The following is a 69,985-nucleotide window of genomic DNA, read 5'->3' on the forward strand; positions in this document are numbered from 1 at the left end:
GTGAGGCTTGGGGGATCTTAATTCCCTGACCAGGGATTGAACCCGGGCCCTCGGCAGTGAAAGCATGGAGTCCTAACCACTGGACTGCCAGCGAATTCCCCCAGTCTCTTTCTTTTTCACATCTCCGCTATTCCAAAGAGAAGTCTTCTCCACCTCCAAACCTTCTGCTCACCCCTCAGCCTGTTACAATCGCTCTTCCTCCACCTCCTGCATCCCTGAAGAAACCTCTTCCCAAGGTCACCAGTGACATCCTCCTTATCAACTCTAACCCTTATCTTGCTTGCTCTCTCCGTAGCATTTGGCCCTGTTAAGCATTTTCTTCTTGAAACTTGTTTCTTCTCCTGGTTTCCGTGATGGCACTCTCTCCACTCTCCACCCTCCACCCCCATTTTTTGGCCCCTCTATTTCAACTTTCTTTTCAGGCTTCTCTTTCTCTGCTTTTTCCTTAAACATTAGTATTCCTTGGGAGTTCCATCCTGGGCTTTCTTACTTCTCACTCTATGCCCTCTCTCTCTCAACATCCCCAACGTCTCATTCTCTGGATCTCCAACATCCGTCATATTTTTATGCTGCTGACGTCTGCATGTATAGCTTCAGCCTATAGGTCGAAATGCATTCCAGATTTTCAAATCCATAGAGCCATCCAGATACAGGAATTTTTAATTAAGTGTCCCACAACACCCAACCCATCTTCTTCCCCATGCCCTTGCCTGTTCTTGTTTTTCTCTAAGGGGGTGAATCATCTTTTGTTTTTCTCTTTTCTTGCATCCTTACTGCCAAGCAATGTTGAAGTGCTGTCCTTTTAACCTCAAAATACCCCAAATTCATCCTCTCTTATCATCCCCCTACACACATTAGAGCCATGAAAATATAGTCTATGAAAGAAAGAAAAGGAAGGAAGGAAGGAAGGAAGAAAAGAAAAAAGAAAAGAAAAAAGAAAAAAGAAGGTTGGACAACAGGCTTCTAATTGGCAACAATGGATACAAAACCACATTGGAATTGTATGTAAGATCTTGATGGAAAATAAACATCAGCCTGGAATTCTATTATATGCTCCCATTTTCTCTGGGTTTACTCTGCTGTTTTTTTTTTAACTTCTTAAATTGGCAGTTAGCTCACTTTTTAGTCTTTATTGTTTCCTTGTTTGGTCAATTTTCATATAGTTTTATAAAATATATTTTTCCTCAGATTTTATTTTATATTACAATGTCATATTTTGACAATACTTGTGAGATATTCTTTTTTTAAAATAAATTTATTTATTTATTTTTGGCTGCGTTGGGTCTTCATTACTGCGTGCAGGCTTTCTCTAGTTGCGGCGAGCAGGGGCTACTCTTCGTAGTGGTGCGTGGGCTTCTCATTGCGGTGGCTTCTCTTTGTTGCGGAGCACAGGCTCTAGGCGCATGGGCTTCAGTAGTTGCAGCACATGTACTCAGTAGTTGTGGTGCACGGGCTCTAGAGCACAGGCTCAGTAGTTGTGGCACATGGGCTTAGTTGCTCCGTGGCATGTGAGATCTTCCCAGACCAGGGCTCGAACCCGTGTCCCCTGCATTGGCAGGCGGATTCTTAACCACTGCGCCACCGGGGAAGTCCCGTGAGATATTGTTTTACTGACCTTCCTGAGAATGGAATGGAGTTAAAATACGAATAAAACACAAGGCGATTATCTGATGTCAGGATAGAGAAATCAGAGCTCTATGACAGATGAGTTAAGACTATAATGATGAAACAACAGAATGAGGTATTGTTTGAAATATTGATAGAATCAACACTTTATGCACTTCAGAGTTATGAGGAAAGTAACTTCCTATCCTGAGAGGACAAATTTGTTGCAAAATAAATTATTATAATGTGAAAACACATTAGAGTAATCCAAGATGTGTTTTTCTAATAGATTCCATTAGGACACCTAACAATCATTGGGGGATGCAGTCATATGTCACTTCTGGTTCTCAGAGATATACTGGTTCAGTACATCTTGGGTGGGGTAACTAATCTGAATTTTTTTTTTTTTTTTTGCGGTATGCGGGCCTCTTACTGTTGTGGCCTCTCCTGTTGTGGAGCACAGGCTCTGGACGCACAGGCTCAGCGGCCATGGCTCACGGGCCCAGCCGCTCTGCGGCATGTGGGATCTTTCCGGACCGGGGCACAAACCCGTGTCCCCTGCATCGGCAGGCGGACTCTCAACCACTGCGCCACCAGGGAAGCCCTAATCTGCATTTTTAATCACCATCACAAGTGAAACCTACTTAAGCTGTTTCAGAGATAACACTGTTTTCATATTGTGTGAGAGATGAATGACAATTTATACACTTCCTTTTGTTTTTGGCTGCAAGGCTTCCTGGATCTTATTTTCCTGACCAGGAATTGAACCCGGGCCCTTGGCAGTGAAAGTGTCGAGTCGTAACCACTGGACCACCAGGGAATTCCCTATACAATTCTAATAGCTGCTTTTAATGTATGTAGAGAGAGATCTCCATGAAATTCTATAACAGATGTAGGAAATTTCAGTATTTTTTGCATATTTTATTTATTTAATTTTTTTTGGCCATACTGCTACAGCATGTAGGATCTTAGTTCCCCAAACAGGATTCGAACACATGCCACCTGCATTGGAAGGGCAGAGTCTTAACCACTGGACCGCTAGGGAAGCCCATCTGCAGTTTTTTGAGAAAAAAACCCTAAACCTATAGCTCATCAGAAACAAAATAAACCTCTCCAACCTACTGCTTTTAGGAAATGTTGCTTTGCAAATTTTGGTAATAAAATCAATAAAATCCTTAGTTCACTTAGTACACTTTTTATGATAGAAGATTGGGATTTAGCTCTTTACTCCACATGCAACACTCATCCCCTCTTCCAATAGTAGACAATGATTTTTGGATAAATTGGTATTTACTGTTTGTATAATTATGACTATGCAAACTCTGTTCACTATTAAGCCACTATTAAATTTGACTCCTATGCACAGTTTTGTTTCTCCCAGAATTTATAATTGCCTTGGGCTCGTTTGTTTCTTTGTTTCATTTTCATTCCCTCTGTTAGAAGTGTAAACCTCTCAAATTGGTCAAACAAAGTAGGTAGCCTGATGACCACAAGTGATGGCCTTCTGTTCCAATCTGGCTGGTTGAATGAGGCCTGCTGCAAAGTTGTCCTGGCTCTTCCCTACACCGTCATCCAGGGAATCCCTTTGTTTCTCTTCTGTGTGTATCCTCTGTCTCCTAGATACCATGTTCTGATTTTCCCTGGTTTCATGCTCTGTGTTAGTGGAATTCATCATCCACTAGCTTCCTGAGGAAGGGAGCCCAGAAAGCAAATTTCCTGTCTTTGCATGCCTGAAAACATCTTGGCGGAGTATACAATTTTATATTAAAAATAATGTTTGTTTAGAATTTTGAGGGCATTGCCCCATTGTTTTCTAGTTTTTTGGAATATTATTAAATCCAATGCCATTCTGAATATGCAGCTGAGTATCTTTTGTATACAACCTGATTTTCTCTCTGGAAGACTTTAGAAGTTGCTCTTAATATTTACTCTAAAATTCCATGATGAAAAACCCTTGGGTGTTTGATTTTTTTTAATTTTTGTTTCTTTGTTTTTTTTAATTTAATGTGCTAGGCATTTAATGGGCCCTTTCAATCTGGAGACTCATGTCCTTCAGTGCAGGAAATTGTTATTGAATTATTTCTTTAATAATTTTCCCACTGACTATTTCTTCTCTCTTTCTAAAACTCCTTTTACCCAGATATTCTGTCTCCTAGACTGAACCTCTTATTTTCTTACATTTATTTCATATTTTCTATTTCTTTGTATTTTTATTCTACTCTCCAGGATATTTCTTCAACTTTATCTTAGAATCTTTTTTATTAAATTACTAACTTCTACTTCCATTTTTTTCCTTTATTTTTCCTTCATTTTTTTCGCCCATGCCACGCAGCTTGTGGGAATCTTAGTTACCTGATCAGGAATCGAGCTCAGCCCATGGCAGTGAAAGTGCCACGTCTTAACCACTGGACCGCCAGGGAATTCCGTACACTTCCATATTTTTATTTTTATTTAATTAATTAATTAATTTTTGGCTGGATGGACATATGGGATCTTAGTTCCCTGACCAGGTATTGAACCTATGCCACCTGCAGTGGAAGGGTGGAGTGTTAACCACTGGACTGCCAGGGAAGTTCCTCACTTCTTATTTTTAATTTCCAAGAAGGCTTTATTATTTTCTTTTTAAAAAAATTTTTATCGGAGTATAGTTGATTTACAGTGTTGTGTTAGTTTCAGGCGTACAGCAAAGTGAATCAGTTATACAAAAGATATGGAACAGGTACTTCCCTGGTGGTGCAGTGGTTAAGAATCCGCCCGCCAATGCAGGGGACACAGGTTTGATCCCTGGTTCCAGAAGATCCCATATGCCGTGGAGCAAGTAAGCCCGTGCACCACAACTACTGAGCCCACGTGCCACAACTACTGAAGTCCGTGTGCCTAGAGCCTGTACTCCGCAACAAGAGAAGCCACTGCAGTGAGAAGCCCACGCACCACAACGAAGAGTAGCCCCCGCTCGCCGCAACTAGAGAAAGCCCGTGCACAGCAACGAAGACCAAACGCAGCCAAAAAAATAAATAAAATAAAATAAAATAAAATAAAATGCCATCAGCTAGTGAGAAATGGCAACTACTCCATACCATCAGCCAACCCCAGGCCTTGGGTCCGCTTGCCTCACTTCCTCTTCCTTTAAAAAAAAAAAAAAAAATTTGGAACACTTCACGAATTTACGTGTCATCCTTGTGCAGGGGCCATGCTAATCTTCTCTGTACCGTTCCAACTTTAGTATATATGCTGCCAAAGCGAGCACAAGTCTTTATTATTTTCTGAATGTTCCTTTTAAAAATAGCATCCTTTCTTTTATCATGGGTGCAATATTTTCTCTTGATTTCTGAAGATATTAATTGTAGGTTTTTGGACATTTTCTTCTGCTCCCTTCATTACCCGCCAGGTTCCTTTTCTTTTGGCTTCTGACTTTTATGTTTGAGGCTGCCTTCAACTCTCTGGCAAGCCTTGGCTGTCTGTTCCAACTTAAGCGTGAGGTCCAAGAGAGCTGACTGGAAGCCCTGTGGAGGTGCCAGAGATGGTCAGCTGGGGGTGACTCACTGTGTGGTGGGTGAGGGAGAGATCAGTCTTCTACCTCCTGTAAACTTTGTCTCCTGGGCCAATCATTATCCCCAAAAAGGAATTTTCAGTCCCCTTGCCCCTGCTTCCAGAGGACAAAGAACTTTTAATCTTTAAAGTCTTTACAAGTTCTAAGACTCCAATTATTTTATTCCTGTTTGGTTTTCCACTCCCTACCTCATGAGTAGAATGGAAAATATTCAAACTTAAGGATTTAAAACTTTACACATATGACTTTCCATTTTTCAAAATTACATCTCTCATCTTCTCCTTTATGTTTTTAAATTTCCTTACTCTCATTTTGATGTGGTTTCTGGATGAAGCAGAGATAAATGTGTGTGCTCAATCCACCATGTTTAACCAGAAGGTCCTACCTCCTTAAGTCTTAATTACCTTTTTTCTCTAACTCAAGACGTGGTTGTAAAAATTAAAGTTGGTCGTGCATGCGTAACGTGATGTTCAAAGAGATTTTTCTTGTTGTCTTAGAGTTTGAGCTGAGTCCTCAAGGAGAGAAGAGCATGTAGGTACTCCACATTGTAGAGAAAGACTTCACTGGACAGACAAAAGAGAACAACTCCTCTAACAATGATAGTCCCTTATCATCATCTTCAGCCTCTATAAACAAGAATATTGACAAGGGAGTGGAGAGTTACGGAGATAGGGTTTTTGGTCTGTTCTGTAATGCATTGTTATTTCCCCTTCCTCATTCTTAGATAGGTGAGCAGAGGCTACAGACCAAGTAAGGAGAGTACCAGGAGATTACAGGTGTTTGCAGGAAGCTCAGTCCTTGGCTGGATGATTCTTGTGTAATGGAATTATCGTCCTAGTGCTGTTACAGAGCTCAAGCAAAGCACTTTGAGAGAGTTTTGGAAAAACTGACATGAGTTTACTGGCATTTGGGAGATGCATATGAACATAGAGATGAGTATATGCGGACAGTTTGGTGAATGGGGCATATTAGACATTGACTGGAGCCTGGCCCTGGAACAGCAGTGCTGAAGAGTAGCCTGTACTTCCAGCACCTGGCATGGGAAGGATGTGGGAGTTTCTCATGGGCCAAGAGGACATCATGGAAAGTGCTTGGGCTTTAACCATCTAGATGGGACCCTGTCCAAGAGAGACCCCTGCAGGGCAAGAAGACTCTAATGGCAAGGTACTATGGGCTAGAAGCTCAGGATACTGTGCAAGATGTCAGTTGGAGATGCACTGCAGACATCAAGGACCATGCAGTGTGGAGGCTCCGTGAGTCTCCTCAAATACCGCCCCCCAAGAGAAAGCCAGAACTTAGGCATCTGTCATACAGAAGGTTCTAACAGCCCTGGTCATATAAAATTACCTTTTTCCTTTCTCCCACCATTCCAGCCCTCTAGAAGCCAGAGGCAGGTAGTGGAGGGAGGGTGGAAGAAGGGCGAAGATAAAGGTACCCCCCATCCTTTGCCATTTCAGGTCTCTGGGCTGTGGGTCCAACCTGAGCTGGGGGTGTGTGACCTGGGAATTGAATATAAGATTGAAATTTTAAAACTGGACTGTTCAAGACTTGTATTCCATGAAAATGACAAGAAAGCCATGAGGTGTACTTGAGAGATGTGTTCCAGGGCGGGGAAGTCTGCTGACAGAGCAGGGTTGAAGGCAGCAGCTGATGGCAGGATAGGGTGGGGGGAGATTCTTTGCACCTTACCAAACCCAGACAGTTAAATAAATCAGCTATAACTTAAAGTGCTAGGCATTCATTCAATCAGCATTTACTGAGTGCCTACTCTGTGCCAGATTCTATGTAAGTTTCAGGGAATAAAAATAATGAGTGAAACCAAAGGAGCCCCTGCTTTGGATAATCAAGTGAGGAAGACACTGTCTAAGGTAAAAACTGCATTTAGCTGCTAATAATGGAGACCAGAAATAAGACTGGAGTTTTATTTTTCTCTTGTGTAAAAAATGTCCATGGGGAAGTGGTTCACAGTAGCTCCATCATCAACAGAGCCCATCTATCTCTATCACCGTTCTCTACCTCTTTATCTTATCACCATTCTATCTCTCTGTATCACCATTCTCAGACTGTGGTTTTCATTCTTAAGGTTAACTCATGGTCCAAGGTGACTGAATGGAGCTCCAGCTTTCATATCTGCATTCCAGACAGAAATCAGGAGGAAAGGGGAAAGGGCAGAAGAGGATCAATATCAATTTTTTTGCCCCCTTTTAAAAAGCCTTCTTGGATGTCTCATCCAACAACTTTGGCTGACATCTCATTGGCCAGAATTTTCTCACATGACCACTCTTAGATGCAAGGGAATGTGGGAAATATAAGAATTGTTTTATTGAGGACGAAGAGGAGAATGGAGTTTAGATAGATAACTACCAAACTGTGCAGCAATACGTCCCTTCAGCTACTCAAAATCTGTCAGTTCCTCACGTGGCTCTTTCTGGTCCAGCAAACTGGACCAAAGACAAACTGTCAGCCCCCAACACACCTGATATACAATGGTGGAACAGGAAAAGTCAATCGCAAGCAAAACTCTCATTCAGAAAAGGAACGCCTAGGAAACACCCAGCAGTCACTAGTCACTAATCTATTGACCATTGAGTGGCTTGTGTATGTTCTCATCCCTTGAACCTGGATGTGCCAGTGGCTGTTTGACCAGTAGAGCATAGAGGAAGTAATGCTCTATAGCCTCTGAGGCTAGGTCCTGAAAGGCAATGCAGCTTCTGCCTCGTTTGCTGGAACACTTATGCTGGGACCCCCTAAGTTAGCACTCCAACTGCCCTGAGGCCACCATCTTGTGAGGAAGCCCAAATTTGCCTAGACAGAGAGCCACTGAGAAGCTCCAAGAATATATGAAGAAAGTGAGATGCCCAGTCAGCCCCTAGCTGCTCCAGCTTCAGCTGTGTAACTATAATCACATGAGATACCCTGAGCCAGAGTGCCCAACGAAGCCCTTTGGAGCCAAAGGAACTGTGGGGATAACAAATAATTGTTATTTTTAAAAATTGAGGTATAGTTGGTTTACAATGTTGTGCCAGTCTCTGCTGAACAGCAGAGTGGCTCAGTTTTATACATACAGACATTCTTTTTTTTTTTTTTAAAACTTTTTATTTATTTTTGGCTGTGTTGGGTCTTCGTTTCTGTGTGCAGGCTTTCTTTAGTTGTGGCGAGCTGGGACTACTCTTCCTTGTGCGCAGGTTTCTCATTGTGGTAGCTTCTCTTGTTGCGGAGCTCGGGCTCTAGGCGTGCGGGCTTAGTAGTTGTGGCTCGAGGGCTCTAGAGCTCAGGCTCAGTAGTCGTTCACAGACTTAGCTGCTCTGCAGCATGTGGGATCTTCCCAACCCAGGGCTGGGAAGCCCCCAGACATTCTTTTTTTTAAATATTCTTTTCCATTACGGTTTATCCCAGGAGATTGGATGTAGTTCCCTGTACTGTACAGTAGGATCTTGTTGTTTATCCATTCTAAATGTAATAGTTTGCGAGCTTCCCTGGTGGTGCAGTGGTTAAGAATCCCCCTGCCAATGCAGGGGACATGGGTTCGAGCCCTGGTCTGGGGAGATCCCACATGCCGCGGAGCAACTAAGCCTGTGTGCAACAGCTACTGAGCCTGCGCTCTAAAGTCTGCGAGCCACAACTACTGAGCCCACGTGCCACAACTACTGAAGCCCGTGCACCTAGAGCCCGGGCTCTGCAACAAAGAGTAGCCCCCGCTCGCCACAACTAGAGAAAGCCCGCGCGCAGCAAGGAAGACCCAACACAGGCAAAAATTTAAAAATTAATTAATTAAATTTTAAAAAGATGTAACAGCTTGCATCTACTAACCCCAAATTCCCAGCCCATCCCTCTCCCTCCCTCCCTCCCCACCCTTGGCAACAACAAGTCTGATCTCTATGTCTGTGAGTCTGTTCCTGTTTTATAGATAAGTTCATTTGTGCTGTATTTTAGATTCCACATGTAAGTGATATGATATGGTATTTGTCTTTCTCTTTCTGACTTACTTCACTTAGTAAGTGATAATCTCTAGGTCCATCCATGTTGCTGCAAGTGGCATTAGTTCATTCATTTTTATGGCTGAATAGTATTCCATTGTATATATGTACCACATCTTCTTTATCCATTCCTGTCGGTGGATATTTAGGTTGTTTCCATGTCTTGGCTACTGTGAATAATGCTGCTATCATCATAGGGGTGCATGTATCTTTTTGAATTCAAGTCTTGTTCAGGTATATGCCCAGGAGTGGGATTGCTGGATCATATGGTAATTCTATTTTTAGTTTTCTGAGGAACCTCCATACTGTTTTCCATAATTGCTGCACCAAATTGCATTTCCACCAACAGTGTAGGAGGGTTCCCTTTTCTTCACACCCTCTCCAGTATTTCTTATCTGTAGACTTTTATTTATTTAATTTATTTTTGGCTGTGTTGGGTCTTTGTTGCCGCGTGCAGGCTTTCTCTAGTTGCGGCAAGCAGGGGCTACTCTTTGTTGCAGTGCGAGGGCTTCTCATTGGGGTGGCTTCTCTTGTTGCGGAGCAAGGGCTCTAGGTGCACGGGCTTCAGTAGTCGTGGCACGCGGGCTCAGTAGTTGTGGCTTGCGGGCTCTAGAGCGCAGGCTCAGTAGTTGTGGTGCACGGGCTTAGTTGCTCCATGGCATGTGGGGTTTTCCTGGACCAGGGCTCAAACCTGTGTCCCTTGCATTGGCAAGCAGATTCTTAACCACTGAGCCACCAGGGAAGCCCCTTGTAGGCTTTTTAATGATGGCCATTCTCTTCCCTGGTGGCACAGTGGTTGAGAATCCGCCTGCTCATGTAGGCGGCACGGGTTTGAGCCCTGGTCCGGGAAGATCCCACATGCCATGGAGCAGTTAAGCCCGTGCACCACAACTACTGAGACTGCGCTCTAGAGCCCGCAAGCCACAACTACTGAGCCTAAGTGCCACAACTACTGAAGCCCGCACGCCTAGAGCCCGTGCTCCGCAACGAGAAGCCACCGCAATGAGAAGCCTGCGCACCGCAATAAGAGTAGCCCCCCGCTCGCTGCCCGCGCGCAGCAACAAAGACCCAACGCAGCCAAAAATAAATAAGTAAATAATGATGGCCATTCTTACCGGTGTGAGGTGGTACCTCATCGTAGCTCTGATTTGCATTTCTCTAATAATTAGTGACGTTGAGCATCGTTTCATGTGCCTACTGGCCATCTGTATGTCTTCTTTGGAGAAATGTCTATTAAGATCTTCTGCCCATTTTTCGATTGCGTTGTTTGTTTGTTTTATTTATTTTATTTTTGGCTGCATTTGGTCTTCGTTGCTGTGCGCTGGCTTATCTCTAGCTGCCTCGAGCAGGGGCTACTCTTCGTTGTGGTGTGTGGGCCTCTCATTGTGGTGGCTTCTCTTGTTGCAGAGCATGGGCTCCAGGCACTCAGGCCCCAGTAGTTGTGGCACACGGGCCTAGTTGCTCTAGGGCATGTGGGATCCTCCTGGACCAGGGCTCGAACCCGTGTACCCTGCTTTGGCAGGCGGACTCCCAACCACTGTGCCATCAGGGAAGCCCCAGTTATTTGTTTTTGCTTTTGTTTTTTTTTTTTGCGGTACGCGGGCCTCTCACTGTTGTGGCCTCTCCCATTGCAGAGCATAGGCTCTGGACGCGCAGGCTCAGCGGCCATGGCTCACGGGCCCAGCCGCTCCGCGGCATGAGGGATCCTCCCGGACCGGGGCACGAACCCGTGTCCCCTGCACTGGCAGGCGGACTCTCAACCACTGCGCCACCAGGGAAGCCCCTATTTGTTTTTTTGTTGTTGAGTTATATAAGCTATTTGTATATTTTGGAGATTAAGCCCTTGTTCATCGCATCATTTGCAAATACTCTCTCCCATTCTGTAGGTTGTCTTTTTTTTTTTAATGGTTTTCTTTGCTGTGCAAAAGCTTATAAGTTTGATTAGGTCCCAACAAATAATTGTTATTTTAATCCACTAAATTTTGAGGTGGCAATAGATAACCAGAACAACAGTGTATATCAAATCTGGGGGTCAAGGACCACCTGCCCCAACACAGGAGTAAGTTCCTTGGTTGGTCTATCTGGCTTCCCCTGGTTCTGCCCCCTGGGAAAATCCTCACTGTTTCCCATGGTCCCTTGCTCTGTCCTCAGGGAGGTTGTTTCTTGTCCATCATCCCTCATGGCCCATCTGAACAGGCCCCTGTGGGTGACACCCTCTCTAAGGGCTACACAGCTTTGGCAGCACCTCTAGAGGGAGCCACTTCTGTGTAGGAGGTTCAGGATGTTTAACTTACAGCCATAGCTGTTGCAGGCCAGATATGGGTTTTGTGTGTGTTTTTGTTAACATAGCTTCCTAAAATAACTAGTAAGCTTCCAGTCAATTCTTAAGCATGAGTTACTATGGCCGAAGATCTTACACATCATATTAGGCCTAAAAACTCATATTCTGCATGTTGGTTTCTGTGCTCTGACCATCTTCCCTAATTACTCCCCAGGGTTTGAAGGGGAAGATAACATTGTTAATCTGGTCTTTGCTGGGAGTCTTGCACTGGGTAGGCACAGACCTCTTAATAGAAGGTGCTTGAGAAAGGGTTGGGTCCACAGTGTTAGATCCTGGCAGGCTGACTATTTAGCAGCTACCATTCTGAACTGCTTCCATTTGAACCTGTGTCCCCTGCAATGGCAGGTGGATTCTTAACCACTGTGCCACCAGGGAAGTCCTTCTTAATGGCTTTCTAAGATACAATGAGCAACCATTTGACCAAGTGGTTTGCAAATACTGAGGGTTGCCAGCTTTCCAGGCTGCAAAGGAGTGGATCCTCCCTACACACTTGCCCAACAAACTTCCCCTAAGCTAATGCCACATTCTAGATACTGTTAAGGCACTACCCCACTTCTAGTACCAACCATGTATCAACTTGGATTGCATTTATGTCTGTTACAGAGACTGGAAATAGCAGAGACTTAAACTAGATGGAAGTTAGTTTTTCCTAACAGGTGATAAAGTCTGGGTGTAGACAGCTCAGGGCTGATGTAGTGTCCTCAGGGATTCATCAGGTTCTCAGACTCCCTGTAACTGTCTCTCTACAATCCTTAGCCTGTGGCTTCCATCCTCAGTGTGCCTCCAAATCACAAGATCCTTCAATCATCGCTCTAGACAGGAAACAGAAAGAGGGGAGATGGGAAAAAAGGACTAAAGAATTAAAGAGAGTATATGCCAGATGTCTGACCTTCCTTCAAGGAGTTTTCTGAAAGATCCATCCAGCAAACACTACTCACATCTTTTTTATGTTTACATACATAGTTAGAATGTAGTCACATGGTCACAATTAGCTGCAAGAGGTGGTGTACGTAATATTTAAGCGGGTTATGCTGCCACCCAAGATAACAGGGGCATGAGTAAACTTTTGGGGTTGATGAGTATGTTCATTATCTTGATGGTGGTGATGGTTTTATGGATGTATACTAAATCAAAACTTATCATATTGTACATTTTAAATACATGCAGCTTATTATATGTCAGTTATACCTCAATAAATCTGTTAAAAATGTTGTACGTGTACAAGAAAAGAATATGTGCTCCCAATTATTGGCTGCAGGGTTTTAGATAAGTTCAATATGCCAAACCTTTAACTGTGTTGTTCAAATCTCCTATATCCTTACTGAAAAACACTTTTTTTCTTGATCCATCAATTAACTGAGGGAAATATGTTAAAATTTCCCACAATTGTAGTGGATTTGTCAATTTCTCCTGGGAGTTCTGACAGTTTTCCTTTATAAATTTGAAGCTGTATCATTAAGAAATATAGGTTTATAATTATGTCTTCGTGGTGAATTAAAACTTATATCAATGTGGCAGGTCTCTTTATCTCTAGTTCATACTTTTAGTCATAAATTTTATTTTATCTAATATTAATATATCTACACAGGGTTTTTTTTGTTTGTTTAGTATTTGCCTGGCACATATATGTATTCTGTTCTTTTACTTTTAACCTTTTTTCTTACGTTTTAGTTATACCTCTTGTAATCGACATATAGCTGGATATTAATTTTTATTTAGTCTAACAAACTATGTATTTTGACTGGAGAATTTACTCCATTTATATTGATTGTGATTATGTTATCACTGGATTCATTTCTACAAAAAAAATTGGGTGCTTTTCATCTGCCCAGATTTTTCTCTTATTTATTTTTCCCCTTTCCTGTCTTCTTTTGGACCATTTGAGGTTTCTCACCCCTTATTCTTTTTTTTCTTCTTACATGTTTGGAAATTACACGCTCTGGTTCCATTAATATTTAAATTAAAAATTTTAACATGAACATTTAACAATCAAAATTAATTAAGGGAATTCCTTGTCTGTCCAGTGGTTAGGATTCTGTGCTTCCACTGCAGGATGCACAGGTTCAATCCCTGGTCGGGGAACTAAGATCCCGCATGCAGCACTGTGTGGAAAAAAAAAAAATCAATTAATATATCAAAACAAAAACATTAGAATAACTTTAATCAATCCCTTCCAACCAATATGCAGTTATGCTCAAGATTTTAGTTCTATCTTTTCCTATTTTAGTTTTGTTTTTAGTTATACATGCACATAATTTGGAGTTAAACAGTTATAATACCTGTAAACAACACCTCCTGGCCCACACTCCCCATTTCCTCCTACCTAGAAGCAACCACCTTCAAATCTTGTACCTGCTATTTTATTAATTATCTCTTATCATGTCTCTATATAACATATAGTGACTACTTGATTTTTTACTTAATAGTATTATGCACTGATTTCTAAAATGGAAGATAAAGACTCAGCTGTTTCAATCCTCCGCCTCCCTCCCCCATCTTCCCCATATAATTATGTAACAATTTTGGTTAAAGGACTATTCACAATTTACATTATTTTGAATATGCAAATGATATTCATAGATGAGTCAATATGATACTTTCTCTTCCTTGAAATGCTTTTTGTTCTGTAGCTATTACTAATTGACCCCAAACTCTTCTCCAGCTGCCTAGATCTCCTCTGAAAGCATCAGTTAATCTTACTTTCTCCTGTGATTCCCCTTCACTCTCATCCTGGGGATTCTTTGCTGGAGCCTCTCTGGCCTCTTTGCCCTTTCCCCTGTGACCTCGCCTGTGATCTCGTGCTGGGGATTCTCCTGGCTTCTTCTCTGTGTTGCATCCTATTTCCCATATTCCACTGGACTTCCTTCTTGGTTTACTCTTGCTTTGGTGGACCAAAGCCTCCAGTTTTCTTTGAGAGAGTTGTTCTAGCCCAACCAGCTAACGGCCAGGATGGGCTTATTGTCCTGTGGCAGTGAGCGAGATCACAGACCGAGCGAAATATGAGATCTCATGAAACAGTGGAAAAGATATATGTGCTGCAGGATTGGGGGCAAGGGTGAAGCTTAGGTGAAATTTAAATGAAGCAGAGTTCTTAGAGGTTCAAAGTAAATAGGGATCTGTGTAAAGAGGTTAATATCAGGTCTGGATTATGAAGTAAACATTGATGTAGAATACTGTGTCCAGAAATCCCTTGTTTAAAGCTCTGCACCTGGGCTGTAAATCAAGGCTGCTTCTCTGTCTCAATGTGACTTGGATCCTTCAGGCAAAAGAAGAATGATTCATTCTTACTGATATCCTTTCAAAGAGCAATGTTTCTTATAGTTTATGATTTTAGAGAACAGATTTTTCAGTGAGTAAGAAAGCAGTAGTCACAGAAAGGGGTCGTTATGAATTTTACTGCTACATAGCTTGGGAAAAATAGTGTTTCTTTTTAACGTTACTGGCTTTCTGCGTCTATTATCCCAGCTTGATGAATGGCAGGCCAGAATTGCACTGTCTCAGTCACAGTTACGTTTTACTTTCTCAGGGTGTGTGGGAGACAATATTTTTGAGCCTTTTTGGGGAACTGTTAGCTGTAAGGTTCTCTGTAGGATGACCTGGCCAGGTCTTTTCCTGGGGAAACCCCCAGTGTAAGTATCATTAGATCAGATTCTCCAAAGCAAACCTATTCCAGTCTCCTACTTGGAGACTATAGTTCTGATTGCTAGTGTTCTGGGTACTGAGCTGGGGGAAAGGGCTGGGGTTCTCAGAATATAGGAGGTAAATGTTCTTTCAGTCCTCCTGTTTTTAGAATAATACTCCTGCCCTCTCTGGAGCATAAACTTCCAGGTTTCTGCTATGGTGGAGAAGGAGCAGTCAAATTGCTGTGTGGACCAGGGATACACCCTTCCTTAAACAGATTTTCAAATAATTCTCCTGTTTTTTTTGTTTTTTTGTTTTTTTGCGGTACGCGGGCCTCTCACTGTTGTGGCCTCTCCCATTGCAGAGCACAGGCTCCGGACGCGCAGGCTCAGCGGCCATGGCTCACGGGCCCAGCCGCTCCGCGGCATGTGGGATCCTCCCGGACCGGGGCACGAACCTGTGTCCCCTGCATCGGCAGGCGGACTCTCAACCACTGCGCCACCAGGGAAGCCCTACTCCATTCTTTTGAACCCACTACAGGCAAGTTTTTGTTGCCCTCAATCCACCTAATCTGTTCTTATCATGATCACCCATGACCTCCATTTGGCTTAATTCATTGGTCAGTTCTCAGGCTTCACCTTATTTGATCTTCTAGTGGCATCTGACAGGTCATTATTCTTTCCTCCTCCTTGAAACATTCTTTATTTGACTTCAAGGACACAATCCTCTCCTGGTTCCCTCCTTCCTCTTTGATCTTTCTCAGTCTCCTTACTGATTCTGTTCACCTCCCTGACCTTTAAACTTTAGAGTTCCTTATGGCTCAGTCCTTGGACTTTTTCTCTACATTCCCTTGGTAATCTCATCCACTCTGACCCAGATTTTATTTTATTTTTTTATTAAAGTATGGTTGATTTACAATGTTATGTTAGTTTCTGGTGTACAGCAAAGTGCTTCAGTTATATATATATATATATATACTATATATATATAGTATTTATATTATATATATATTCTTTGTTATATTCTGAATATAACTGAAGCAAAGTGCTTCAGTTATATATATATATACTATATATATATAGTATTTATATTATATATATATTCTTTGTCATATTCTTTTCCATTATGGTTTACTACAGGATACTGAATATGGTTCCTTGTGCTATACAGTACATTCTTGTTGTTTATCTACTTTGTATATAATAGTTTGTATCTTCTAATCCCAAACTTCAGATTTATCCCTCCCCCACTCCCTTTCCCCTTTGGTAACCATAACTTTGTTTTCTATGTCTGTGAGTCTGTTTCTGTTTTGTAAATAAGTTCATTTCTATCATATTTTAGATTCCACATGTAAGTGATATCATATGGTATTTGTCTTTCTCTTTTTGGCACTTCACTTAGTATGATAATCTCTAGGTCCATCCGGGTTGCTGCAAATGGCATTATTTCATTTTATATATATGTATATATATATACCACATCTTCGTTTTTTTAATATCACATCTTCTCTATCCATTTATCTCTCGATGGACATTTAGGTTACTTCCATATCTTGGCTATTTTAAATAGTGCTGCTATGAACCCTGGAGTGCATGTATCTTTTCAAATTATAGTTTTGTCTGGATATATGTCTGGAAGTGAGATTGCTGGATCATATGGCAACTCTATTGTTAGATTTTTGAGGAACCTCCATACTGTTTTCCATAGTGGCTGCACCAATTTACATTCCGACCAACAGTGTAGGAGTGTTTCCTTTTTTTTGCACCCTCTCCATTTGTTATTTGTAAACATTTTTAAAAATTTTATTTATTTACTTATTTTGCTTGTGCCAGGTCTTAGTCATGAATCGCCGGCTCATTAGTTGCAGCACATGGGCTCCTTCGTTGTGGCAGGCAGGCTCCTTAGTTGTGGCATGCGAATTCTTCGTTGCGACATGCATGTGGGATCTAGTTCCCTGACCAGGGATCGAACCCAGGCCCCCTGCATTGGGAGCGTGGAATCTTATCCACTGTGCCACCAGGGAAGTCTCTGTAGACTTTTTAGTGACAGCTATTCTGACCAGTGTGAGGTGGTACCTCATTATAGCTTTGATTTGCATTTCTGTAATTAGCAATGTTGAGCATCTTTTCAAGTGCCTGTTGGCCATCTGTATGTTTTCTTTGGAGAAATGTCTATTTAGGTCTTCCATCCATTTTTTGGATTGGGTTGTTTGTTTTTTTGTTATTGAGTTGTATGAGCTATTTGTATATTTTGGAAATTAAACGCTTGTCAGTTGCATCATTTGCGAATATTTTCTCCCAGTCTGTAGGTTGTCTTTTCATTTTGTTTATGGTTTCCTTTGCTGTGCAAAAGCTTATACGTTTGATTAGGTCCCATTTGTTTATTTTTGCTTTTATTTCTACTGCCTTAGGAGACTGACCTAAGAAAACACTGGTAAGATTTATGACAGAGAATGTTTTGCCTCTGTTCTCTTCTAGGATTTTTATGGTGTCATGTCTTGTATTTAAGTCTTTAAGCCATTTTGAGTTTATTTTTGTGTATGGTGTGAGGGTGTGTTCTAACTTCACTGATATACATGCAGCTGTCCAGCTTTCCCAACACCACTTGCTGAAGAGAAGGTGGTGTTGCATATTGTATACTCTTGCCTCCTTTGTGGAAGATTAATTGACCGTAGGTATGTGGGTTTATTGCTGGGCTCTCTATTCTGTTCCTTTGATATATATGTCTGTTTTTGTGCCAATACCATGCTGTTTTGATTACTGTAATTTTGTAGTATTGTCTGAAATCTGGGAGGGTTATGCCTCCAGCTCTTTTCTTTTTTCCTCAGGATTGCTTTGGCAATTCTGGATCTTTTATGGTTCCATATACATTTTAGGATTGTTTGTTCTAGTTCTGTGAAAAATGTCATGCTTAATTTGATAGGGATCGCATTAAATCTGTAGATTGCTTTGGGTAGTATGACCATTTTAACAATATTAATTATTCCAATCAAGAGCATGGGATATCTTTCCATTTCTCTGAATCATCTTCAGTTTCCTTTATTAATCTTTTATGGTTCTCAGCATATAAGTCTTTCACCTCCTTGGTCACGTTTATTCTTAAGTATTTTATTTTTATTTTTTTTTGCGGTATGCGGCCTTTCGCTGTTGTGGCCTCTCCCGTTGCGGAGCACAGGCTCCGGATGTGCAGGCTTAGCAGCCATGGCTCACGGGCCCAGCCGCTCCACGGCATGTGGGATCCTCCCGGACCGGGGCACGAACCTGTGTCCCCTGCATCAGCAGGCGGACTCTCAACCACTGTGCCACCAGGGAAGCCCTATTTTTATTTTTTTGATGTGACTTTAAAAGGGATTTTTTTTTTACTTTCTCTTTCTGATATTTCATTGTTAGTGTAGAGACCCAGATTTTAAATACTTTCTAAAACTGATGACACTCAAATTTATATCTCTCAAGTATATATATATATATATATATATAATGAATGAATATATATATGTTGAGCTGCTGAACTTACCCCAGAACCTGCTTCTCCTGCAGTCTTCCCAGCTGAGGAAATGGTAACATCATTCTTCTACTTCCTCAGGCCCCAAATTTTTGAGCTTCTTTTTCTTGTACCCCACATCCTACCCTTTTAAAAGGTAAGTGAGGAGACTTCCCTGGTGGCGCAGTGGTTAAGAATCCGCCTGCCAATGCAGGGGACACAACATGGGTTCCATCCGTGGTCCAGGAAGATCCCACATGCCACGGAGCCACTAAGCCCTTGTGACACAACTACTGAGCCTGCGCTCTGGAGCCCGCGAGCCACAACTACTGAGCCTGCGTGACACAACTGCTGAGTCCACATGCCTAGAGCCCGTGCTCTGCAACAGGAGAGGCCACTGCAATGAGAAGCCCACGCACCACACCACAATGAAGAGTAGCCCCCACTCGCCACAACTAGAGAGAGCCCATGCAAAGCAACGAAGACCCAACACAGCCAAAAATAAAAAAATAAATTTATTTATTTATTAAAAAAAAAAAAAAGGTAAGTCAGGCCACCATGTTATTTGTCACCTTCCCATCTTACTTTGAGAGAAAGCCAAAGTCCTTCCATTAACCCCCAAAGCATCCCATGATCTGATCCACTCCTCCCACCCCCTTACCTCTTTGGAAAACGCTCCCACCTCAAAACCTTGTAGTTGTTCCCTCTTCCTGGTATGTTCTTGTTCCAGATACCTGCATGGCTCATTCACAACTTTTCAGCCTTTACTTAAATGCCACCTTCTCAGAAAGGCCTTCACTGTCTACCCTATCTAAAATTGCACCCCTCCTCACATGTCTTGTCCTCCTTCCCTGCTTTGCTTTTTCACAGTTAAAAAAAATTAATAGGCTTTATTTCTTAGAGCAGTTTTAGGTTATAGAAAAGTTGAGCAGAAATTACAGAGAGTTTCCATATGCTTCCTTTCCCCTAGTTTCTCCTGTTATTAACATCTTGTATTAGTGGTACTTTTGTTACAATTAATGAATCAATATTGGTATATTATTAACTAAAGTCCATATCTTACGTTAGGGCTTTTGACAAATGTATAATGTCATGTAACAACTATTACAGTGTCATAAAGAATAGTTTTTTTTTAAATTAATTTATTTTTGGTTGCCTTGGGTTTTTGCTCCTGCATGCTTTTTCTAGTTATGAGCGGGGGCTACTCTTCATTGCGGTGCGCGGGCTTCTCATTGTAGTGGTTACTCTTGTTGTGGACCACGGGCTCTAGGTGCGCGGGCCCAGTAGTTGTGGCGCGTGGGCTTAGTTGCTCCGTGGCATGTGGTATCTTCCTGGACCAGGGATGGAACCCGTGTACCCTGCATTGGCAGGTGGATTCTTAACCACTGCACCACCAGGGAAGTCCCAAGAATAGTTTTACTACACTAAAAATCCCCTATACTCCACCCATTCATCCCTCGCTCCACCCAAAACCTTAGCAACTACTGATCTTTTTATTGTTTCCATAGTTTTGCCTTTTCCAGAATGTCTCATAGTTGGAATCATACAGTATATAGCCCTTTCAGATTAGCTTCTTTCACTTAGCAATGTGCATTTAAAGTTCTTCCATGTCTTTTCATGGCTTGATAGCCCTGCTTTATTTTTCTCCTGGGCAATTTCTTACATGGTTCTGTATATTTTTCACTTATCATATTTATGGTCTTGTCCACAGGAATGTATGTATCATAAGGACAGGGATTCTTGTCTGTTCTGTTCACTGCTGTATCCCCAGTGCCCACAACAGTGTCTTATAGACGGTGCTCAAGAAGTATTAGTTGAACTAAAATATTTCTTAAATACAGTTAGTGTATCTAATTGAAGAACAAACCTATCCAGAACCCTCCTGGCAAGGGAATATGTGAAAAAGTGTTTAGCTGTCTGCACTCTTAAGAATTTCAACTCCACTGCCTTCGACCTTGGGCAAGTGACCTAACCGAACCTGTCTGTGCCAGTTTCCTGCTCAGTAAAATGGAGCTAATAATAGCACTTCCCTCACAGGGTTTTGGTAACGATTAAATGAGTTACTATACATAAATTCTCATAATAGGTCCCACACATAGTGCGTGTATATGAGTAGTAATTATGGCTCCATACAGGAAGACTCAGAGAAGGAGATGAGAATGGAATGCCGGCTGGCTACATCCAGTATGCGATTCTAGTTAGCTGTTTAGAGGTGGACGAGGCGCCCTGAGCTGGAGCAATTGCAGGCAACCTTGAGAAAGACGGCGCCGGAAAGGGGGGCACTAATCCCATTTGCCCATCGCTTTACAAAGCACTTTTACATTCTAAACGCTTGAAATCCTCACAATCATGTCTGGTGGGCATTATGATCCCAATTGTATCCATGAAAAAACTGGTTCGGGGAGGTTGAACGACTTGTCCGATGGAACCATGTGATAAGTGGTGGCCCCAACATTCCCATCCAGAGGTTCTGATTCACACCTCAATACAGTCGCTATTACCCACGTAAACTCTCAGGGCGCGCCAGAGTGTCCGGGGTCCAGGGGTCCTGGACAGGGTAACAGAACCACCTTAATAACAACATCCAGGTTGTCAGCGGCTGTGTGCAAGGCAGGATGTGCAGGCTCGCCGGCCGGCTAGGGTGTGCGAGAGCTGGCAAGGTGGATTTGCAGACGAACTCTGCAAGCGCTTGCGGATTAGAGTATCAAGGTAACTCAATTTCCTAGCATTCCCTCCCCTTCCCCCGCCTCCAGGGGGCGGGACAACAAAGCGCGGGAAAACCGGCCTCGACTCCACCCCCTACCCCCGTGCTGGGGGCGGGGAAAGGAGAACTCTTAAATGGGTAATGGACACGGGGCGGGTTTCCCCCTCCCCCATCCCCGTGCTTAGGAAGCGTTCCACAATGCCGCTTTAAGATCCCTTTGGAAATAGCCCAGGCCACGCCAGCACGCTAACGTCACCTCTCCCCTACTTCCGGTCTGCAAGCCAGTCCCAGGCTTCAGGTGCCGGTGCCTTCCACACTCCAAATCCCGCCCCCGCTACAAGCCCTCCAGCAGAGGGAGGAGCAGTGGGTGACGCCATCGCCTAGGAGCTAACCCGTGCGAGGACCCCATCCATTCAGATTATATGACGATTTAGACAGTGGGAAAACCACGAGGAAATGGTCAACCAGATGACGTGGTGCTTTCGGTGACGTCCCATTCTGTGACTGCTGCACGGCATGACAGACATTGGGGTTTAGCTTGAGAAAACACCGCAAATGGATCAACACATCCGGGCTCCACTCGGGGCCAACGCGGTTCTCCTCAACCTGCCCAACAAATAGAAGCAGAGAGTTCTCTAAATTTGCATAAGTGAACTGCAGGCTTCAGGGATCGCGGCCAATAGGGAGTGAGGGGGCGGAGACACACCTGGGAGAGTCACCTCCTCCTGTAGGAAAGCAGGGAATCAGACTGGCTTCTTTTTAAACGACAGTGGCGGAGGCCAATCATTTTTGAGATGCACAGATGGGGCAGTGGGCCCCGGCGCAACCAATGGGAAGAAGCTTCTCCAGAAGGACTAGGCTTCTTGCCCAATGAGGCTGGGAAGCCTGTGCCTAGCTGTTTCCGAGCGGCAGTACTTAAGACCAACCCAGTACGGAGCTGGGCGGGGCGCAGTACTGAACGACGGGGGTATTGGCCAATGGAGAGTGCGAAAGCGGGCAGCCCAGACCTGGAACGCGAAGGGAGCTGAGGGAGGGGGAGGCTGAACGGGAGAGAAGCAGGAAGTAGCGGCGGTCGTGGGGAGGGCGGCGGCGGCAGCGGCGGCGGCGGCAGCAGCGACTGGAGCAGGGAAGAGACCGCCGGGTCTCGGCCCGCACTGGGAGCGGAACAAGTAAGCGTGCCTGGGGTAAATACCCGCCTTTGGCCCCGCCCCCTGGGGGGGCGGGTAAATACCCCCACCCCTCCCCCACTTGGTCAACTACCCCCTCTCCGCGCCGCCCCCCGGGATGGCTTCTACCGGGGCCCCGACGTCGCCCCCATTCCTTGGGGCACGTGGGCGAAACTCCTAGCCTGTTGAAAGCACAGCCCCTAGCAGGGTAAACGTGGAGGGGGGGTCGGGGTCCCCAACTCCTGGCGCCCCCAGCCCGAGAGGCGTCCGAAGCGCGGCCCGGGGACTGGAAGCTGCGGGATGTCGCGACCTAAAATGGTGTCCGTGTCCGGGGGTGGGGGCGGGGGAACTGGGCCAGGCCGGAGCGGAGCCTGCACCCCGACTGGGCACGGGTCAGCGTCCGGGCCCGGACGGGACCCAGGCTCGTGCCCCAGGCCGCGGCGTGCCTTCCGATTCCTCCCCAGTCTCGAGAGAGCCTCGGGAGCCCTCGGGGGGAGGACGCTGCGCAGGGAGGGAGGGGAGGAGGTCGGAGTTGGGACGGACCCCGGCTGGAGAGCTGCGAGTCTGGCAAAAACTGTCCCCTCCCCACTACTCTCTTTCCACACCTTCCCTGCTCCGGTGTAGTCTTGGGCCGGGAGGTGCTGCGCGGCAGCTCCCCGAGGGCCTGGCCTGGCCAAGGCCCGTCCTTCCCTTAGCACGCTGGTGAGAGCTAGAAAAGCGCGGCGCGCCTCAGTTTCCCCTCTGGCTTCTCCCATGTACACCCCGCCCCCTTTCCGCAACCCTGGACATGCTCCCCGCGCCGGTCCTCGGCAGATGGCAGGGGCTTAATTCCGGCCGCTGCCCAGCTTGGCGGCCGCCTAATCGCCCCCGGCCCCTCGCCCTCCTCTGCGCAGCAGGCCCCGGGCCAGGGAAAGGGACGCGGAGCCCCCACCCGACCCAGGCCAGTTCACCCTCTTCCTGTTCAGCCCCTTCCTTTGGCTTTTGGGGAAGAACAGAGGGAAGGAGGGGGGCTGGAGCCCAAGAGACAGGGCGCAGCAGCCGCAGAAAGGCCTGAGCCGTGGGGCGGGGAAGCCTCTTCGGCCTTGAGCTGCGCTGCTTGATCTACTGTCTGCTCCTGGCTCTCCGATGACCTCTAAGTCACTTGGACGCCAAAGGGGGAGTTGCTTGGGGGAGGCAAGTTTGCAGATGTTTTCTCATAGTCCCCACTGATCTGTGCTCCACCAGCCCACTTTTCTGAGGGCCTGAGCGGAAGGTAGCTCTGGTCTCTCGCCGTCGGGAGGGAGCCGGCCAGGGGAGGGCCCTAGCGATCCAGCTGGGCAGAGGCAAGGGGTGGAGGGCTTTGTTTAAACCCAGATCCTGTAAATTAAGTAGAGGGGGATGAGAGGAGCACTCCCCTTTCGTTCTTCCTCTAGTTGGTACCCTCTCCCTCCACCCCCATCTTGGTCCCAGCAATGCCAGCTGCCACCTGCTGGGACTATCTCCAGTTACAGTCTAAAGGCTGGAAAGAGGTGAGAGAATTGGCCCTGGGAAATGGCTTGCCTTGAGGGCAGGGAATGTGGAGGGAAAGAGACTTTTTCAGTTGCTTCTTCCTAGATATAGAAACACTTGTGGGGAGAAATGGGTAAGGAATACACCTGGGTCCCCCACAAGCTCTAGGCTGGCCTTCTTGTTGGTTTAGTGCCACATAAGTCTTGTGGGACCTTTTTTTTTTTTTTTTGTACTGGGACAAATGGGGGTTGGGTGAGACTTCCTGGGCCACTGTTGCCAAAGGAAAATGAAAAGGGTGAGGAGTGTGAGTTGGGGATAAACTGGGGTGAGGAGCTCAGAGCAGAAATGACAGGGGTGAGGGGCCTGGCTTTTCCCGGTTGAGGCAGCTGTGCTGGATAAGCTCATACCCTGGAGTTTCAGCCCTGGGAGAGCAAGATGGGGAAGGAGGGAGGGAGGGAAGGAGGAGGGGTTGGCTAGGAGGGGCCAGGCACTCTTGGGAAGGTAGGTGAGCGAGCAGCAGGTGTTTGTGACAGGAGAGGCCTAGGCTGGGGCCCTTGTGCTGTTATGGTTTTCCCGTTTTTTCTCTTTGTCTCTTTCTGTTCCTGTGTCTTATTCTTTCCGTCTTGGTCTCTTGGGTAACTTCCCTGAGCCCACTTCGCCCTGTTAACCAAGCTAGATCTCCAGGTGCCAGTAATGACCCCAAGTGGCCCAGACTTGAGCTTACATGACCCCTGACTCTTGTCTCTGACCCCAGCCCTAGGTTTCCAGTGCTTATTCCCTCCCAGCTTCTTTTCGGCTTGGCATATCCTTGTTGTCCTAGCTGTAATAATAAATCATACTCTGGGTTCTGGCTGTCATGTTTATGATTCATATCATGCTCAGAACAACCCTATGATATATAGATTACTTGTCCACTCTTTCAGACAGCAAAAGTAAGGCGGTAGAGTAACTTGCTTGTACAGCAGGCCATTGATAAGGCTGGAACTAGAATCAATTCTTACATCTTGTTTTAAGTCACATGCCCCTTTGTACACATGGCCTTTCAGATCTCTGTGGACCCCCAGAAGATCCATGAAGAATATGAATGGATCCCATGCTGCCATGAATGAGCCCTTAAACTTAGAGCATCATGTACATCCTCCTCCTTAATAGTAGTATTGATTAACTGATCCTGTGCTGGGCACAGGAGGGGTTGAAGTGGTTTCAACTAAGATGCTCACTGAACTCCCTCCATCTCTACTCCCTTATCTCTTATCTGTATTTTTTTTTAAGATTTATTTATTATTTATTTTATTTATTTTTGGCTGCGCCAGGTCTTAGTTGCGGCATGTGGGATCTTCGTTGAGGCATGTATCTTTCGTTGCAGTGTGTGGGCTTTTCTCTAGTTGTGGCACGCAGGCTCCAGGGTGCGTGGGCTCTGTAGTTGTGGTGCGCGGGTTCCAGAAAACGTGGGCTCTGCAGTTCGCGGCCTGCAGGCTCTCTAGTTGAGGCGTACAAGCTCAGTATTTGTGGCACGCAGGCTTAGTTGCCCCCACGGCATGTGGGATCTTAGTTCCCTGACCAGGGATCAAACCCGCGTCCCCTGCGTTGGAAGGTGGATTCTTTACCACTGGACCACCAGGGAAGTCCCTTTTATCTGTATTTCTGAGAAGTCTCTTTTCCTTTGCTCTCTCTGGATTTTGGTGTCCTCCCTGGAAAGTGCATACTACATTCCTTTCAATTTTAGGGTTTGGTAAAACAGGTGCCTCCACCAGCTCTCTAGGATTTGCACTATGGTGGAGGTGTACCCAAGTCAGAGTGTGTGTAGGTTCTGAGAGCGGATGAATTTGGAGGTCTTGAGGGAGGAGGTCCAGCGTTCCTGCTTCCAGAGGTCTCAGTTTGTCTCTCTTTTTCCTGTTTTCCTCAGGTCTGGGACCTGTTGCCATGGGGGACATGAAGACCCCTGATTTTGATGACCTCCTTGCTGCCTTTGACATCCCCGACATTGATGCAAATGAAGCCATACACTCTGGGCCAGAAGAAAATGAGGGGCCAGGAGGCCCAGGGAAGCCAGAACCCATTATAGGAGGTGAATCTGGAGAAGCAACAGCAGCAGCTGCCGGGGATGGCCCTGGCTTGCCCGCCCAGGCCTCTGACCATGGCATGCCACCACCAGACGTCTCAGCAGTCAGCGTCATTGTCAAGAACACTGTGTGTCCTGAGCAGTCGGAGTCCCTGGCTGGGAGTTCAGGAGGGGAAGGGGCCCGGGCTGGGGGAGTGACTAAGGAAGGGTCTGTGGGACCTCGTCTGATGCAAAATGGTTTTGGGGGCCCTGAGCCATCCCTTCCAGGAACCCCGCACTCTCCAGCTCCTCCCAGTGGAGGTACCTGGAAAGAAAAATCCATGGAAGGCAAAGCTCCCCTGGACCTCTTTGCTCATTTTGGGCCTGAGCCAGGGGAGCACCCTGATCCCCTTCCTCCCTCTGCACCCTCCCCACCTCGGGAAGGGGCCATGACCCCACCTCCTTTCTCCTCTCCCTTTGAGCTGGCCCGGGAGAATGGCCCAGCCCTGCTGCCTCCTGGTTCTCCCCCACTGCTGGGGGCCTTGAAGCAGGAAAGCTGCAGCCCTCTTCATCCCCAGAGCCTCCCAGGCTCAGGCTCTAGCCCTGAGGCCACGGTCGTCCCTGCCAGTGTCTCCCCTTCCCGGGTTGCAGCGGTGTCCTTCTTCAAGAAGTCTCCAGGGCACCAGAGCCCTCTTGCCTCCCCTAAAGTGCCCAGCTGTCAGCCCCTAAAGGAAGAAGAGGATGAGGGACCAGTGGACAAGTCTCCCCCAGGAAGTCCCCAGAGTCCCTCTAGTGGAGCCGAGGCTGCAGATGAGGACAGCAATGACTCCCCTGCCTCCTCCAGCTCCTCTAGGCCCCTCAAGGTACGGATTAAGACCATTAAAACATCCTGCGGGAATATCACAAGGACTGTAACCCGGGTCCCCTCAGACCCTGATCCCCCTGCCCCCTTGCCTGAAGGGGGCTTCCTGGCAGAGGCTAGCCTCCTCAAGCTGTCCCCCGCAACCCCGACCCCTGAGGGTCCAAAGGTGGTGAGTGTCCAGCTGGGTGATGGCACAAGGCTGAAGGGCACCGTGCTGCCCGTGGCCACCATCCAGAACGCAAGCACTGCCATGCTGATGGCAGCCAGTGTGGCCCGCAAAGCCGTGGTTCTGCCTGGAGGCACTGCCCCCAGCCCTAAGACGATGGCTAAGAATGTGCTGGGTCTGGTGCCCCAAGCGCTGCCCAAGGCTGAGGGGAGGGCAGGGCTGGGGTCCGGGGGGCAGAAGGTGAACGGTGCCTCGGTGGTGATGGTGCAGCCCTCTAAGCCGGCCACCGGGCCGGGGGCAGGGGGTGGCACGGTGATCTCACGGACCCAGTCCAGCCTGGTGGAGGCCTTCAACAAGATCCTCAACAGCAAGAACCTGCTGCCTGCCTACCGGCCAAACCTGAGTCCACCGGCTGAGGCCGGGCTGGCCCTGCCGCCCACGGGCTACCGCTGCCTCGAGTGTGGGGACGCCTTCTCGTTGGAGAAGAGCCTGGCGCGACACTATGACCGCCGGAGCATGCGCATCGAGGTCACCTGCAACCACTGTGCCCGCCGCCTAGTCTTCTTCAACAAGTGCAGCCTGCTGCTGCATGCCCGTGAGCACAAGGACAAGGGGCTCGTCATGCAGTGCTCGCACCTGGTCATGAGGCCGGTGGCCCTGGACCAGATGGTGGGGCAGCCGGACATCACGCCCCTGCTGGCTGTCCCACCTGCCCTTGGACCTCCAGCCTTGCCTGCCTTGGGCAAGGGTGACGGGGCCGTCACCTCCTCCGCCGTTACTGCAGTTGCCGCTGAGGCCCCTGTGCTGCCACTCTCAGCCGAGCCGCCTGCCGCCCCTGCCACCTCTGCTTACACCTGCTTCCGCTGCCTGGAGTGCAAGGAGCAGTGCCGGGACAAGGCCGGCATGGCTGCCCACTTCCAGCAGCTCGGGCCCCCCGCCCCTGGCGCCACCAGCAATGTGAGTTACTTTTCCCAGTCCCTCCCTGGGATGGGGACAGCCAGATGCCATGGGGACGGGATCTAGGAAGGTGTGGGGGCTTGGTTAGGAGAAGGAATGGGGGACAGGCCACTCCTCACAGACTCACCTGGTTTTAACTCACTCGACAGGTGTGCCCAACTTGCCCCATGATGCTCCCCAATCGCTGCAGCTTCAGCGCCCACCAGCGCATGCATAAGAACCGACCTCCCCACGTCTGCCCTGAGTGTGGAGGCAACTTTCTCCAAGCCAATTTTCAGACCCACCTCCGGGAGGCCTGTCTGCATTTCTCTCGCCGCGTAGGATACAGGTGCCTCCCATCTCTCCTCCCCATAGTCCCTCAACACTTTTCCTCCTGTACTTGGTGGTCTCGTGGCTCCTGGGACCAGCCTTTCAGATGGCCTCACAGAGGTGAGCCCCATCTCTCCTGTTGAATCACTCAGCCCCAGTGTGTTAGCAAACGCAGTCAGGGCGCTCTCTGCCTTCCCTTCGTTCCCCACGGAGAGGGAGCAGGCGGGGCCCCCTCCGGAGCATCAGCTCTGCCTCTCTGCCCCGCAGGCCTCCCTTGGGGAACTGGGTGCTGCAGCTCCCTCCGTCCTCCAGTTGCCCGGGTTCCACCGCTGATTAACTCCTTAGAGTCCACCCAGCCCCCATGAATGAGTGTGGGGTTGGAGGTGGCCGTGGAGATGCCCGCAGCTCACTACGGTGCCTCCTACTTACTCCCCAAGGTGCCCCAGCTGTGCAGTGGTGTTTGGGGGTGTGAATTCCATCAAGTCCCACATCCAGACGTCACACTGCGAGGTTTTCCACAAGTGCCCCATCTGCCCTATGGCCTTCAAGTCTGCACCCAGCGCTCACGCCCACCTCTACACCCAGCATCCTAGCTTCCACACGCAGCAGGCCAAGTGAGACCTGGGGAGGGAGCGTGAGGAGGGGCGGGTGGAGGGGGCTGGGCCTCGATGGGGCAGGACGTCTGCACTGTCTTCTCCACCCGCCCAGGATGATCTACAAGTGCGCTATGTGTGACACAGTCTTCACTCACAAACCCCTCCTCTCCTCGCACTTCGACCAGCACTTGCTGCCCCAGCGTGTCAGCGTCTTTAAGTGCCCATCTTGTCCTCTGCTTTTTGCCCAAAAAAGGACCATGCTGGAACATCTCAAGGTACAGGGGTCGAGGGATGGAGGTGGGGTTGCCCAGCTGTGTTGACCGGGGACGCCTCCGGAAATGGGAGCAGGGGAGGAGCCAGGACTCTGGCAAAGCCAGGTCCTCTCCCACACCAGCCATCCCCCCTTGTCTCCCTCTCACAGAACACACATCAGTCTGGGCGCTCGGGGGAGGAGACTCCTGGGAAAGGGGCCGGGGGTGCCCTTCTGACCCCCAAGACTGAGCCTGAGGAGCTGGCTGTGTCTCGGGGAGGAGCAGCTGCCCCTACTGAGGAGTCTTCTTCATCCTCAGAAGAGGAAGAACTGCCCAGCTCCCCTGAGCCCCCTCGCCCAACCAAACGGCCCCGGCGAGAACTGGGGAGCAAAGGCGTCAAGGGCGGGGGTGGGGGCCCTGGAGGCTGGACCTGTGGCCTTTGTCACTCCTGGTTCCCTGAGCGTGACGAGTATGTGGGTCACATGAAGAAGGAGCATGGCAAGGTGAGTGGGGTGCCCCTGGGGAGCAAGATGGGCTGGAGGGGCAGCATTGGGATTGACCTGTGTGGCAGTGGAGCTGGGGTGCTGCATGGAGCCTGGCTGAGACCCCCAACCCCTGCTCTCCTAGTCAGTGAAGAAGTTTCCGTGCCGCCTGTGTGAGCGCTCCTTCTGCTCCGCCCCCAGCCTGAGGCGCCACGTCAGGGTCAATCACGAGGGTATCAAGCGAGTTTACCCATGCAGGTAACCCTTACCCCCTGGCCCCCTTCCTCTTTTCTGTCCGGCAGGGTGCCCCCAACCCTGGTTCCCCAAAGTACCTTCCCACCTGCCTCTTAGGTCTGAGTGGACTGACGGTTGAGGCCTCCCTCTGCTCAAGCCACGAGCCTTGGTCTTTGGGCTGTGCCGCTGGAGCCCACCCCGCCCGCTCTCCCCTTTAGGTATTGCACAGAGGGAAAACGCACCTTCAGCAGCCGCCTGATCCTGGAGAAACACGTCCAGGTCCGGCATGGCTTGCCGCTCGGGGCCCAGTCCCCTGGCCGGGGGAACGCCCTGGCTCGGGGCCCTGGTGCCAGAGCCCAGGTAGGCAGAGGCCCACCCTGCTGCATGAGGGCTTTGGGAGCAGGAGCCTGCGCGGTTATAGCCGAGGCCTCAGGAAGCTGGGCAGGGGTGCCAGGGACGGTGGGGGGTGACGGGAGGCCCGGTTTCTTCACTCTCTTCTCCAGGGGCCGGGACGGAAACGCCGCCAGTCCTCTGACTCTTGCAGTGAGGAGCCTGACAGCACGACACCTCCAGCCAAGTCCCCCAGGGGCGGCCCCGGGGCGGGAGGCCACGGCCCCCTGCACTACCGGAGCAGCAGCTCAGCGGAGCAGAGCCTCATGGCGGGGTTGAGGGTGGATGGCGGTGCCCAGCAGTGCCTCGACTGCGGCTTGTGTTTCGCCTCGCCTGGCTCCCTGAGCCGGCACCGTTTCATCAGCCACAAGAAGAAACGGGGTGTGGGGAGTGCCAGTGCCCTGGGCCTGGGGGATGGGGAGGAAGAAACTGCCCCTCCTTCCAGGTCTGACCCAGAGGGGGGAGATTCACCCTTGCCAGCTGCTGGAGGCCCACTGACATGTAAGGTCTGTGGCAAGAGCTGCGACAGCCCTCTCAACCTCAAGACCCATTTCCGCACACACGGCATGGCATTCATCAGGGCTCGGCAAGGGGGCAGTGGGGACAACTAGGGCCCAGGCCTGGACTCACTAGCCCCCTCCCTCTTCCTTGGGAGCCTGGGTCACTGCTGCTGCCTGGTCCCTGGGCTGGGGAGTGCCATTAGAATTCATGTTTTGTTCAACTCCTCTCCCGCTAACCCCCAAGGACAAGCTTTTGAGAATGGTAGTTATTTGAGGTTCCTGCCTTGGGTTTGGCCCTTGGGTCCTAGTAGAGTGGGTCCTCCATTCCTTCTTTCTGAGCCCAACACTAATTATTTTCTTGCTGCAGCCCCCCCATGTGGGACGGGGGGGGTGGGAGGACGAGAAGGCCCAATGCTGGGGTGGTCAGGGGCACTCTCCTCAACCCCTGTGGGCACAGATGGCAGCCCTGGCCTTGCCCTAGTGCCCCCCTGAGACTCCCTGGCACTCAAGCCCTCCACCCCTGCAGTGCCTTTCACTTATCTTTTTTTTTTTTTCTCCAGAAATCCGGGGCGGGGTGGGGGGAGGTTGGTGGAGACGAGTCCTGTCTAGTGGGGGGTCCCAGGGAGAGGAGGGGACAGGCTCTCAGGAATCCTTTATTCTTGTAGTAATAATAATACTAACAAACAGTGGGGGAAATGGGAAGGAGAAAACCAGACCATTAAAACTGCTCGTGGTTTAATCCCCATTCAAGCTCCTCTTTTTATGTGACTTAGACAATGTGGACGTGTCTGGGAGGGGGTGAGCGACAAAGCTGGGAAGGCCCTTCTTCAGGGAAGTGGTATTGACTGAGACAGGCAGGGAAAAAGCAATCTTCCTCCACTTCGTTCTGTGTGGTGCCTTTTGTATCCTGGACACTGAGGCATCTGTTCACTCCCTACCCCTGAAAAAAAATACAACTCAGAAATGACACAGATGGCTAACTAAGGACTTTATTTCAAACAAAAATTAAAAATAAAAAATTGAGAGCTATTTCCCTGGGTGTGGGGAAAGGATAAGGGCAAGGAATTCCCCACGGCTTGGCCAATACCCTCAGACTGGAGGGGCTGTGATTATTCCCTTCCTCACTCCTGGGATGGGGAACCTCAGCAAGTGCAGGACCTTATGCCAAAGCCCACCTACCAAGGGGAGCTCGGGCTAGGGGTCAGTCCCTGGGAGGTGACAGAGTTGGGCAGCAGCATGGCCAAAGGCCAACCACAGGATCAAGTCCTTAGTACCAAGAACCTACTCTTTTCTCCTTCCTGGGACCCAGGACACATTAAGAGGATGGCCTGCCGAAAGAACCTCTCGAACCCTAGTGAGGAGAAGAAAGGCCCCAGTGTCCCTCACATTTATCACTTCTGTTCTCTGGAGAGCATTGAGCCCTGGAGTCTGTCAGGTGGTAATACTGACACAGCTGGTGGGGGGTGGTAGGGAAGCCCCAGCAAGTCTGGACCCCACGGCTGGTTCTCCCAACCCCCCGGCAAGCTCTACAGTTACCACATGATCCTCTGTATTTCTTGCCTTCCATTTCCCTTGGTGGATGGCTGGGTGGGTGGGGCTTCCTGGTTTAGGGTCTCTCTGACAAGGGCCTTCTCAGGGAGGGTCCCCTGAGTCCCCCACTGCTCTGGGGCCTGAGAAGGAGGATGTCACATGATGCCGTTGGTGAGGTACTGGAAGCCATCGTAGAGTTTGGTGGTGATAGACCGCATGCTGCCGTCCACCATCTGCTCCACCAGCAGCTGGAGCTGCTCCTCAGTCATGCTCATGTGGAACCTCTCCTTGAGGTTGCGGATGGTACTGGAGCCATGGAAGCAAGGAAGCTGAGAACCTGGGGGCAGCAGCAAGGGAAGAGGGTCACGGATGGAAACGAGGGAGCGGCAGTGCTAACAGCCGCCACAGCCAGTGCAGAGCCGGGCTATCTAAGGTGCCCCTTCCCTCCCACCTCAGAGAGATCCCTGACAGTGTGGATGCAGTTCTGCTTGGGCAGAGAAGGGAGAATTGGCAGGAGGCCCTTCTTGAGCCCTTCTTTATCCCACAATCCTAAGCCCCTCTAGGTGAGGGCACGAGGGTAGGGGGTCAACACATCTCCCCCAGTAAGGGCGGAGGGAGCAGTCTTAGGACCCAGAGGGAAGGCTGGGAAGCGTCTAGGGAATGGGCCCTGAACCGGGCACTTATCTGCTTGCAGGCCTCTGCCTATGCTACGTCTGACACTCACAGATGACCTGGGCCACCGTCATCACGGGGCTAGACGGGGATGCTCCTGAGCAACAGCGACAGCCTGTGGGGTGGGGGGAGGGGTGGGGAGGAGGATACTGGCAGCTCAGACCGGGTGGACACCACAGCCTTGAGGGAATGGGGACGAGGGCCCAGGGATCCTGGACAAAAGACTAGATGGCAAGGCCGTGAGGAAACAGCAGTGAAAGTAGATAAAGATGAGAGAGGAACCCGTCTCGGCTCAGAGCAGAAGGGCTGAGTGTCGGGACAGGGAAGAGGTCTGAGGAGAGGGCAATCAGAGGTCAAAGGCCAATGACTGCAAACACCTGAGTTGGTGAAGAGCCGAGTGATGAAAGTTAAACAAGGGGTGGGGAGATGAGAAGGGACCAGGAGGCTGGAGATGGGACTGTTCTTTCCCTGAATGCACCTAGGAGGTAGTTTCTGCTGCCTCGCCCTCCCACCCCCAGGACTAGCTCTGTCAGGAATCAGGAGGAATGTGCCGAAGGTGAAACACGGAAACCCTCTGGGAGGCCCCGCCCCCAGTCTTGAGGTGTAATCAACTTTCTGGAGGTTCCATGCCCCAGGGCCCCAACGTAAGTGGGACTCGCAGGGCACTATGGGTACCGCCCTATCGCCAAACGCCTGGCTTCTCCCCAGCCCCACCTTGCTGCATGATCTCCACGATCTGCACCACCTTATCCATGTGTTTCCGAGCAGCAATCAGCCCCTGCAGCATCAGCATCTTGTAGTAGTTGAACATGTCGCCATCCAGGCCGCCCATCACCTGGGAGGAGAGGAGAGAGCTGTGTGCGCAAAGGGGCTCAGTGTCAGAACTTCCTCCCTTGGGCAAACGTGCCAAACTCCGTTACTTCCCCAACTCTTATCAAGCAGGAAGCCTCCCAGGACATCCAACCTCACCCTGACTTATTGCCATTTCTGTTCTGTTTGTCCCCATTTGGGGGGAGCCCATCAGCTCCCCATCCCACGACAGAAAGAACACAGTGAGACACCTCTCCTTCCTGACTCACGTCTACAAACTCTGTGGTCAGCTTAAAGGCTGATGTCTCAAAGCCCAGGTTTCGGGGCGAGCTGGACAGGATGAAGCCAAAGTCGATGTGGATGATGTGGCCTTCTGCGTCCAACAGGATATTCCCATTGTGTCTGAGGAGGGGGCAGAGGAGAGGAAGAGGCAGTAGTAAGTCCCACTGAGGTGGGAGCTTCAAGCTGCAACACACTGGCCACATGACACCAGGCAAGGGCCCTGCCATGTTTCCTGCTGCCTATAACTCTGGGTCCAACCTTCTAGAAGCCAAAGCTAGCAGTGAGAAGAAAGGAAATCAGAAAAGTAAACTGCTAACAAAGGCTGTGGGGTCTCATTCGCTATCATTAACAGCTTAATCAAATAGGTTAAGATTATCCAAATTTCCCAGTAACTGTGATTCTAAGCACCCTAGCCAATCCCAATCTAGCAGAGAACTGGGAAGCTAGGAAAGAAGGACTGTGCCCTCCAACCAGCCTTTACAGAGGCCAAGCACTTGGCTTAGGGGGAGGCCTCCAGTCACAACCTAAAATTACCTGTGTTCTGTTTGTAATTCCTATCGGCCCATTGCAGATCAGAAGCCCCACCCCACCGGAAGGGAGCAGAGATCCCAGGCTGAGTGAAGTTTAAATGTGAAATAGTCTGGGGCTTCAGTTTTAACTATCTGGTAAAACCACTCATGTAAAAAAATTCTCAGGAGGCAATTCCTACAGGCTAGCTGCTGGAAGAACAGTTAAAGGCAGATAAATCCTAGGTCTCTGTGATTCCCACATGAATGGCCAGTCGAAAGAGGAACAATTAACATGCAAAGCATGTGAGGCCTGGCCCATAACGGACCTCCTCAGTGTCAACAGAGGCTTTGTTAGGCTAAGAGCTCACGGTCTGAAGCCACCTTCTCTGGGGTTGGTCTGACTGGCCAAAAGACGGGACAGAGGGAGAACCCAGTCCCACCTGAGTCCTTCCCCCTCTGGGAAAGCATGACAAATTTAGCAACACACACAATCTTGAAAGCCAGAAAGTTCTAGACGTCCTAGTCCAGCCTCTCATTTTACAGGTGAGAGGTGAGAAAACAGAGGCCCTGAGAGGAAAACTGACTTACTTGTCCAAGGTCCCAGGCCAGTGAGAGGCAGTTTCTCTCTCTCCTTAAGTGGAGTTAGCTCCAGCCGCAAAGCTACGGGGTACTCATTCTGAAGCAGTTAAGGAGACCTTCAACTGCTTCCAGCTTGGGGCCCCCTTCACTGCTGCCACTTCTCTCCAGTGGATGAGTCCATTCATTACTTGACTACATCTACTCTTTTTTGAGTTATGAAAGGTTTACCAGCTGCCTGTCCCCCTCTCCCCCTTTTAAAGGATGGACTCCCATCTTCCAAATATATTAGTCTCCTAAGGAAAAGCCCAGAGGCCTGACTAGCACCTGCTTCTCTGCCTCCACTTACTCAACCCAAGGGTTCAGGCTCCAGGCTTTCTGGGCCCTGGGTTCCAAATGCTGACTCTTTAGGGACAGTCTAAAGCTTGCAACCAGATTCCTTATAAATAATGACGTTTCCCTCAGTCCTCAAATGCAAAGCCTCTGCTGGCTTTATCTGTAAGGCTGGCAGGGTGGAAGGAGCACAGGTTCTGAAAGTTCCCTGACCCTTATTTCCCTCCTGAGGAAACACCTGTCTGACAGCATTTTCATCTGGTTTCAACATAAGAATGTCAGGCCAAACAGGCCTGTGAAAAGATGCTCAACACTGCTAATTATTAGAGAAATGCAAATCAAAACCAAAATGAGGTAACACCTCATACCAGTCAGAATGGCCATCATCAAAAAGTCTACAAATAATAAATGCTGGAGAGGGTATGGAGAAAAGGGAATGTAAACTGGTGGAGCCACTATGGAAAACAGTATGGAGGCTCCTTAAAAAACTAAAATTAGGGCTTCCCTGGTGGCACAGTGGTTAAGAATCTGCCTGCCAAAGCAGGGGACACGGGTTCAATCCCTGGTCCAGGAAGATCCCACATGCCGCAGAGCAACTAAGCCCCTGCGCCACAACTACTGACCCTGCACGCCACAACTACTGAGCCTGTGTGCCACAACTACTGAAGTCCGCACACCCTAGAGGCCATGTTCCACAACAAAGAGAAGCCACCACAATGCGAAGCACGTGCACCGCAGTGAAGAGCAGCCCCCACTCACCACAACTAGAGAAAGCCCGTGTGCAGCAACGAAGACCCAACACGGCCAAAAATAAGTAAATAATAAAATAAAATAAAACTATAAAAAAAACCCCTAAAATTAGAGTTATCATATGATCCAGCAATCCCCCTCCTGGGCTGTATCTGGAAAAGACAAAAACTCTAATTAGAAAAGATACATGCACTGGACTTCCCTGGTGGTGCAGTGGTTAAGAATCTGCCTGCCAATGCAGGGGACACGGGTTCAAGCCCTCGTCTGGGAAGATCCCACATGCCGCGAAGCAACTAAGCCCATGCGCCACAACTACTGAGCCTGAGCTCTAGAGGTGGTGAGCCACAACTACTTAAACTCACATGCCTAGACCCCATGATCCACAACAAGAGAAGCCACCGCAGTGAGAAGCCCACGCACCACAACGAAGAGTAGCCCTCGCTTGCAGCAACTAGAGAGAGCCCGCGCTCAGCAATGAAGGCCCAACGCAGCCAAACATAAATAAATAAATAAATAAAAAGAAAACATACATGCACCTCAATGTTCACTGCAGCATTATTTACGATGTGGTGTGTATGTGTGTATGTATACACACACACACACAGGAATATTACTCAGCCACAAAAAAGAATGAAATAATGCCATCTGCAGCAACAGGGATGGACCTAGAGATCATCATACTAAATGAAGTCAGTCAGAAGACAAATATTATGTGGTATCACTTCTATGTGGAATCTAAAAAACTAATACAAATGAACTTTTTCACAAAACAGAAACAGACTCAGACACAGAAAACAAATTTATGATTACCAAAGGGGAAGGGGGCAACAGATTAGGAGTATGGGATTAACAGATACACACTACCATACATAAAATAAACAGGGGCTTCCCTGGTGGTGCAGTGGTTAAGAATCCGCCTGCCGGGCTTCCCGGTGGTGCAGTGGTTGAGAGTCCGCCTGCCGATGCAGGGGACACGGGTTTGTGCCCCGGTCTGGGAAGATCCCACATGCCGTGGAGCGGCTGGGCCCGTGAGCCATGGCCGCTGAGCCTGCGTGTCCAGAGCCTGTGCTCCGCAACGGGAGAGGCCACAACAGTGAGAGGCCTGTGTACCGCAAAAAAAAAAAAAAAAAAAAAAAAAATCCACCTGCCAATGCAGGGGATACGTGTTCGAGCCCTGGTCTGGGAAGATCCCACATGCCGCGGAAGCAACTAAGCCCATGCGCCACAACTACTGAGCCTGTGCTCTAGAGCCTGCCTGCCACAACTACTGAGCCCCCGTGCCACAACTACTGAAGCCCACGCACCTAGAGCCCATGCTCTGCAGCAAGAGAAGCCACCGCATTGAGAAGCCCACACACCGCAGTGAAGAGTAGCCCCTGCTCGCTGCAACTAAAAGAAAGCCCGCACGCAGCAATGAGGACCCAATGCAGCTAAATAATAAAATAAATTAATTTAAAAATAATAATAATAAAATAAACAACAAGGATTTACTGTATAGCACAGGGAAGTGTAGTCAATATCTTGTATAAACCTATAATGGAAAAGAATCTGAAAAAGAATATGTGTGTGTGTGTGTGTGTGTGTGTGTGTGTGTGTGTGTGTGTGTATACTTGAATCACTTTGCTATACACCTGAAACTAACATAATATTACAAATCAACTATACTTCAATTTAAAAAAAAAAGAATGTTAGGCCATCATAGGCACTTAATAGATGCTAGATTTCTGATAAGCGGCTCTGTTTAGCTGATCTTAAGGTGCTGCCGTATCACTGGAAGCACAGGCCACTGAACTAGTGCTTTCCCAGGACGGCTGCCCTATGCCCTCAGAGAGGCACAACTCACAGGAGCATTCTAGGTATTGACCCTGAGTCACTGTCTGGAGACTGTCTTAAAAAGCAGAGCCTCAAGGGTGTAATTATCTTTATACGGTATGTTGTTCATCTACATGCGAAGTTGAGCTTCATAAAGGTCACATGATATCGAGAGAAATGACAGCTCTGGGCAAAACAACAGATATGTAAGAGTTCTGGAAGTCATATGTTGGAACAAGGAGGAGCGTTTAGGGCTGGGAGTTTCAACTCTGTGTCCACCGTGTGTCTCACATCCATCTGCTCCTTTCTGCTGTCAGTCACCACCACTGCCCTCAGGCCAGGCCTCACTACCTCTAGCTTCACTGCAAAGGCCCACTTACATCCAACCTCACCCACAGTGCCAAAGGGCACATTCACTCAACACAGACTGGATCATGGCATTCCCTCTGCCTGCAGAATACGACTCCTCAGCCTCATAATGAAGGCCCCACTAATCTGGCCTCAACTTACCTGACGTCACTGCTACTACTGTGCCATGCAGTGTGGCCCAAGCTTTAATCACCTCGAGCGGTCTCCTCTGCCTGGGACATCCTTCCCCCACAGCCTTCTCTGTCCTCATTCTCATTCGTCCTTCAAAACCCTGCTTGCTCAAACCCTTGCTCCTCCCATAAATCCTTCACTTCTTTGGCCCTTACCCTGGTACTTGTCAGTCTGCCTCCTAGCCTTAATGGCACATGAACATGTCTGTCTCTGCTTAAAATATGTTGTTTGTTTCATCTTTACATTTTGGCAATGGAAGGTCATGACGAATAAATGAAGGGACAGAGGGAACCCTGAAGAAAAGGTTAGGATGAGGGACAGGAGTTCACCTACCTGTCCTTGACTTGCAGCAGGTAGCAGACCAAGCAGTAGCCAGCACAACTCTGCACAAAATTGCGCTGGGCACTGAGGAATGCCTCAGTAGTGTAACTGCCATGCTCCTGCAGGAAGTAATCGAGCAAGGAGAGCTGTGACTGTTTCTTCACCTGGTGGATAGACACAGCATTGACCACTGGTTCAATCATGCCACTGTCGGCCGAAATCACAAGAATCTTGTATGGCTTGATCCACAGGGGTACTCGCTCCTGTTCCCAAATGGACTGTGAGGAAACACAGAGGCATTGTGACTCTCTCTAAATGGGCGTAGGAGGCTAAAATCCCCTCTGTCCCCAACCTTGGACAGTTCCCATCTTTAGTGGCCTTGAATTCTAGGCCACCAAGTGAGTAAAACCCCCTGATCCCACTGAGAACCAGGAAGTTTTTTTGTGTGTGTGTGTGTTACGCGGGCCTCTCATTGTTGTGGCCTCTCCCGTTGCAGAGCACAGCCTCTGGACGCGCAGGCTCAGCGGCCATGGCTCATGGGCCCAGCCGCTCCGCGGCATGTGGGATCTTCTCAGACTGGGGCACGAACCCGTGTGCCCTGCATCAGCAGGCGGACTCTCAACCACTGAACCACCAGGGAAGCCCAGAACCAGGAAGTTTTGAAAGGAAGTCCAGGGTGTGACAAGACACAGGGTGGCATGTGGGAAAAGGTATCTCATAGAGAGATATCCAAAAAAGGGAGGGAGAAGAGGAAACCTCGCTGTCACCTCCCAAGCTGGGTGAGTGGGACCTATTAACCCAAGTTGAAAGAACAGGGATAAAGACCAAAAAGGATTTAGGGTCAGAGAAAGTTTCTCCAGAAAATGAAAATATTTATATAAAGAACTGATTAAACAGGTGAAGTTGCTTGTAGGCAACTAACCTGGGGGTCAGGGATTGACATCTCAGCCCACTGCAACCCACTTGCTGCAAATCAGTTGGGAGTTCCCATCAATGATTAGAACAGGTGCCAGTCACAAAAGGGCCACAAGAGGTCGCTGTGGAGCTGCTCCCGGGGCTGTACTTCCTGGTAGGAGCACCAGCTTAGTTGAACGTAAATCTAACTTAGACCTGGGCAGGAAGATGGTCTCCAGTGGAGCTCCCTGCAGAAGGACCTGCGTGATCACCTCAGGTGGGCTGCACGTGGGCTGAGTTTCCCTCCTTTCTCCCTCCCTTCTCTTACCTGCAGTTGCTTCAACACCTGGAAGGCCAGCAGCTCCTGCCGAAGGTCATCCCCACACTTGACAATGACTGACAGGAGCCGCCAATTGGGGAGATGGCCATAGGGGGAGCCCTCTCTAATGCGCCTGTGAAGAGAAGCAAAAAGGTGTCAAAGGGTGATGCCAGGTTGAGGACAGAGACACGGCTTCTATCAAAAATCCAAATCAGGGCTTCCCTGGTGGCGCAGTGGTTGAGTCCGCCTGCCGATGCAGAGCACATGGGTTTGTGCCCCCGGCCCGGGAAGATCCCACATGCCGTGGAGCGGCTGGGCCCGTGAGCCATGGCAGCTGAGCCTGCGCGTCCGGAGCCTGTGCTCCGCAACGGGAGAGGCCACAGCAGTGAGAGGCCCGTGTATCGCAAAAAAAAAAAAAAAAAAAAAAAAAAATCCAAATCAAACTCCTCACAAGGTAAGGACTCAGACCGCTGCCTGGGGGCCTGATGGATTTTGCCGGCGGGTGTTGGGCTGAGAGACAGTATGGATGGTGGACCCCACCCAACTCACCGCACTTTCTCCTGCCAGGGCTCTTTGAGAGCAACTGCAGAAGGGTCTTCTGGGTCTCGTTTGAAGGCTGTGGGGGTGTGAGCCAGCTGCTCCGAAAGGCGCCGTCTAGCAGGAAGAAACTATATCATTTGCTTGGAGGAGTTACCCCAGATCCTCATGTCCCTGTCTATGCCAGCATTTCCTGCACTGTTTCCTTGATTCTGGGCACACAGAGATAGAAACCTGGGCTGAGAGAGACTCATGGAAGGAAACACACCACTGATATCTTTTTGCTAACCTGGTGGTTTGTAATCATGTTCAATGCAGATTACCAGGCCCTGCCCATTCTCCTACCAAGATTCTGCATTCAGAACAGGTGTGGCTCCCGCAGCTGCATTTCCAACAAGATCTCCTCCCTCTCCCTGGATTCTGACATGTGTGTCCTCAGACCCACTCGGGGAAACGCTGTTGTAATTCCTTCCTCTGGAGTCCTTTTAAAATGTAACTTCTTTCTGTAGTAGCCCAGTAATTTCTCAACCCACACCTTCAATGCCTCAAGTTTGGTGGCCTCAGGACATGGACAGAGTAAGGAGAGAGAAGAGGGAAAGATACAGGCTGACAGAGAGGAAGGGGACAAAGAGAAAGGCAGTGCCTAAGAGAGGGATGAAAAATGATGGGCAACATGGTCTGGCCATACCGGATGTCGCCTGCTGCAATGAACACAGGCTCCTTGCTCTCCTGGCTGGTGATGCTGTCCACGGAGAACTGGGAGATGTTGTCACAGCTGTTGGTGTGCACTTCAGGGAGCTGGGGAGAGCAGGGGACTGCAGGTCAGAAGTGCTGAGCACAGGGGTTGCCTCTTTCACCTCCTCCTCAGATCACCCTGCGTGCTGCCATCTCCAAGACACGATCAGCCCTCCCTTCCAAACCCTGCTCCAAAAAGCCTCCCCTGGTTATGCACCATCCTGACCACTTGGACCCCAAACTGCCTAGGCATCCCCCCCTACAGATCCTCTAGCAGTGTTTTTCAATGTGTCAACTACCTCCATCAGAATCACCTGGAATGCTGCTAAAACGTAGATTCCCAAATCCCACCATCAATCTGAATTAGAATTACTGGGAATGGGATCTGGAAGTCTGAATTTCTAACGAGTTCTCCAGAAGACTTCTAACACACTCAAGTTTGCAAACCACTGCCGTGACCATCACAGAAAGCTGAATTTTCAGCCTTATATTGAGAGCTCCCCAAGGCCAGGGATGCATTCTCCCTTAGGGTCCAGAAAAGACCCTCTCCAGGCTAGGTTCCTCTGAGCAATTTCTTCAACCTAAGTCATTCAGTCTTATCTCCCCATCTCTCTCTAACTATAAAATATTCTACCAGACCCGAAGGTCCATATCAAGTCCCTTCTTTACTCTTTCCTTTGTACAAGTGCATTTCTCCTTAACCCCACTGATCACTTACTGCACACTGCCTTGTTGTGTATCTTATACATAGATTTCTTTCTTAAATGTCTGCATCCAGTCTCCCCATTTGGACTGTAAGCTCAAGTGGAGAGTCTGCCTTTCCACAAAGTGAAATCTGGCTGTGCTACAGCTCTAATAAAATCCTGCTCTGGATCCCTACAACCCCAGAACAAAATCCAAGTTTCTTTCCACAGCTTACAGGATCCTTCTTACAATCTGGCCCATGACGGCCTCTCCAGCCTCATTCTTCACCACCTCCTCATCTCACGACCACACATCACAGTCACACAAAATTTCTTTCTATTCTTAAAATGGGCCAAGCTCTCTCATGTCTTCCAGTCTTTGCACTTGCTGTCTCCTCTGCCTGGAATACTCTGTACAGCTAATTCCTACCTACCTTCAGGCCTCAGCTGAGATATTATTTCCTCCAAGAAATCTTTCGGGGCGTGTCCAATCCCAAGTCTGGAATAAGTGCTACCTCCACCCTCAGGTGCTCCCATGATACCCCATCCTCTCCAGCACAACATGGATCACACCACACTACATCTACATGCTGACTGGCCTTGTTCTCTCTCCTATTAGGTCATAAGCCCCTTGCAGGCAGGGGCCAAGCCTTGTTTACTAGCATACAGCACTCAGGGCTGGCACAAAGGCCCTCCATAAACATTCCTTGAATTAATGAATGTATGACTGATTCTTCTCTGCGTTCCTAAGACAACTTTATATGGCAGGTGTTCAATATATATTTTGATTAAATTTTTCACACTCCCCTGGGCTTAGAAGTTCCTTCTTACAGTAAGCCTAAATTCTTCTTGCAGGAAAATGAGCTCCACCTGAATCTGTTCCAGACCAGAGCTGTTCAGAGCTGTCCCCTCTCACACCTGTCACTACCTATGGCACTCATTTGGGTACTTGCTTCAGCCTGCCTCAGGGTGTGTTGTGTTGTCTCAAATACATTGAAAGTTCCAGAATAGGTGCTGTGCCCTTGGAGCTCCCTCACCTCCACCTGCAGCTCGCCTATGTCATCCACCGACCAGGCCTCATCGTCGTTGTCATAGTTGGGCACAGTGCTGAAGCTGCCTGCCCGCTGCTCGTGGGTGATGCCGCATTCGGGCAGGTTCTCTACAGACCGGGTGCTACGAATTCGGTTCTCCGGGATCCGGGCGGGGACGTTGGTGGTGTCGAAGTTTTCACATTCGAGGACTTCCACATAGATCAGGTAGGGAGCCTGCGGGTAAGTGAGAACAGTATTTGCAGCTTACCTCCACCACTGTTCCCCCCAAACCTCAACTCTGCTAACACGGTTCTTCCTGCTGCCCACTCCTGCTCCAACCTGAGTCCATCAGTCCCCTGACACCAGGAATGCCATATTTAGGGCAGGAACTTATCCTATGGGTGCTGCTACGTTGTGAGCTCCAATTCTTGGTGTCTTTCAGTTCTCTCCTTAATTAAAAACACACCTGAGGTGTTTCCCTCTTCAGCCATGGCTGAAATACTGTAAAATACTAGTTTTTTCCCCTGAAGTGCTTCTTAAATGTTGGTTTGCATGAGAACCACCTGGGGTGCATGTTGAAAACTGACTTACTTGGGGCCCAACCCAAATCTAGTAACTCAGTCTGGGGCTGGAGCCCAGGAATCTGCATTTTTAAAAAGGCATCCACCTTCCCCAGGTGGTTCTACTACAAGAGGTGTCCTCCAAACTGATCAGGACACAGTCTCGTAAAGCAGTGGTCCACACACTATTCTGCTTATGTACTTCCTAAAAGTATTTTGAAAAATCATGTATCCCCTCAGTTTTAAGTTGACAGCTAAAATTTTTCATGGGAAGTTAGTTGCCAAAGTATATACTTTCTGGTGTCATGCAAATATTGATATTTTAAAATAAAACTGTTACATCACTGTCTTAAAAAAAAAAGCATTTGGCTGAGAGAGTACACAGGTCTTTAAAATGTTTCAGCTGAGCTTCAAAATGTATAGATGAAGCACCCGGGCAAAACCATTCCAAACCATCAATTACCACCCATTCAGAGAGGCCTGAATGCCTCTGTGGGCTTGTCCTAAAAACAGACAAAAAGACTGGGAAAAAGTTGGGCACCGTTCCAAGCAGGATTCTAATCTTCAATACGTCTTCTGGGAAAAAAATCTGAACCATTAGTGCTCATTTCAACTAATTTAGCTAATTCTCTCCTTCTCCCTGCCCACTGTGATCAGAAAAGGTCTTAGAAACAAAGATTTCTCTACTCTCATTGTTGCTGTACCTGGAAAGCCTAAGAGTTATAGAAGGGCTGGAGAAGAGCTACCAAAAGGACTGTGAGGAGGGGAGGAGAGCAGCTCTCTCCTGAGACATGGCAAGAGGCAAGCTGAAAAGATCAGGCCTCTTTGATCCAGAAAAACAAAGCCCAAGAAGGGGGACAGGAGGGCCCTCGGAATCACAACAGTACTCAGGTGAAGTCAAGGCTGACACGTGCACGTGGGCTACGGAGGGAGTCTAGGATGCTGGTGGGGCACCCCTGGGCACATACACACACCCTGGACAACGACAGGAGTAGAGTCAGATGAGGGGTACGGTTTGGGCCAGAGCCCACCTACCTTGTCCTTAGAGTTGAGGACAACAGCCTGGGTGTGGGGCACGCGGACCACGTGGTGGTCAAAGGCAGCAGTGGGCAGCCAGACTCGGGCAGGGAGCTTATGGTTGAGCAGGGAGAGCTCTGAGATCAGCCGCTGTGTTTTCTGTTCCTTGGTGGGGAGCGTGGCCAGCCGCTTGCCAATCGCCATCAGGGACTTGATGAATTCTCGCTCGGGAGCCAGTCTGACGGGCTACAGGGGGTTGGGGTGAAGTAAAAGATGGTGAAGAAACCATAGAAAAAAGTGGCCCAGTCACTCCTGGCCATGCAGGGCAGGAGTCTCAGTGTCTCTAGAACTCCAGGGAAGGAGCTACCTTTAGGTCCTTGTAGGAGATCCCACCCACCCGTCAACTTGAATTGGGAACAGGTGGAAAAGCCAGCACAGTCCTTCTCCACAGGCTATTTCTTGAGGGTAAGGGGGGGATGTGTGAATCCAGGTCACCAGGTGTACCCCTCTTCTCTTGGACTTGCGTTTCTGAGCAACTGTCCCAAGGCTTCAAGATGGGTGGGGGGATGACATCCAGAGAGGTTAGCCAGGGACCCAGAGAGCAATGCTGCTTACACCTGAAGTGCTTCACCCATCTCGAGAACAAGGCTGTCCCTCTCCCCACCTGGATGCTTGGGCTGGGTCTCTGCCAGGGCCCACAAGGCTAAGGAGGGGAACGGCGAGTCAGTATTTCCCCTTTCAAAGGAGGACTCAATCCATAAGTGACTTTGGATGCTTTCAACAGCATCCCCCTGTCCACCCCACAATCTCTCACAAAGGGTCAATGCACATGCAGGGGATGAGGGAAGGATGAGCTGACTTTGCACTAATGAGGGAATGATCAATGGGGAAAGAAAAAGCAGATGGAGGGAGGTACGGGTGGGCAGGTGGGTGGAGAAAACAATAGCTCCTTTCAGCCCCTGATGATGGCCCTGAAGACCTGTCTTTTTCAGTGAATCCTCCTTGGATCCTCTTCCCCTACCTCTCAGGGACTAGGCTCCCCATATTAGCTCCCTCCTGTGAAACTGGCTGCTCACGTTGGACACTTCATTCTCAGAAAGGGCAAAGTCAGTCTGGGGAGTAAGGTGGGGATGGGGAAAATGATGGACTCAGCTAGACAGGAAGAAGGGCTCTTTTCCCACCCTAAGTCCTTCTACCGTAAGGGGCATTTTATCAGGAGAGCCACCCCGTTCCAACTCTCCTCACCTAGATAAGAACAGTTATCTCTTCCTCTTATAGAAACAGTAGTATTTCACTCACCAGGCTTCTCTCCCTCTCTGTGTGTCTTGCTTAGTTTCCTGAGTGAGAATTTCTACCCTCACTCCCTCACACTGCAAAAAAGAACTTCTTTTGAAAGCTGGGCAGTACCATGCCCACCTCTGCATGTGCACAGAGCCAGGGTTCAAAGGGACAGCTCATCTCTCAGCCTCTACCCCACAGGGGGCTGGCTCAAGTCCCCATACAATAATGAAAAACAGGGTGTCTGAATCAGTCAGGAATGCTTTGGGAGGCAGGGTTGAACAGAGATAAAGACAGGAAGACAATAGAACTAGACCTCTGTGGTCCCTGGAAATATCCCAGGGGCTTAATAGAGAAAGAGAAAGAAAGGAAAAGGAAATTTGGAGACTCACTCCTTCGTTCATCCTTATCTCCTAATCCATCCACTCAGGAGGCAAATGGTCATGGTCCCAAGGACCCTCCACCCCAAACAATTCATAGTTATCTCAGATTAGGAACAACAGAATTCCTTCCCATCCTCAATTCAGCATTTGTGTCAGGGGCCCCTAAGTCACATCAGCATGTTGGAAATATGACCCCAGGCCTTGAGAGAGAGGCACTGCCACAATCATGACTGAAAGGGGATCAGCACAGAACAAACTGATTGGGTAGACAAATCAAAAATAAAGTGTAAAAAAATCATCCAAACTCCCAGAGGGTCCAGCATTTCCTCTCACGTCTCTGCCCAGCAACAAGGTCCGAGACCCTGTGGGACCAGAGGGTCAGGGGTTAGTTCAGAGGGAACAAGAAAGGAGAATGAGGATTAAGGAACATCGTGGGCAGTGAGCTGGGAAAGGGAAGAACTCAGACCTGGAAGAAATGTGGTTGAAGTTGAAAAGAAAACTGGCTGTGGGGAGGCAAAACTTTCCTTCAGGCCAAATCCTGTTTGCTTTTCAGGTCAGCTCACCCCAGCACAGGCAGGGCCTAGCATTTGGAAGACACTGAATAAGTATTTGATGGTCTGATGGCACAAGCCATGGGGAAAGGGTTCTGGGTGGGAGAAACAGGATCCTCAGGGTTTCCTGCCAAGCAGTTTTTGGCTCCAATCCAGGGATAAATTCTACCTCTCTCCCAGCTGTTTGCTCTAGAGACCCAGGAGCTGGGGGCTGAGTTGCACTGCATCCCAGCTGTCTCTGGGAGAAGGATCAGCTGAGCCCCACTCAGCCTGGGCTCAGAGCACTGGCAATAAACAGCAGGGGGCTCCTCCAGGCCTGGGAGGGAGGAGCTGATGTCCCAGGAAGAAAAGGCACCTTTTAACTCCAGCCTTGGCCTGGGGACTCAGAAGACCTGGGGACGGAGAGGAAATGCGGCCATGGGGGGAGCCTGCCACCCAGTCCCAGCCTGGCCCCACTTACGGAACTGAATGAAATATCAATACTCTCGGTGCTGGAGGAGAGCTCCTGGGAAAGGGCCGGAGGGCAAGGGGAGAAGGAGGGGGCGGGGAGGGAAGGGAGAGAGACAAAGGCAAAGAATTTAGCTCCAACTTGGATCATAACTGCTTCTCTTGTGTAGCTCTCTACCTTTCCGCTTTAATGAAAGAAAGTCAACCCACAAATGCCACTTGCCCAGAATCTTGACACTTGTGGAAGATGCTGGAAAGCTAGTGCAAACCTGAGGTCAGAAGGGGTGAAGAGACACTGTCCTCTGCTTTTCACTTTCTTCCCTTCTATTCTTGCCTGCACAAGTCTTCCTTCTGGGACAAATCCTAAAGCTGGATCCCTCAGGGAGGTAACCGCGCTGCCAAGCTTCCCTGCTTTCTCTTCATCCACTCACATGCTCTCAACCAACCCCTTCTCCATGGAGACCACCATCGAGAGACTGAATTTAACAAGCTTCATGGCCCCCACGCTGGAAATCCCATGTTCCTCCAGCTTCTTGGAAACGTCAAGGAGGAAGCAGAAGAGCTAAGCTTTCAGTGCCAGGTACATCTCCTCTCTAATCAGCCTCATTGTCACCCTGGGAAACCTAATCCCAACCTTCAATCACGTGACAAGGGATACCATGGACCCATGAGCATGAAACTTCTGGGCTAGATGCTGCTGGGAGTTAAGGATGGATAACTTTCTTACCTACCAAACTTCCGTAGGCTTCCTATCAGGGTATTTCACATGATACTCAATAAATTACAATTCTTTTGACATAAGTTGGGGAGCCAGGTACCAGCTGAATCCACCTGAGAAAGCTGAGTAGCTGAGCAGCAGCAGCAGCTGTCCTAGTCCCAGCCCAGGGGATTTAGCTAAAACCTCACCCCATTCCTATGTCTTACTGGTGTCTGTAAGCTAAACAGGGGAAAGGGCTGGTACTGAAGCTCATTCAGCGGCTCTGCTGCAGCTCGTGCACAGGCCCATCCTGCGTTGTCCACGAAGGTCTCCCAGAGCAGGAAGAAGGGGCAATACGTGTACACAAACGTGCAGCCTGGACTTGAGAGACAAAGTCCCAGGAACTCCCAGGGCAGGAGGGCAGTGGTCACTGAGCTACTCTGCAATCCGCGTTTCAAGCAACTACTTAATTCAATTCCACGGTTTAAGTTCTATTCTAGCTGGAGGTCCTCTAGTCAGGTCTTTCTTTGAAGAACCTAGGGAGAGGGGCCCTTTGAGGGAGAAGCCAAGCTGAACACTCTCCCAAGGCGACAACTGCTTTGGGCAGGGGTGGGAGGGAGAATTGAGGCGAGGATGCTAGAGGCTATGGTGACTTACTGGTTCAATTTTTACTCATGAGCTGGGTGGGGAAGGAACAGCAGGCAGGATATTGGTTCCATGAGCCACGCTCCAGCTGACTCTCCTACAGACAGGACGGTCCTGACTCATTAACAGCCTTGGGGGAAGGGAGTTATATCATGACCTGCTCCTCTCTCCTACTCTGTAGGCTTGAGTCACTCAAGCTGAGTCAGCTCCAAGGAGAAAAGCTTGAGGCCAAGAAGCTGACATCACACTCTATTAGGCTGAAAGGCCTGCTGGGGCTTACAGTGTGATACGCAGCATATTTCTCTGTACAAAGGTCATGGCCCTGAGAAGACAAAGCTGATCTACAAGTGTCATTATGTGGGGTGTGGGGCTAGCAGCTAAATTACTGCCCCCTGCACCCCCAACCCTATGCCAGAATATTTACCATTTGGTTACAACTGCAAAACTGCCTGAACAGAGTTCCTTGACTAGGCTGATAGAAACTGCTTTGAAGGAGTGGTCTTGGAAGGGTGGAGAATGGTGGGAGATGGAATCAGTGCTAGAGCCCTCTGAATGTAGGGGAGAGTGTATAGGATTCCTCATTAAAAGAAAACAACCTTCTGTGAGATCTGGGCAGAGAAGAACTCTGTAGGGATACCCCAGGCAGGAAGAGACTTGTATGAGCACCTGGGCCTTTACTTTGAGGCCTCTCTTCACCCTCCTGAGCTTCCCTACTGGTGGCAGGAAGGTAGGATTAAACTCCGAACCCACAGGAAAGCAAGAGATGGGGAGCGGTGTGTCTCTCCTTCTGGAGTCTCTGCTCAGACCTGAGATAATTATGTTTTGTTTAAGGAAGCTGTATACTTCCTCCTCATATGCAGGAATCAACATTTCAAGAGAGTCACAAGCTCCACCAAGAAACTGTTAGAACTAATAAATTCAGTAAAGTTTCAGGATACAAAATCAAGAGCCACAAAGTAAACAATTTCCTAGTTAATGCGATCTCCATACTCCCTTGTAAGTTCCTGGAGTGAAGGACAGCATTTTATCCTACATCCTCTACTGCCTCTAGTGCAGGGCTCCACACGGTATACAAGCTCAAGAGCTATATGTTGAGTGAGTAAATGTTGCATGATGGGGAGAAGGAGTATTAGAAAGAAAGAAGAACAATTCCCTTGGTATTTGGGAGACAAAGGCCTTGAAAGATGTATCCTCAAAATGCCAAAGGGGTTTGGAGAGACCTATGTGCTGAAGACTCCAATGCTTAGACTCCTGGTGACTCTCACTCTCACATTTCCTGAGGAGACACAGTGGATTCAGGTGTCTCTTTCTGCCAGCATCAGATAACATGGGAGTGCCTGGGGATGTGGTATCTCCTTCCTTTCCTGGATCTATTGACCCAAGATAAAGGAGCCAGGTTGGGAAGAATGGCAGCTGGAGAAGCCAACCTAGAGGATTTAAGCACTCACAGAATAACTGTGTCTCAGCATCACCCCAAATCCCATCCTAGGCAGGAGTTAGATGCAAGGAAGAGGGACTGAGGACCAACACAGAGTAAGAAAAGCCAGAGGCCTCAGTTTTTCTGGTCCTAAGATGAGAACTACAAAATGCCTGCAGAGAAAAGCCAAGAGGCACCAAGGGATTCACTTGCAGCTGCTCCCACTCATACTGATACAGGCTCCCTCTAATGCCCCAAGTGGAGGAGCTCCCAAACACTTCACGACCTTAGTCCCACCGGCTCTGGATGATTCTTCTTGCTGTGCAACAGCCTCCCTTCATGACCCTGGGCTGCCCTGCCAAGCTCAACCAGAATTGAAAATGGTCTATTCTGGTTCTGAGAACACTTGGGCTCTGCCTGTGCATGGATGTTGGAAACCTTCATGGCTAAGGCCTAGGCTGTTTTTCCCCATATGGACTCTGACAGCTGAGGCCTGGTCTGATATGCACTGGTTGAGAGACCTGGGGCAAATCATCTAACCGCTCTAAGCTGTTTCCTCAATGGTAAAATAATACCTGCCTCTTAGGGTTGTTGTGAGGATTAAATGTAAAGTATTTGACATGATGCTTGGCACGTAGTAAGCGCTCAATAAATGTTAGTTCCTTTAGCTTCACTATTATTCTCATAATAAAATACCGAATTTCCAGAGAGACCAGGCTCCGTAGTCTCCCCTGCTCTTGCCTTTTCCCTTCCCTAGTCACTCTGACCTCTCTCTAGTTGAAAGAAGTCCCATTGTATCAAAAACGTGGGTGGGTTATGTGCCCCACAGAGGCAGATGCCAGCACAACTATATGCATTTTCCAACAACGCAAATTCCTCATTCTTTTCTCCCTTCTTTTCTAGGCTAGGCTGGCAGCCAGGATGGGAGCGTGGCTGGTGGTGAGTCGGGGGTGGGGTGGGGACTGGGGCACCATTGTCTGGCTGGGACATCAGGTCACTGATAATACTGGTTGTCCACCGGGCAACTTCCCCTGCTATCTGTCCACACTCAGTATAACCTTCTGATGTGCTTATCTCATCCCTGCTCTATATCCTAAATGGGATACCCTGACTGCTGCTTTCTCTTCTTTAGGTTTCAGGTCCTTGACTAGACGCTGGGTATGCCCAAGATTTATTCTATTACCAGGACTGCTTCCCCCTTCCTTTTGTGCTTCTCCCAAATGATATGGGAAAAAGACAAGCAAGACATCCTTTCCCCCAAGGAAAGGCGGGTGGGAGGGCATTCTGCAGATGCCTCAATGATAGGGAATGAACCTCACCCTTCTGTGAACAAACAGCAGGATCTTCAGGGAGTGGGGGAGAGGGATTATGAGGAGGAGTGGCTAGGAGGATGAAGCTGAGGTTCTACTTAACATCTGCCCTCCCGCAGCACACACAAATTTCACACCCAGGGTCCCTTCTCCTCCCCCATGGTTGCTGCTCTGAGAGGTCCTGGTAGACATCCCAGGTTTCAAGTCAGGCTGGGGAGGGTCTGCCACAGCTCTCAGGAAGAGAATGGAAGTGCAGTTTAGTAAAAACACATTGGACAGAGTCAGGGGTGTCAGCCTTGCTGTTAGCTATATGACCTGAGGAAAGTCACTTTATCTCTCTGGGTCTCCAAGTTCTTCCTTTGTAAAATGAGGCAGCTGGAATACATGAATTCTAAGGTCTTTTTCCATTCTAACATTCCATGCTTTTATCAGTGAAATGAAACAGAGGGACGGAGAGAAAAGGACAGAGGAACCCTATGTCAGACATCCTGGCTCCATGCCACCTTGCTTACCCCTGTCCCTCCCGGGGAGTTTACCTCATCCTCATTCTCCACTTTAGGATTGCTGGCTGTTCGTTTCAGGTTGCTGCTGAGACTTATGCTGGCGGTGGCATCTGACTTAGAGCGCTGGTGAGTCCTTTTAGAGGGAGACAGCCCTGTGTCAGGGGCTGGGCTCAAGGAGGGCAGCTCCCTCTTTCGGTGAGCTGGCTTCAGCTCATCCGAGAGGATTAGCTTCCGGAGCTTGGTCCCGCGGGAGTGTCGTTGAGTGGAAATGTGCATGTCTGAAGAGTAGGCCCCCAGCAACAGGGCACACTGGAGAGAAAAGTTAATGCTCTGGCGGCAACGGTGGACGATGTAGGGCTTGATGGCATCACCCACGTCCTCATCCATGTGAATGTACATGTTAAGCAACTGGGGCAAATAGAAGTCCACGTCCTCATTACGAAAGCAGAAGAGCCGGTTGCCGATGTACGCTTGCACTCCAGGCTCCTTGGAGTTATACAGGTATGAAATGGCCATGGAGATGTCAAATAGTTTCGACTCAAACAGCCTCAGCAGCCAAGACTGTTTGGCTGAGTTGTTCTGCCGCCGCCTTCTTGCTCCCTTGGCTGTGCCCGAGGCCACTGTGGCCCCCATCTCATCTTCCTCCTCCCTTATCTGAGAGGGTGGATCGTCCAGGCAACGGATCTCACTGTCCACACCATCCCCATTGACCAACTCCAGTGGGGTGCCTCTGCTAGAGATGGCCACGCCTCCATGCAAAAGCTTGACTTTCTCCAGCACCTCCTGGCAGGCCTTCTGGGCCACCTCAGGGTCAATCACTGATAGTTCCCCGACCCCCTCCGTGATGACACTTAGCAAGGAGCCCCCATTGTTCCCTGATGGGCCAGGAGTGGGCTCAGAAGTTGGCTTCAGCGGGGCAGGCTCCACTACCGTGTCCCCCATGGCCACAGCCAGACTTCGAGCTTCCAGGCTACGGAAGGAAGGAGGGAGGGAGAAAGGAACAGAAAGGGAGACACGTACACACACTGGTTAGTGGTGCCATCCTCAGGTCTTCCCTTCACCATGAAACCTTCCCTGGCACCTCCTCTCTTTATGTCTTCCTGGACTCATTCAAAATCAGATGAAAAGTCCTCTCCTCCCAGGAAGCTTTCCCTGACTACCTCCCTCCACTTCTGATTGCTACATTACTCTTCATTCCTTCTGCACTTAGTTACTCAACTTAGCTTTTATTCTTAACTTGTATTTGCAGAATGCTGCTTTATATGTGTTTTGTTCATATAGGTCTACAAATTCTTCAGGTAGACTGGGAAGCAATTCTGGTTTTAATTCCCTTGTCCCCAACTCTTCAAATGCTTTTCTATCTCCATATCTCCCTTTAAATGCCTGCCAATAACCTTTTCCTTCTCCTCTTTGAACTGTATTTTCTTACTCATTTAACACTCCATACACTGGTCCTGAACATCTCACCTTTATTTAGTGTTAAAATCTTCATGTATTTTTCTAGTTACAGATAATTTCTTACCTTCCCTTTTAGACTCAAAGTTCCCAAGAAATACCATACCAGGCTTCACTGAGAAGAAAAAGCTCTAAAACAACCATCATCCCTGCTGAAGCGTGCCATTTCTCTGTTCATCTGACTTCATGACATCATTCTCCCTTTCTCAAGTGCTGTGGCAGCTGAAGGATAGTGGAAAAACTCCTGAACCTGGAGTCAAATAGGCTGAGGCTCAAAATCCTGGCTCTGCCATTATGAGATGTGTAAACTTAGACAAACCACATTATCTTCTAAGTTTCAGTTTCCTCAACTGCAAAATGGGAAAAACATATCTACTTCTTATTGTTGCTGTGTAGAATAAATAACTTTATGTGTGTAAAGGGATCTAACACAGTCCCTGGCGCACAGTAGTACTTAACAAATGCTAGTTGAATCCTAATCACCTAAAAGGTTAGTAAACAATGCGTGTGCACACACACATGTTGTTTATAAGGAAGTGAATTGCAGTTAACACTCGCTACTTGAGACTCTTCCAAAACAATTACCCCAACACTACTTTCCCCATTCTCATACACACACCCCAAGAACTGAAGGGGCTGTGAGAAGGCAAAAAGATATCAGGCTGGGACTCATGTGTCTAGAATGTCCAAAGAACAGGGAGGGCCAGGAATCATATAACCAAGAATCCCTCTCTGGAGGGACTCTCAGAAGGAAAGTCAGCGAGAGAACACTGTTGATAAAAGCCATTGCCGTTCTAGGATGATTCTTCAGAGCCTCACCAAATCCAAATCAGGAGAATCAGTGCAGAAGAGGAGGAAACTTCAAAGTAAGGACTGGGAGAGGCACACTGTTAATGTCAGATCAACCCAGCTCCGGAGTCTGGCTGTAGTCAGCAATGGACTCAGAGGCCTTTTCACAAAAATACAAATAGAGTGAATCTAAGACACACTCAAGAGCATGAGCAAGAGAAAGGCAGAAGCAACTGTGGAGCTGGAATGCAGGTAATTTCCAACTGATAGTGACATCAGCTTTGACACTAGTGAACCTGGTTGCATATACTCTGGGTAAGTGGAAGAAGGCTCAAGATACAGATTCTCTAGTCACTCTGCAAAGCCCGGGTTTCCACTGCCACTCTTCCAGTGCCTCTTCTTGCACCGCTGAAATGTTAAGACTCAAGGTTACCTTCATTTGCCCAACATTATATAGTACAGCTCCCTGACTCCCAGCAGTCAACCACTAAAGTTTTGCAGGAAGACAGATGGGGAACTCAAGTTCTCAGAAAGCATCAAAAATGGCTACTTTGGTTTATCTTTCTCCTAACTCTGTCAAGCAAGAAGTTCATCCCCAAATGTAATTTCTCTGATGCAGTTTTGAGTTTGGGATCAGCAAAAAGGTGGCAACTCTTTCACTATGCTCTCTCCCAAATTAGGCAGTGCCCTCTGAGCAGTAAAACCAGCATGGCTGCCTGTGCGGATCTGTCTCTACTCGCAACTATGGGTTGCACAGGAATAATAAGAAGGAAGCTTTAGTCATTCCCTGCCGCACCTTTGTAGGACACTCTGCACCAGAGGGTCACTCAAATTCAACTGGGACCACTACCTTTTAGGTCTGCTTAGAAACTCACACAACAGCCTCAATCACTTTATACAACCAACTCTTTTTTCTCAGTCTCTCTATGCTTGGCACATTTTTCTCTTTTCCTCTACTCCAGAGACTTCCAAGTCACCAAAAGCTCCTAAAAATCCATTTTTCAAAAGTTGCAAGGGAAATGAAGTTCAGACATTCTCCACAAACAGCATCTCAGACTTCACTAGGAAACACAGAAGATTTGGAAATGGTCACAATTGGGATTATTACTGGCACCAGGAAGGAAGGAAAGGAGACCATCATTTCTTTTATTCCAGGGCTCAGTTAGAAATCCCACATCACAGTATTCAGGGGACTTCCCGCTGAATAGAACAGGTCCCCAATTTGGCAGCCTCTACTATCCAGGGAACAGACAATGTCAAGAGGAGGAGGAAAACCAAACTCCTCTTGGGTACAGGCAGCTCTGCCACTAGAAACTACCAAACTGGAGCTAGGCCTCCCTCCTGGCCTTTCTGAGCCTCAGGAACTGCCTGCATCTGAAGCAAGTCATGGGGAAAAGGAGGAGTTGAAGGAAATTTAGCAGTTTAGGCAATAAGAAATAAGAAATGGATTCTCCCAAACCTAAATCCAGAGATGGTCCTCAACATCAATTCATTCATTTTCAAATGCAAAGAAAATATAGCTTTGATAAGTATTCTAAAGAGAGTGAAAGGACTAGAAAGTGAAAAAGGAAGAAACAGTTTCTGTATTCACCACCTTTCCCCTTATAAGTCAGAGAACAAGAAAAACACAAGAGAAGGAAATCCAGACCTCTAGGATCAAATGACTCCTATGGCTCTCAAGGACATTCAGACAACTGAGGCTCCACATTTCACACTGGGAGCCTAAACTGGCCTTCCAGGGAGACTGGAAGGGAACTGAAGAGGCCAACCCGCCCCAGACTAGCAGCTGGCTTCTAGGAAAGGGGTGTGTGTTGGGGGGTGTGGGGGGCATGTTGAAAACCGACTGGCTCCACACGTTATGTCTGGGCAATGCAGGGAATCTTCAGCTGAGCATCAGAGGGTTGTTCAGGGCAAAGCAGAGAACAGCAGCAGTGAAACAGGACAGAGAGGGTACATATGCATGTGTTCTGTGACTGAGCATTTAAGTAAATGTCTGCAGAAGACTCCGGGGGGAGGGAATGCTATCACTTAACATGGCTTCCCGCTTCTCATCGCCTCAAAAGATTCTAGGCAAACAATCCTCCACGGCCTCCGTTAAAGGACTTGGCGGATTGTTCTCTGGTAGGACAGGATATAAGGAGCCCCAAATCAATTTCCTCACTCAGTTAGTTAATCACCATTCCCTTCTTAAAATCTTTTTCCATGAACTAGATAAATACAATTGCTTCAGATCAATCCTCACATTTTTATATGTTTCTGTATTTTCATAGAATGACCCTTAAGAGATCATCTAATTTAGTACTCTGTCTCCAAGCGGATAGGTGAGCTCAATTTTCCACTTCCTTTTAAAAGAGCCCTTTGAAAAAAAAAAAAAAAAAGACCCCTTTGAGATGGATCATGTGAATTGGAAAAAAGAGCAGTGGAGCCAATATCTTCATCCTACAAGGTAGAGTTAAGAGAGGTTATTAAAAGTTAATGGAAAGAACAGAAGATTCAAATATGTTATTTAAAGTAACACAGGGGACTTCCCCGGTGGTGCAGTAGTTAAGAATCCGCCTGCCAATGCAGGGGCACCGGTTCGAGCCCTGGTCCGGGAAGATCCCACATGCCGTGGAGCAACTATGCCTGTGCACCACAACTACTGAGCCTGCACTCTAGAGCCCATGAACCACAACTACTTACTGAGCCTAAGTGCCACAACTACTGAAGCCCGCATGCCTAGAGCCCGTGCTCTGCAACAAGAGAAGCCACTGTGATGAGAAGCCTGCGCACCGCAAGAGTAGCCCCCACTCACTGCAACTAGAGAAAGCCTGCGCACTGCAACTAGAGAAAGCCTGCGCGCAGCAACGAAGACCCAACACAGTCAAAAAAAAAAAAAAAAGTTACACAGGCTTCCGGTAGAAATAAAAATGACAATATATAAGCAAGAGGTGTGAATCTTCTAAAGTGCAATCTTCTTTCGTAACACTTAATAAACCAAGAAACAAAGGCACAAGCATTTTCTCTAAGGCTATGGCAATAACTGTCAGAGAGAAACACTGAAATAATTAAGACATTAACTCTAGGAGTAGGGATGAAGGGAAAGGGAGTATTGATTTTCATCATAAACTCTTTAAGTACAATTGGATTTGTTCAAATGCATGTATGCCTTTAGTAGTAATTTTTTTTTTTTTTGCGGTATGCGGGCCTCTCACTGTTGTGGCCTCTCCCGTCGCAGATCACAGGCTCCGGATGCGCAGGCCCAGCGGCCATGGCTCACGGGCATAGCCGCTCCGCGGCATGTGGGATCCTCCCGGACCGGGGCACGAACCCGCGTCCCCTGCATCGGCAGGCGGACTCTCAACCACTGCGCCACCAGGGAAGCCCTTTAGTAGTAATTTTTAAAAGAAGTTGCTCTTCTAAAGAGACTCCTAATCATCCTAAGCTGCCTGTTCTGTGGTTGAGAATTTCCTCTTCACGTCTCAAGGTTTAACTCAAACCTTTCTTTAAGGAGGTCTGAGTTCATCTTTCCCCCTTAACCTTAACGGTAAACACGGAGATTGAGTACAACCTTCTCCCTGTAGAAACAAAGAGCCGAGCAGTCAAACAGGCTCAAGCCCTACCAGGAACCAGGTAAACACTTACCCAAGGCCCCAAGGCAGGGTGGCATCAGGGGAGAGGGCATTCTCAAGCTACCAACAGGAGGGTAGGGAGAGCAGTGGTCTCTGGGTAGTTAAGTCAATATTGAATCAGGCTGAGAATTCTGTTCAGGGCTATAGAGCTGGTATAAGCAGATTCCAGCCAGACAGCCCAAGCCAGCTCTGGGAGCCCCTGCTGTAACAGACAGATGGCAAAGAAAGCAACCTGTACACTCACCTCTCTCTGAATTGTTCCTTCCTGCTGCAAGCTCCAAATGCACTTGAACTAGGCCCTCTCTTGTCTCATGCCAGTTACTGAGAGGTCCCTCTCAAACTTCTTCCCCAAATCAAAGAATCTCAATTTGCTGCTTTAGATGGCATTCAGCAAACATGTTCTTGTGCAGTGTGGACCCAGCGCTGAGAAGGAAGCAGGGAAACTAGGGGAAATATGACTTCTCTTTGGGGGTGCTTCCAAGGAGTGAAGCTGCTCCTAAACAGGGGAATTATGAGATTGGACACTGGCTAACGAGGAGGGAGACAAAGGGCGAAGTGGGATGAGGCAGCATGATGACTTTCAAACAGGCGTAGAGTAGGAAGATGAATGGAACTTCATATGCTCTCTTCGCTATCGCAGGCCAAGAGACATGGCATACAAGGAAGAAACTAGTTTCCTAAGGCCTAACTCACTCCACGTTTTCTTTTCCAGCCAGTTTCTTCAAAGGACTTTCCCACATACTTTCTTCAAAGGACTTTTCCCACATACTTGTAGATGGAAACATACTTTCCATCTACAGAATCTGGAGTTATGGCTCAAGTACAAGAGGAACAGCAAAGGTGGTCAGCAACTTACAGCAGTGGGGGAAAAAAGCAAGGCAGATGAAAGAAGCTGGCCTGGAGCTTGTCTTTCAAACTGATTTACTCCCATGGTTGTAAGACTAGAAAGGCCCAACAGAGAGACCAGAATGAAAGAAAATTCTCAGAACATCTAAATCACTACTCATAAATACCTCGTGTCTGAGGAACCCAGAATGTTTTGTAAACAAATAATTAAGTCTAATTTTTTCCCCCAACCCACATCCTGCTATAAGCCTATTACTGCACTGATGCCTATACAGTGGACCATTTTCCCCAAAAAAGTCATTCTAAAGGTTAAGTGAGGAAGTCACATGCTGAACTCAGGAGTCCTGATTCTGAATATACAAGCTCTTTCCATTGTCTCATGTTCCTTCTCCCAGTTACCCCCTGACCAACCCCACTCCAGGCCTAAACTCTTAAGGAATCAACCAAAACCATTCTAGTGAAGCCACAGACAGTAAACTGATTCCTCTTAGGAGTGGAAGGAGACTCTATTTTGTGATCCCTTTAAGACAAACCTAAAATTAAATAATCCAAAACAAAATTTCTCACAACCTCATTCAGTTTCCATGCAGGACTGTTCGTTCCTCCAACAAAGTGTAATCTGATAGGAACTTCTTTTAAACTTGCTCCATCCTTCAGAAACACCCTACTGTCCAGAGAAAAGCCTGAGACAGCTGAGGCTCCCCCTCCTCCCAACACATTTTCTTCTTAGCTCAAGGTTTAGCTGATCCAGAAATAAGTGGTATGTAAAGGTAAAGAGTATGACAGAGAACACGTAAAGACCATAGGGAAAACAGAACCAAGTGTCACAAGGATCAGCAAAACCCTTGAAACTCGAGGGAGGTGTCGAAGTTGGAAATCCTGAATGGGAAGGGGCACTGTCAGATCTCTCCTCTACAGAAACAAACCTCCAGAGGTTGGGGGAATTGAGGAAGGGTAGAGGGAAGTTAAAGAAAGTTACAGGAATCATAAAGCACTCCAGAGAAGAAGGGTAAGGCTTAAGGTCAAAGGAGAATGTAAGTAGTACTTTGGGAATGATGGGGAGAGCCTAGATCCCTTCAGGAGAAGGGAACAGACAATTCTTGGACGCCAGGAGCTGGGTGGGTGGGTGGCAGTGGGGTAACGGAATCAGAAGCAGCAGAGGAAGAGAGGGCCACAATCTTTAGATCAGGGAAAAGGGAACCCAGTGCTGGGGTGGATAGAGACATCGGAGGAAAGGGACAAAATAGTAAAAGGGATAAAGGCAGAGGCCATGGAAAGATTCGGGGCTGGAGCACAGACAACGAAGAAAGACAGCATGGATGGACATTATAAAAGGCGTCGTGATGTGGAAAGGGTTGACGACTTAAAATAATTCGGGACGGCGGCAACAGGGATAAGAGTGAGGGAGGGGGGAATCCCCGGGCAGAGGGCGGAGCTAAACAGAAGAGGAAGCCAAAAAGCAGAGGAGGACCCCAGGCTTGGGAAGAAAGGGTGGAGAAGGAATCCAGGGTGCAGCTGCCACCGGGAGGGCAGTTTTGTAGTCAAACCCAGGTGTGGGGGCGGGGGACGCTGTGCGGGACAGGGTGGGAGAGGGACCCCTTCACACACAGGGCAGGGGGCACTCACGGGGTAGGAGGAGCTCACCTCCGGGGGACCCCGGCGGAGGGGGTGCGGGCGGTCGGGGTCGGGCTGCCGACACCGCCGCCTCAGCAGCAGCGGCGGCTCCCGGGTTCCATTGGCCGCCTGCGCTTCCCTGACAGCGGCCGCGGCGGCTGCACCAGGCCCCGGCTGCCGGGGCTGCCCTCGGCGCCGCCTGAGGGGGCCTTCGCGCTGCCTCACTTTCGACCGGGCCTCACAACTTTCTCTTCCTCCCTCGCACAACCAAGACCAAAAAAAAAAAAAAAAAAAAATCCCCAGCAGATCTCGATTTTCTTCTGAGTTCAGGCCCTTCTTCGTGGGCTATGCTTTCTTGCTTCTCCGACGCTCAGGACCCTACTGATCCCATAGTAATGTAGGGAGTCGGGTGAGCTGCCTGGAACATGCCTGTTCAGAAATAGAGAAGGGGGCGGGGAAGAGATATTTGGCAGCTGGGGACGGAGGAGAAGACGGAGGGAGGAGCTTACGGGTGGGAGGAGGGGCCAACCTTTGGGAGGCGGACCTAAGAGGCAGCGTTTGCGAGGCTAAGGAAGCCGAAAGAGAAGTAAAATTTGCTGGATAAGGGGAAGGGGCTCCCGGGCCAGAGCAGAGAGCGGCAGTGTGGCAGGCGGGCGTGGATGCCCTGTTAGAGGAGTGCAGACTTATCGCGTACTTGAGAAAGCACAGGAACATGCAAATTATATGTAAACGAGCCCGTTCGGCTTAGCAACCGAGTTACCGCAATTGCAATCAATGGCTTTCCCCCTCCGTTATTCCACACGACTTCCTTAAGTAAATCAGGTCAGGGGATGGACGCTGGGGATCCAGCTGGACAGCAGAAAGACAAAGGGCAGGCGGGGAAGATAGTCACCTTCACTATCCTTTTCCTACTCATCTTTAAGGACGATGCCAAGATTACGCCCCTTATCGCTTGGGGGGAATGGCGCGGTCCAAAAGCGTCAGTCTTTCGCCGTTAGCGGCGCGACTCGAGGTGGTGGTTCTGCCTCCGAGGTCACCACCTGCCTGGGCAGCCTTCGGCCTCCAGCCTCCGGACCTCGATCCAGCCAGGGAGGGGCTGGACAGGGCCAGGTCGGGAGAGGTGAGTGAAATGAAAAAAGCTTGGAGGGCATAATCACTCCTTCCAAACGAAACAAAACCATATAAAACTAAACAAATAAAAAATACGCCCGCAAATGGACTTCTGGTGTTGCTTTTGTGTATTTATCAGATAGCTTTATTGACTAGGAACCCTTTACGTCAGAACCTCTGTCCCAACCCTCATAGGGCCTTACTTAATATTCTACATTGGGGCTAGTTGTTTGAGCCCAGATCCTGGATGCCACCTTCCCTGCCACTTAAAGGCTGTTTGATTTGGAATGACTGATTTAACCTCTGTGAACCTCCGTTTCTGTGTCTGCAAAGTGGATCCAAGAATATTAACACTTTACAGGATTTTGTGAGGATTAAAAGAGAGTACAGGTTACTACTATACATAGTACTATACTATTATTGGGACAATAATATAGGCTAGATGACGAAAGAGGGTCACTGCTTCAGTGTTCGGGAGGCAGAATAAAGATTAATAGCTTGAAAATACCTATGTAAAACGTGCAGTATGTACAAAAGTAGAACAAATGGGGTACCTGATTGCTGAAGGAACATATTGTTAATTAATACAGAAGGCCACTCTGCATATGATGAATGAATGAATGAGTGAAAGGTTTCTCAGAAATACTGTGAGCCAGCGCAAAGAAGAGTTGCTAGAAATGATCCAGCCAAAGAAAAAAGAGGAGAGCATCCTGAAGGGAATTTGCTCATATCATGGGAGGGCAAGTTGATAAGCTAGGTTAAATCAGGAGTACAGTAAGGAAAGATGAGCAGAGAAAGAGGCCAAGAGTGCCAAAGATAGTTTAAATTTGTCACCGCTTGTCTGGAGTGGGGAATCACCAGTCCATCTGTCAGGGCAAGCAGCTCTTGGCCAGCTCCCAGTCGGCTGTCTGTCAAGTATGGAGAGATGATGACCCTGGTTTACCCTAGAGTTTAAAATGTCACACATCCATCCCCTCAAGGGATAGGGATCCCAAGGGCTGTAAGACGGCTTTTTGAAACATTGTAAAAAGAGATGTGACAAGCTTAATTTTTACAGTAGGAAGTTTTTTATTTTCCAGTAACATCTCTGTTCAAACTAAGTAGGAACTTTTTGTAGGTACAGCAGTTATAAGTCCTTTATTAACTGAGACCCACCCCCACCCCATATACACACACAGACACAGTATTATTAGGTAGAAGATTTTGTTTCAAGTTTTCTGTGTTCATAGCTCTAAGGGCTCTTATGTGTAAATTTCTGTGCATCTCTTTATGATTTTGTCTTTCTGCCTTCTTTTGGAATTTTCTTTGTTTCCCTCTATTTCTGGGTCTCCAACCTCCTCTAGTCTGAGCTCCTCAAGGCAGGAAACGATTTATCTTTGTATCCTAGCTCTATCCTTAGTTTCTACCACAGGAAAAAATGTTTATGTTTGTTGATACAGCAACAGATTGAATGCAGAAGCAGATACGAGAATCCAGTCAAGCATTAGATTTCCAAAAATGCAGAACAGGGCCAATTGTCTGATTGTTTGTTGTCGTAGTTGTTCTGGGAAAATAGTTATCTTTCTTAAATGAATTAATAAAATATTTACAAACAAATGTTTTGACTAAGTTATTCCCCTCCCTTCCTGTTTTTCTTCTTTTCTCCTGTCTCCTTAATTGTCAGATTATAAAACTGAATGCTATTGTTTCCCATATTTAATTTAAAAACATAACATTTATAATATTCTCTAAAATTCCTCACCACACAAACTATTTTTTAGATTCTCTTTCGATAGAAAAAAACACCACTTACCTCTATCTTAGGTCCCAGGGAGCTGCTACAGGTATAGATGGTTATACATGGATGACCCATGTACATGGTGACTCTATAGGAACCCCATACTGTCCTGTATGCACGTGAAGCCTCTTACTTTGGTGCGAAAGCATGTACGCATGTGGCACCTTGGGGTGTGAGGGCAGGAAAGTACCAACAGCGTCAAGTAATGTCATTTATTTATTTAAATGTCATCACACTGGGGAAAGAAGTTGGCTTCTTCATCAAAAGTTGGTAAAACTAGAGGACCCAGGTCATAATACAGCTCCAGTTATATTTTAAACACCCCTATGGTTAAAGAAATTATGAAGAGTAATTTTTCTCCCGAACCATAGATATTATGGGCTTTTTTTCAGAGAAAAGAAAAAGAAGCTACTAGCAGTGATTGCTTGTGGGCTCCTACTGTGTATGAATACAAACGTTACCTCATTTATTCCTTACAACCCTGTGAAAGAGATTTTATTTTATGGAGACTGAGCTTCAGAATGGCTAAGTCATTGTTTTTTTGAAACTGTTTTACTTCAACCCACAGTAAGAAATAGATTTTATAATCAGGACCACTGAAGAGCACATAGACACGTCTTCACTGAAATAAAGGTTTCATGAAACAATACTTACCCTTACTATAGTCAATGCATGCTGATATTTTCTATTCCATTTTATTTCACTTTTTAAAAACACTGTTTTGCACCCTGCTAGATCAGTTTCACAACCCACTAAGGAGTTGCGATCTATTTTTGATTCGTTTGAAAAAACTGGACTAAGTGTTCAAAATCATATGGAAACTGGTAAAGCTAAGATTTGAACTGAATTCATGCTCTTTCCAATAAGCAAATGCTTCTTCATGAACATTTCTTAAGAAATACTGCATTATATATATATATATATATATATATATATATATATATATATATATATATAAAAGTTAAGATTAGCTTTACCTCATGGGATGCAGCCAGCAGGATGATCCTAGACAAAGGACTTAGGCCTACTGATGAACCACAACATGAGGCAAAATACTTAGACAAATATATAATGACATTAATTCCTTCATTTAGCATGTGGTATTTGCTTTGATTTTATTAAGAAAATTGATTGTTACCCACAAAAATAAACAATAAATTCATTTATTTGAGGCCATAGACTAAACATATTGAGTTTGACTTGGTTTAATAGCAAAAGATTATTTCAAATTTTAGTAAATTATAAATTACCTCTAACAATTTACGATACGGCTAAAATGAAAAAAGACAACAATGGGAGTGGAGAACAGGGTATTAGGGACAGAATAGGGAATGGTAGGGAGGAAGCAGTAGGCAGTCCCCAAAACCTTAGTTTAGCACTTCATCTAATAAACTGAAGACTGCCTGAACTATGGAAGATTAACTTGTTTCATGTTAGATTTTTAAAATAGGGTAAAGATTTAAAATAGGCTACTTAAAAGCCCCCTAATATTCATGTAAATCTCAAAATCACCCAGTGGTCTTGACTCCCAAAGTGAATGGATACATCCCCAAACCCAGTCATGGTGAGGGCAATATTTCCTTGGATGCTTCTATCTATTCTAGCACCAGTGGTTTATTTTTCCATATGCCTATGATCTCTAACATGTCAGCACCCTGGTCCAATCCCTCATCTCCACCCATGTGGATAATGGCAACAGCTGCCTGGCTGGTTCTATTTGACTTCAGTTCCTCCATCCTCTAATGCAAACTTCATACCTTTCATTCATTCATTCATTCATTCAATCAACGGGTAACTTTCAACCATTCATTCAATGGTTGTGTGTTCTTCTTCCAGTTTCTCACTCTTGTTCACACACCTCCCTTCTGCCAGGTGTCTTTACTGGGTTGTACTGCCATGTCTTTGCTCACGTCCCTTATCCCCAAACCCGTGCTTTTCCTGGAATGCCCTCCTCTTTTTTATCTATTTAAGCTCTACTTACCTTAAAGCCTTAACTCAAGCCTACCTTTTCCATGAAGCCTTCCCAAATTACTCAATCTCTTTGAATTTACACCTCTTATGCAGCAGAATGAGTATCATGATTTAGTTCTTTTTACCATGTCTTGTTGTTCTGTCCTTGCTTTATGAATTAGACTTGTCCTACCCATCTTTACCAGGAAGTCATTTCTGATCTATATGCTATTCCTCTGGGCTCCCATAGCTCTCTGTGCTTACTGCTAATGTAACTTACACTGTGCTATGATCACTATTGACTTGAAGACAGTGCCTAACTCAACTAGCTTCCAACAAGTGCCTAGGTCTTAAAAAACAAGAAGGGAAATGTCAAAACCACAGTAATGGACTCCTACTTCTGGCAGCACGGAGAAGAAAAAGGGCTCTCCCATTAAAATACAACTGGATCCTGGATAAATTCCAGCAAACATAATGTTTAGCACATCGCTGGCCTCATCAGAAAGTAGAAGAGATCACTAGAGGAAGGAAAAATAACTTTGAGCTGAAACCTTATGAAGGATGAGTAACGTGCAGTAGGAGAAGCTGGCTTGCCCTGGGGACAAATGCCAGTATCATTATTGTGAACAGAGGCTAGGCCCTGGACCTGGCCAAAGCAGGGGAGAAAACCTGGGACTCCTGAATTAAATGGGGACCCTTTTTTCTTTTTTAAAGATAGATTTTATTTTATTTATTTTTGGCTGCGTGTGGGCTTTCTGTAGTTGCGGCAAGTAGGGGCTACTCTTCGTTGTGGTGTGCAGGCTTCTTATAGCAGTGGCTTCTCTTGTTGCGGAGCTCGGGCTCTAGGCGTGTGGGCTTCAGTAGCCATGGCACGCGGGCTCAGTAGTTGTGGCTCGCGGGCTTAGTTGTTCCGCAGCATGTGGGATCTTCCCGGACCAGGGCTCGAACCCGTGTCCCCTGCATTGGCAGGCAAATTCTTAACCACTGCACCACCCGAGAAGCCCAAATTGGGACTCTTGAAGGGGCTAACACAGTCCCAGGTAAGGAGCACCCTTTGTCTCCCGGCAGAAACAAATGCATATCCTCTCTGGAGGAAAGTATACCCAATTTAGGCCTACTGGATTCCCTTAGATTAAGGAATCTTAATCTAAGATTAAGAGCTCAAAATAGGAGCTCAAAATACTAAAATACAAAATATACAAGGAAATAAGCTGCTATGGGCAGGAGTCAGCAGAAAACAAAACAACAGATTTAGATATCCAAGATAAGTTACAGAATATAAAATAACACTCCCAACAAACTTCAAAGAATTGGTATCATAGAGACCACATTTTCTAAGCACAAGTGATTAAACTGAAAATCAGTATCAAAAAGATAAAAATTTAAATATCCAGATTTTGGAAATTTATAAAACTTTTCTAAATCATGAATCAAAAAAGTCATAAAGGTAATTTAAATATTCTTAGAACTAAGTAATAATTTAAATACTTTAAACAGAAAAATTTGGAGAGTATAGGGAAGTGGGTCTTTTAAAATTTATAATAGAAAAAAGACAGCCTGAAAATTAATTAGATAAAAATTAAGATTAAAATTAAGATGTTGTAAAAGAACCTAAAATTACATCTAAAGAAAGCAGAAGGAAATACTATAGATAAGATTCATAATTAATGAAGTGGAAAACAAATATATAAGGCAGAGGATCAACAAAGCCCAAAGTGGCAGCTAAAATCAGACAAGTAAAATAAATGTCTGGTGTAGTTGGTCAAGGGGGGAAAAAGGAAGGTGCAAGTAAACAGAAGAAATGAAAAGGAGGACACAACTACCCAGGGAGCAGAGGCAAAAAGGAACATGGAATAAATTTCATTTTAAAAAAATGACATAAAATGCTCAAAATTCTAGAAAAACATTTTACCTAAATTGACTCAAGAAGAAATAGAAAGCCCAAATAGCCTATAATTATTAAAGAAATTAAATCAATAGTTAAAATATTTCCCACAAAGAAATGCCAGGTTCAGAGGGCTTACCAAGCAAGTTTTATCAAAATTTCAAGGGACAGTTCATTTCAATCTGATGTAAACTCTTTTAGAGAATGAGACAAGAGGGAACAGTCTCCAACTCACAGGGTGTACAGACCAAAGGAACCATCTTAGAAATCTTACTAAAAACAAAGGCACTGAGACTTCCCTGGTGACACAGTGGTTAAGAATCTGCCTGCCAATGCAGGGGACACAGGTTTGACCCCTGGTCCAGGAAGATCCCACTTGCCGCGGAGCAACTAAGCCCGTGCACCACAACTACTTAGACTGTGCTCTAGAGCCCGTGAGCCACAACTACTGAGGCCGTGTGCCACAACTACTGAAGCCCACGTGCCTAGAGCCCATGCTCCTCAGCGCCACCGCAATGAGAAGCCCGTGCACTGCAACGAAGAGTAGCCCCTGCTCACCACAACTAGAGGAAGCCTGCATGCAGCAATGAAGACCCAACATGGCCAAAAAATAAATAAAAATAAAGACGAAGGCACTAACCTGTACAAGAATGTTAGTAGCAGCATCATTTGTAACAGCAAAAAACTGGGAACAACCCAAATGTCCACTGATAGGTGGATGGGTAAATTGTGGTTTATGCACTTGAAATATTATATGGATAAAAATGAACAAATAATAGCTATCTACAACAACATGGATGAATCTTAGAAATAATGTTAAGTGAAATAAACAAGCAAACCACAGGGGAGTATTAGGGAATAAAATTTTGTAAAGCTAAAAAGCAAAACTGAACAATACATTTTTAAAGAATATATACATATATGGAAAGCTATATATATATATATATATATATATATATATATATGGCAGGTAATTAATAAACACGAAATTAAGGATAGTGGTTACCTCTAGGGAGAAGCAGAAGGATAGGACAGGGGAAGAACACAAGAAGTTCAATGGTATTTCTAATGTTTTAATGTACAAATTGGGTGATGGGTCATTTAATTATTATGCTTCATAATATATCCATTTTAAATATATTCTTTATAGATATCAAACATTACATATTATAATTTTTAAAAATCTGCAATGGTGGAAATAAATGAACAAATGAATGAAGGCTCCCTGAAAGAAAACTGAGAATCCCTGACAGAAACTGCCCTATGCAGAAGACACAGTAGGTCCTCAAGTAATATCAGCTGGTTTACTGCTTTTTCCAAATACATACCTGGATTCCCTCCCTACTGGTGCTCCCTGATATGTGCAGCTACCCCCTTCCATACACATAGCCTAAGCCCCACAATCCTGGCTAAGTCCTGACACGTACATGACAAGAGACTGACACCTGGTGGATACAGAATGAATTTAATAAAACAACTAGGGAGTAAATCTTTCACTCTACATGGTGAAAGAGGCAGTAGGGTGGGGGACAGGGAAGCAGGAATGAGGAGAAACCTAAAATTCAGAAACAGGAAAAGGAAGGATATCCATCTCTGAGATGTAAAGAAAGGGGACTGTCATCTAAACGAGACTAAAGAGATAGTCCCTAAAGAAGAATGATTTCCCTCTCATTCCTTCTGAGACTGGAACAAGAAGAGATTATAGCTGCAGTAAGGAAAATGCAAGACTATTTGGAAAAGAAGCAGCAGGTATAGCTGGTCTCAGCCTAGCAAGCTAAAACCACAGGTACTTCATAGCAGTGGCTAGGTGTCAGCTGTCTCCCCAGGAACTCCCCACTCCCAGTTTCCATTTAGGGATCTATGTGATTCTAAGGAGTCTGATCCTGCCCATTTTTCAAAAGGTACAGTCCATGATGTAGAATAAATAAGCAAACTAGCATTTACCAAACTCCTGGCCACAGTGATTGGTTAGGGGCAGGCATGTGACCCAGGCTGGCCTAACCAGAGTGAATCTTAGGGCTTTTGCTACAATTCCTGGCACAAAGATGCCCTCTCTTTCTGGCTGGACATAAATGAGGAAAACATGTAATCCTAGGAGTGCTGGCAGCCATGAGGTGGACCAGGCTTGATCCTACAGAAGGTAGAACAGTAGGGGAAGAAAATCAATCACGTATTTAGAGACATACTGAGCCACTGGATCAGCTTTACCTGGAGCCAGCACTACCTCTGGACTTTCCAGTCACATGAGCCAATAAATTTTTATTTTTAAGCCAGTTTGAGCTAGGTTTTCTATGATTTAAAATGGAAAGATGCCTCACCTATACATTCATCATACTCCATCCCTATATTTCCACAGGATAGCACAGGGATCCAGGTAAGATGGTCAGTACAGATTTATTAGTGACTCTAAAACCAAGGGTATTGAGCTAGAAAGGTAAGAGGCAAGAACCAGGCACTATGCAAGACAGGGTGCCTCAGCTGTCTATACAGAAGAGAATGAAGAGCCAAGTGAGAAGCAAGTGCAAAGAAGGGCCCCTACTAGGCAGACAGGTAGAGTTAACATAGCACTCTTCCCCACATACCTATCATGGGGGTGTTGCTTTGGGGTCTTTTCACTCATGGGGTAAGGAGCTTTGAAGCACATGCCCCTTTAAGTCTTTATTACCCTGTGCTGCAGTGTCTACCTCTCCCTTGACCAAATGAAGAGCCTCCTTTTGGCTTCTACTGCCCTTGATGACACTCACTTTCGGGGTGACAGGAGGAATTTTATCTTCTGCTTCTTTGGCATGCCGGGAACTGGGGCTCCTTCCTCCTCTGGAAACAGCACCATCCGCCTGACCTTGGGCAAGCATCTCCTTCTCAGCCTCTCCCATTGGCCCTGGCCTCTCTGACCCTCCAGCTGAGTTGCCTTCCCCTCCAGAGGCCCACGTCTCCAGTGGTAACCTTGAGGATTGGGCAGAGTCCACAGCAGCTGCTGACTTGTCAGGGGTAGAATTCCTTTCCCTACTTCCACCTGATTTTTTTCGAGGGCGCCCTCGTTTTCTTTTGGCATCACTTCCTGTATCCTCTATATCCTGCTTTGTTGC

General features: G+C 47.6%; 3 protein-coding genes and 1 non-coding gene across 8 annotated transcripts in view; 1 reads left to right on the plus strand and 3 right to left on the minus strand.

Moving 5' to 3' along the window:
- Positions 1–4,745: 4,745 nt before the first annotated feature.
- LOC136141257 (U6 spliceosomal RNA) lies at positions 4,746–4,852 on the minus strand. Its single transcript, XR_010657723.1, has one exon. It is a non-coding gene; the product is annotated as a U6 spliceosomal RNA (small nuclear RNA).
- Positions 4,853–22,349: 17,497 nt separating this feature from the next.
- On the plus strand, positions 22,350–31,459 carry ZNF687 (zinc finger protein 687). The gene is made up of 9 exons (XM_065892575.1): positions 22,350–22,462; positions 25,839–27,958; positions 28,108–28,286; positions 28,705–28,881; positions 28,976–29,138; positions 29,285–29,617; positions 29,742–29,854; positions 30,049–30,190; positions 30,334–31,459. Exons 2-9 carry the CDS (start codon positions 25,856–25,858, stop codon positions 30,829–30,831), a joined length of 3,708 nt encoding a protein of 1,235 aa, XP_065748647.1. The 5' UTR covers positions 22,350–22,462; positions 25,839–25,855; the 3' UTR covers positions 30,832–31,459.
- A 232-nt stretch (positions 31,460–31,691) lies between these two features.
- Positions 31,692–53,516, minus strand: PI4KB (phosphatidylinositol 4-kinase beta). 4 transcript variants are annotated; one of them, XM_065874691.1, is made up of 12 exons: positions 51,896–52,804; positions 47,304–47,348; positions 44,650–44,877; positions 43,061–43,288; positions 41,294–41,403; positions 40,618–40,722; positions 40,078–40,201; positions 38,868–39,133; positions 34,002–34,134; positions 33,637–33,757; positions 32,975–33,037; positions 32,406–32,587 (listed from the first exon to the last, which is right to left on the minus strand). In XM_065874691.1, exons 1-12 carry the CDS (start codon positions 52,802–52,804, stop codon positions 32,406–32,408), a joined length of 2,514 nt encoding a protein of 837 aa, XP_065730763.1. The 4 variants fall into 4 exon arrangements, with proteins under 4 accessions (XP_065730771.1, XP_065730780.1, XP_065730763.1 ...); XM_065874699.1 differs by lacking the exon at positions 32,975–33,037 and having other exon boundaries at positions 31,692–32,587; XM_065874714.1 differs by lacking the exon at positions 47,304–47,348 and having other exon boundaries at positions 51,896–52,825.
- A 15,995-nt stretch (positions 53,517–69,511) lies between these two features.
- The window catches only part of RFX5 (regulatory factor X5), a 3,959-nt gene continuing 3,485 nt past the window's right edge, over positions 69,512–69,985 (minus strand). For both annotated transcript variants that reach the window (XM_065891631.1, XM_065891624.1), the window contains one exon: positions 69,512–69,985. This exon is cut by the window's right edge and continues 495 nt beyond it. In XM_065891631.1, the coding sequence (XP_065747703.1) occupies positions 69,512–69,985 (474 nt within the window).

This window comes from Phocoena phocoena, chromosome 1 (genome assembly GCF_963924675.1).
Source record: "Phocoena phocoena chromosome 1, mPhoPho1.1, whole genome shotgun sequence".
Lineage (NCBI taxonomy): Eukaryota > Metazoa > Chordata > Mammalia > Artiodactyla > Phocoenidae > Phocoena > Phocoena phocoena.

Coding starts and splice junctions, on each gene's coding strand:
- ZNF687 (XM_065892575.1), top strand. CDS start 25,856: ATGGGGGACATGAAGACCCCTGATTTTGATGACCTCCTTGCTGCCTTT. Junction 29,855..30,048: donor AAGCGAGTTTACCCATGCAG/GTAACCCTTACC, acceptor TCTCCCCTTTAG/GTATTGCACAGAGGGAAAAC. Junction 30,191..30,333: donor GCCCTGGTGCCAGAGCCCAG/GTAGGCAGAGGC, acceptor TCTCTTCTCCAG/GGGCCGGGACGGAAACGCCG.
- PI4KB (XM_065874691.1), bottom strand. CDS start 52,804: ATGGGGGACACGGTAGTGGAGCCTGCCCCGCTGAAGCCAACTTCTGAG. Junction 41,404..43,060: donor TAGGCGAGCTGCAGGTGGAG/GTGAGGGAGCTC, acceptor TGCTCTCCCCAG/CTCCCTGAAGTGCACACCAA. Junction 33,038..33,636: donor CGTGGAGATCATGCAGCAAG/GTGGGGCTGGGG, acceptor CCCACCCCACAG/GCTGTCGCTGTTGCTCAGGA.